At 40.1% G+C, this 72,089-nt stretch overlaps 1 protein-coding gene across 2 annotated transcripts; it reads left to right on the top strand.

Moving 5' to 3' along the window:
- Positions 1 to 14,483: 14,483 nt before the first annotated feature.
- Positions 14,484 to 54,934, top strand: PIWIL4 (piwi like RNA-mediated gene silencing 4; the record flags this gene model as incomplete). 2 transcript variants are annotated; one of them, XM_079708516.1, is made up of 20 exons in its annotated part: positions 14,484 to 14,543; positions 15,776 to 15,854; positions 18,119 to 18,250; positions 21,495 to 21,709; positions 26,141 to 26,262; positions 27,393 to 27,473; positions 30,071 to 30,268; positions 32,040 to 32,151; positions 36,994 to 37,117; positions 38,197 to 38,314; positions 38,842 to 38,953; positions 41,401 to 41,582; positions 43,546 to 43,618; positions 47,192 to 47,392; positions 48,430 to 48,533; positions 50,258 to 50,328; positions 51,676 to 51,829; positions 53,729 to 53,854; positions 53,961 to 54,108; positions 54,818 to 54,934. In XM_079708516.1, 20 exons carry the CDS (start codon positions 14,484 to 14,486, stop codon positions 54,932 to 54,934), a joined length of 2,529 nt encoding a protein of 842 aa, XP_079564642.1. The 2 variants fall into 2 exon arrangements, with proteins under 2 accessions (XP_079564642.1, XP_079564641.1); XM_079708515.1 differs by having other exon boundaries at positions 14,484 to 14,570.
- Between the last annotated feature and the right edge of the window lie 17,155 nt (positions 54,935 to 72,089).

The raw sequence follows: 72,089 nt of genomic DNA, 5'->3' as shown, positions 1-72,089 counted from the left end.
ACTATCATCAAGAAGACAAGAGATAAGAGTTGGTGAAGATGTGGAGAAAAGGGAATGCTTGTATGCTGTTGGTGGAAATGTAAATTGGTTCAACCACTATGGAAAACAATATGGAGGTTACTCAAAAAATTAAAAATAGATCTGCCATATAATCAAGCAATCCCATTTCTGAGTATATAGTCAAAGGAGATGAAAACAGGATATCAAGGAGATACATGCATTCCCATGTTTCTTGCAAAATTATTTACAGTAGCTAAAATATGGAAACAACCTAACTGCCCATCAATGGATCGATAAATAAAGAAGATGTGGCATATGTATACAATGGAATATTATTCAGCCTTGAGAAATGAGGATATCTTGCCATTTGCAAAAACATGGATGGGCCTTGAGCACATTATGCTAAGCAAGATAAGTCAGACAGAGAAAGACAAGTACCATATGACATCACATACATAGAATCTATAAAAGGCCAAACCCATAAAAACAAAGATTAAAATAGTGGTTATCGGGCTTCCCTGGTGGCGCAGTGGTTGAGAGTCCGCCTGCCGATGCAGGGGACACGGGTTCGTGCCCCGGTCCGGGAGGATCCCACATGCTGCGGAGTGGCTGGGCCCGTGAGCCATGGCCGCTGAGCCTGTGCGTCCGGAGCCTGTGCTCCACAACGGGAGAGGCCCGCGTACCGGAAAAAAAAAAAATAGTGGTTATCATGGTAAGGGGATTGAGGAATAGGATAGATGGTGTTTAAGGGTACAAACTTATAACAAGTAGTAAATAGCCAGAGAGATATAATGTACAGTATAGTGAATATAGACAATAATATTGCATTATAATCATCAAACTTGCTAAAAGACTAGAAGTTAAGTATTCCAACTAGTAAAAAGAAAAAATAATTGTGTAATGTGTTAGAAGTGCTAATTATCATTACAATGACAATCATATTACAATATACAAATGTATCAAATTAACATGTTGTACACCTTAAATATGCACAATGTTACATATCAAATATATTTCAATAAAAATAAATTAAAACCACAAAAGCAAAGAAAGTGTGGAAGACAAAAGTAGGAACAAAGAATAAGTGCAATGAAAAGAAAACAGTAATGAATATGGTAGATATTAATCCACCTATGTTAATAATCACTTTGAACATCAATGGTCTAAAGCATCAACTAAAAACAGAGATGACCAGAGATGATCAAAAAATGAGATCCAATTATATATATATATATATATATATATATATATATATATATATATATATATACTGTCTACAAGAAACCCATTTTAAATACAAAGACACATATAGATTAAAAGTTAAATGGGTGGAGAAAATTATACCATGCTAACATTAATTAAAAGAAAGCAAGAGTAACTGTACTAATTTGAGACAGAGCAGACTTCAAAGCAAGGAAAGTTATCAGGGATAAAGCAGGGCATTATGTAACGATAAAAGGGTCAGTTCTCCAAGAAGACACAGCAAGCCTTAATATGTATGCACCTAATAACAGACCATTAAATTACATAAGGCAAAAACTGATAGAACTGCAGGGAGAAATAAAGGAATCCACTTTCATAGTTAGAGACTTCAACATCCATCTCTCAAAAATGGACAGATAGCAGGTTGAAAATCATAAGGACATAGTTGAGCTCAATAACACTATCAATCAACTGTATATAATCGACATCTATGGACTACTTCATCCAATAACAGGAAAATACACATTCTTCTCAAGCTCTCATGGAGCATTCACCAAGATGGACCACATTCTGGGCCATGAAACTCACCTTAACAAATTAAAAATAATAGAAGTCATACAATGTCTGCTCTCCAACTACAATGGGAATAAAGTAGAAATCAGTAGCAGAAAGATAACTGGAAAATCTCCAAATACATGGAGATTAGACAACACACTTCTAAATAATACACAGGTAAAGGAACAAGTCCCAAGAGAAATTAAAAGAACATTTGAACTAAATAAAAATGAAAATACAACTTATCAAGATTGCAGGATTCAGTGAAAGCAGTGCTGGAGGGAAATCTATAGCATTGAATGCATATATTAGAAACGAAGAAAGATGTAAAATCAATCATTTAAATTTCCACCTAAGGAAACTAGAAAAAGAATAGCAAATTATATCCAAAATAAGCAGAAGAAAAGTAATTAAAGCAGAAATCAATGAAATTGAAAGCAGGAAATCAATAGAGAAAATCAACAAAACCAAAAAGTTTCCATAATTAAATAAAACAAGCGGACATAACTGCACTCACACAGAGGGGACTGCTGCAAAGGAAATCTGACCTGGAAGACCTGCATCTACCCTTGGCTGTTGATCTTGAGTATGGGATCCACCTTCATCCACCTTCTGCATACTTCTGGTGGGGATTGGGAGCCAGGGGCCATCCATAACCCTCCTGATGTAGTGCCTGAGTAGGCCTCCACATCAAATCACTCAACTTGGCAAATGCATATGGATGTGACAGCAGGGCTGCCTTATGCATTAGATGCAGTAGGCACAGTGTCTAAGGCCCACAGTACTTTGGGGGGGCGCAAGAACATGTTTGATTTCTTTTAAATTAGAAAAGGAAACAATTTTTTTTCCAAGAAAAGTTTCTAATATATAATATTAATATATTCATCTTCATATCATCTAACGTATAAGATATAATTTTTAATATTTTTAACTGAAAAAGGAGCCCACCAAGTGAAGGTGCTTATGACCAAGGAAAGTCAAAATGGCAGCCTGCAGTCATTGGGGTGAGGTTTCTTGCTGAAGATGGATGGATTTTCCCATGGAATGAGTGCTTGGGTGAGGAAGGTATAAAGGTAATGGCTGGAGAGCTAGAGGAGAAACTAGGAAATAGAGAAGCTCTCCACTGTTAACATTTTTCTTTTGTTTTATCTTGTACATGTGTGTAAATAATCGTAAATCCTTCCTGGAGCACAATGGGACCACACACAGATAAACAGAACACCTCTGCAGCATGGAATATTTAGTGCTTGTAAGTTCATGTCTCCAGAAGGAGTTAATTGACCTTTAGAGCATTTACTATAGAGCAGGAGGTAGATAAAATGTTTGAGGATGATTTCCATCACAGTGGCTAAGCAGTTAACATGGATAATGGGAATTTTTCTTTCTCTCAATATTTTTTTTTACAACTTTATTGGAGTATAATTGCTTCACAATGGTGTATTAGTTTCTGCTTTATAACAAAGTGAATCAGTTATACATATACATCTGTTCCCATATCCCTTCCCTCTTGCGTCTCCCTCCCTCCCACCCTCCCTATCCCACCCCTCCAGGCGGTTCACAAAGCACCAAGCTGATCTCCCTGTGCAATGCGGCTGCTTCCCACTAGCTATCTACCTTACGTTTGGTAGTGTATATATGTCCATGTCTCTCTCTCGCTTTGTCACAGCTTACCCTTCCCCCTCCCCATATCCTCAAGTCCATTCTCAAGTAGGTCTGTGTCTTTATTCCTGTTTTACCCCTAGGTTCTTCATGACAGTTTTTTTCTTAAATTCCATATATATGTGTTAGCATACGGTATTTGTCTTTCTCTTTCTGACTTGCTTCACTCTGTATGACAGACTCTAGGTCTATCCACCTCATTAAAAATAGCTCAATTTCGTTTCTTTTTATGGCTGAGTAATATTCCATTGTATATATGTGCCACATCTTCTTTATCCATTCATTGGATGATGGACACTTAGGTACAACCACTATGGAGAACAGTATGGAGGTTCCTTAAAAAACTACAAACAGAAATACCATATGACCCAGCAATCCCACTACTGGGCATATACCCTGAGAAAACCATAATTCAAAAAGAGTCATGTACCAAAATGTTCATTGCAGCTCTATTTACAATAGCCTGGAGATGGAAACAACCTAAGTCTCTCGATATTTTAATAACGTATTTCTTACAATTTGTTGAGAGAGAGAAAAAGAGAGAGACTTTTCACGTCACAGATAAAAGAAGACTGAGGCGTAACAACAAAATGCAATGTATTATCCTGTCCTAACTGTACTTGGGACATGAAAAAAGTTTTAAAGGACATTTGGGGACAGTTGTCAAAAGTAACTATTTACTGTAGATTAGACAACAGTGTTTTATCCATGTTAAATTTTGTAACTGGATTGTGCTTATATGAGAAATGGAAAATATTCTTCTTTTTTTTTTGCCCAAAAAGACATTTATTTTTCTATCACATTTCAATAATAGCTTGGTTGGTTGTGAAAGTACAAAAATGAAGTTCTTTTCTTTCAAATCAATATCTATTGTTTTCTTGCATTCAAGTTACTGTTACAAAATCTGATGTTACTTTTACACTTACTTTTTTAAAAAAAAATAGGGGTATGGTTGCTTTAAAATGTTGTGCTAGTTTCTTCTGTACTACGAAGTGAATCAACTGTATGTATACATATATCCCCTCCTTCTTGGATCTCCCTCCCATCTCCTCATCCCACCCATCTAGGTCACCACAGAGCACCAAGCTGAGCTCCCTGTACTATACAGCAGGTTCCCACTAGTTGTCTGTTTTACACATGGTTGTGTATATATGTCAATCCCAATCTCCCAATTAATCCCACTCCCCCTCTTCTCCCCACCTGTCTGTTCTCTACATCTGCGCCTCTATTCCTACCCTGCAAATAGGTTCATCTGTACCATTTTTTAGATTCCACATATATGTGTTAATATACGATATTTGTTTTTTTCTTTCTGACTTACTTCACTCTGTGTGACAGGCCCATCCATGTCTCTATGACCCAGTTCCATTGCTTTTTATGTCTGAGTAATATTCCACTGTATATATGTACCACCTCTTCTTTATCTATTCATCTGTCGATGGACATTTATGTTGCTTCCGTGTCCTGGCTATGTAAACAGTGCTACAATGAACATTGGGGGTGCACGTGTCTTTTTGAATTATGGTTTTCTCTGAATATGTGCCTAGTAGTGGGATTGCTGGATCATATGGTAGTTCTACTTTTAGATTTTTAAGGAACCTCCATACTGTTCTCCATAGTGACTGTATCAATTTACATTCCCACCAACAGTGCAAGAGGGTTCCCTTTTCTCCACACCCTCTCCAGCATTTATTGTTTGTAGATATTTTGATAATCGCCATTCTGACCAGTGTGAGGTGATACCTCATTGTAGTTTTGATTTGCATTTCTCTAACAATTAGTGATGTTGAGCATCCTTTCATGTATTTGTTGGCAATCTGTATATCTTCTTTGGAGAAATGTCTATTTAGGTCTTCTGCCCATTTTTGGATTGGGTTGATTGTTTTTTGATATTGAGCTGCATGAGTCGTTTGTATATTTTGGAGATTAATCCCTTGTCAGTTGCTTCATTTGCAAATATTTTCTCTTCATTTGCAAATATTTCTGGTGGCATCTTTAGGATTCTCTATGTATAGTATCATGTCATCTGCAAACAGTGACAGTTTTACTTTTTCTTTTCCAATTTAGATTCCTTTTATTTCTTTTTCTTCTCTCATTGCCAGGGCTAGGACTTCCAAAACTATGTTGACTAATTGTGGTGAGAGTGGGCATCCTTGTCTTGTTCCTGATCTTAGAGGAAATGCTTTCAGTTTTTCATCACTGAGAATGATGTTTGCTGTGGGTTTGTCGTATATGGCCTTTATTATGTTGAGGTGGGTTCCCTCTATGCCCACTTTCTGGAGAGTTTTTTTTCATAAATGGGTGTTGAATTTTGTCAAAAGCTTTTTCTGAATCTATTGAGATGATTGTATGGTTTTTATTCTTTAATTTGTTAGTATGGTGTATCACATTGATAGATTTGCATATATTGAAGAATTTTTGCATCTCTGGGATAAATCCCACTTGATCATGGTGTATGATCCTTTTAATGTGCTGTTGGATTCTCTTTGCTAGTATTTTGTTGAGGATTTTTGCATCTATGTTCTTCAGTGATATTGGTCTGTAATTTTCTTTTTTGTGTGCTATCTTTGTCTGGTTTTGGTATCAGGGTGATGGTGGCCTCGTAGAATGAGCTTGGGAGTATTCCTTCCTCTGCAATTTTTTGGAAGAGTTTGAGAAGGATAGGTGTTAGCTGTTCTCTAAATGTTTGATGGAATTCACCCGAGAAGCCATCTGGTCCTGAACTTTTGTTTGTTGGAAGATTTTTTTTTTTTTTAAAGAAGATGTTGGGGGTAGGAGTTTATTAATTAATTTATTTATTTCTGCTGTGTTGGGTCTTTGTTTCTGTGCAAGGGCTTTCTCTAATTGTGGCAAGCAGGGGCTACTCTTCATCACGGTGCACGGGCCTCTCACTATCGCGGCCTCTCTTATTGCGGAACACATGCTCCAGACGCGCAGGCTCAGCAGTTGTGGCTCAAGGGCCTAGTTGCTCCGCGGCATGTGGGATCTTCCCAGACGAGGGCTCGAACCCGTGTCCCCTGAATTAGCAGGCAGATTCTCAACCACTGCGCCATCAGGGAAGCCCTGTTGGAAGATTTTTAATCACAGTTTCAATTCCATTACTTGTGATTGGTCTGTTTATATTTTCTATTTCTTCCTGGTTCAGTCTTGGAAGGTTGTACCTTTCTAAGAAGTTTTCCATATCTTCCAGGTTATCCACTTTATTGGCATATAATTGCTTGTAGTAGTCTCTTATGGTCCTTTGTATTTCAGTGGTATACACTGTAATTTCTTTTTCATTTCTAATATTATTGATTTGAATCCTCTCCCTTTTTTTCTTGATGAGTCTGGCTAAAGGTTATCAATTTTGTTTATCTTCTCACAGAACAAGCTTTTAGTTTCATTGATTTTTGCTATTGTTTTCTTCATTTCTATTTCATTTATTTCTGCTCTGATTTTTATGATTTCTTTCCCTCTACTAACTTTGGGTTTTGTTTGCTCTTCTTTCTCTAGTTGCTTTAGGTGTAAGGTTTGGCTGTTTGAGATTTTTCTTGTTTCTGGAGGTAGAATTGAACTGCTATAAACTTCCTTCTTAGGACTGCTTTTGCTGCATCCCATAGATTTTCAGTCATTGTGTTTTAATTGGCATTTGTTTCTATGTATTTTTAAAAATCTCTTCTTTGATTTCCTCAGTGATCTCTTGGTTATTTATTAGTATATTGTTTAGCCTCGATGTGCTTGTGTTTTTTACAGTTCTTTTCCTGTCATTGATTTCTAATCTCACAGTGTTGTGGTCAGAAAAGATGCTTGATACGATTTCAATTTTCTTAAATTTACCAAGGCTTGATTTGTGACCCAAGATGTGATCTATCCTGGAGAATGTTCTGTATGCACTTGAGAAGAAAGTGTATTCTGCTGCTTTTAGATGGACTGTCCTGTAAATATCAATTAAGACTCTGTGATCTATTGCATCATTTCAGGCTTGTGTTTCCTTATTTATTCTCTGTCTGGATTATCTGTCCATTGGTATAAGTGGTGTGTTAAAGTCCCACACTATTATTGTGTTCCTGTCAATTTCCCCTTTTATGGCTGGTAGCATTTGCCTTATATATTGAGGTGATCCTATGTTGGGTGCATAAATACTTATAATTGTTATGTCTTCTTCTTCTATCGATCCCTTGATCATTATGTAGTGTCCTTCCTTGTCTCTTATAACAGTCTTTTTTTTTTTTTTTTTTTTGCGGTACGCGGGCCTCTCACTGTTGTGGCCTCTCCCGTTGCAGAGCACAGGCTCCGGATGCGCAGGCTCAGCGGCCATGGCTCACGGGCCCAGCCGCTCCGCGGCATGTGGGATCTTCCTGGACTGGGGCACGAACCCGTGTCCCCTGCATTGGCAGGCAGACTCTCAATCACTGTGCCACCAGGGAAGCCCTATAACAGTCTTTATTTTAAAGTCTATTTTGTCTGATATGAGTATTGTTACTCCAGCTTCTTTTGATTTCCATTTTCATGGAATATCTTTTTCCATCCCCTCACTTTCAGTCTGTATGTGTCTCTAGGTCTGAAGTGGACAGCATATATATGGGTCTTGTTTTTGTATCCATTCAGCCAGTCTGGTCTTTTGATTGGAGCATTTAATCCATTTACATTTAAGGTAATTATTGATATGTATGTTTCTATTACCATTTTCTTTATTATTTTGGGTTTGTTTTTGTAGGTCTTTTTCTTCTCTTATATTTCCCACCTAGAGAAGTTTCTTCAGCATTTGTTGTAAAGCTGGTTTGGTGGTGCTGAATTCTCTTAGCTTTTGCTCGTCTGTAAATCTTTTGATTTCTCTGTCAAATGTGAATGAGATCCTTTCTGGGTTGAGTAATCTTGATTGCAGGTATTTCCCTTTCATTACTTTAATATATCCTGCCACTCCCTTGTGGCCTGCAGGGTTTCTGCTAAAAAATCCACTGATAACCTTATAGGGATTCCCTTGTATGTTATTTTTGCTTTGCCCTTGCTGCTTTTAATATTTTTTCTTTGAATTTAATTTTTGTTAGTTTGATTAGTATGTGTCTTGGTGTGTTTCTCATTGGGCTTATCCTGTATCAGACTCTCTGTTCTTCCTGGACTTGGGTGGCTATTTTCTTTCCCATATTAGGGAAGTGTTCAACTATAATCTCTTCAAATATTTTCTCAGACCCTTCCTCTGTCTCTTCTTCTGAGATCTCCATAATTTGAATGTTGGTGTGTTTAATGTTGTCTTGGAGGTCTCTGAGACTGTCCTCACTTCTTTTCATTCTTTCTTCTTTCTTCTGCTCCTCGGCAGTTATTTCCACCATTCTATCTTCCAGCTCATTTATTCATTCTTCTGTCTCAGTTATTTGCTATTGATTCCTTCTATTGTATTTTTCATTGCAGTTATTGTGTTGTTCATCCCTGTTTCTTTAGTGCTTCTAGGTCCTTGTTAAACATTTCTTGTATTTTCTCAATCCATGCCTCCATTCTGTTTCTGAAATTTTGGATCATTTTTTCTATCATTACTCTGAATTTTTGTTCAGGTAGGTTGCCTATTTCCTCTTCATTTGTTTGGTCTTGTAAGTTTTTACCTTGCTCCTTTGTCTGTAACATAATTTTGGTCATCTCATTTTTTTTTTTTTGATGGGTGGGGCTGTGTTCCTGTCTTGCTGGTTGTTTGGCCTGAGGAGTCCAGCACTGGAGTTTCTAGGCAGTTGGGTGGAGCCGGGTCTTGGTGCTGAGATGAGGACCTCCAGGAGACCTCACCCAATTAATATTCCCTGGGACCTGAAGTTCTCCATTAGTCCAGAGGTTTGGGACTTGGTGCGCCCACCACAGGTGCTCAATCTCGACCCCTGGCCTGGGAACCAAGACTCTGCAAGCCATGCAGCATGGCAGAGAAAAACAAAAACAAAACAAGTAACAGGGGCTTCCCTGGTCGTGCAGTGGTTAAGAATCCGCCTGCTAATGCAGGGACATGGGTTCAAGCCCTGGTCCAGCAAGATTCCACATGCCACGGAGCAACTAAGTCCATGTGCCACAACTACTGAGCCTGTGCTCTAGAGCCCACGAGCCACAACTACTGAGTCCACGTGCCACAGCTACTGAAGCCTGCACACCTAGAGCCTGTGCTCTGCACCAAGAAGCCACTGCAACGAGAAGCCCACGCACCACAATGAAGAGTAGCCCCTGCTCGATGCAACTAAAGAAAGCCCACGTGCAGCAACAAAGACCCAATGCAGCCAAAAAAATAAATAAATAAATACATAAATAAAAAATTAGAAATAGTGCCATTAATTTTAAAAAAGTGATAAACAGAAAAGATCAGAACAATAATGAAGAATAAAAAATAAAATAAAATTAGAAAAATAAATATTAGAAAAATAACAATAAAAATGAAACAGCAACAACAAAACAAAAGCTAAAAATAAATCAGGAAAATAAAATAAAGAAAATTTAAATATAAAAATAAATAAATAAAATTTAAAAATAAAAGAAAAAAAGTTTTTTTTAATTAAAAAAATAAAAAATTCCCTGGTGCTCCTCTATCAGTGTCCTTGACCCCATGGTGAGCTACAGCTTACCCCTGCCTCCCCAGTAGTCCTACAAGACCTCTAGGTAGGTCTCTGGAGCCTCTTGTCGGCCCCACCTCTGCCTGTGTTCTTCTTGCCAGTGTCTGTCCCTTGAGCTGGCCCAGAGCACACATGTCTGAGTAGGCCAGCTGGGGTGCAGGCTTCCACAGGTGCACCCACAGGGGCCAGCACGGCCAGAGGAGGCCTTGGAGGGGGGTGGAACTTGGAGGCTTTGGCAGAGGTGTGTCTCAGGCCTGGGACCACACAGCTGGAAGAGGCTCTGATGGAGGTGGGGGTGGGGCTCAGGCCCAGAACCTGCTTGGCTGGAAGAGGCTTTGTCGGGGTGGCACGCAGCCTGTTGGGAACCCTGTGGCCCATGGAGGCCTTGTGGAGGGTGGTACTCAGTTCCACTGGGATCCATGTGGCTGGAAGCGACCCCGGCTGGGGTAGGGTTCAAGCCTGGGAGCAGTGTGGCTGGAGGGGGCCCTGGGGGTGGGGTTTCAGGCCCAAGAGAGTAGCTGGATTGCCAGGGCCAAAGCAGGTGGCCGAGATGCTGGCCGCATGTCCCTCAGATCCCCTGAAGGTCCCTCTCCATCCCTGCTGATCCCCTCACTGTGGGATTCCCTCCAAGCGTGGGAACCTCTGCCCTCGTCCAGCCCCCCTCAAGGGTGCCGGTCCCATCCGGCCTACACTTTTCTTCCTCCCCACGTACTACCTGGTCGTGTGGGGATCCCTCCTGTCCCCTTAGGTGTCCAAGGTCCCCCACCACTGCCTAGTAGGTGTCCTAGTTGTGAGGAGATGCAAACTCTGCGTCCTCCTACCCTGCCATCTTTCGGAAGATATTGTTATTCTTAACAAATGCACACTAAAATATTAGGGGGTCAAAGGGTATTATGTGTACAACTTTTTTGTAAATGGGTCATGTATATATGTGTGTGTGTGTGTGTGTGTGTGTGTGTACACGAAGAGAAAATAATAAACCATATATGTCAAAATATTAACCTGTGAATCTTGGTGAAAGGTTCTTTATGCTGGTCTTGCAAATTTCTGTAAATGTGACATATTTCAAAATGAAAAGTTAAAAAATGAGACTGTTCAAAATTAATCCAGTAAGTATTGTTGAAATAAGGTCCAAAGAAGACAACACACTGATGCACTAATTTCACAGGTTCAACCATCTACACCTGCGCCTGGGAAATAAGTTTTGTACTAGCAGGAACCACAGATAAACCACTGAACAAATAAATTAGCTGATCTGAACATGTCTGCACTTATAAGTTGTCCTTATTTAGTGTTTTCCTAATAAAAATCATTAAAAAAAATTAAGGTACAACCACAGGACTGAATAACTGAAAAACTGATTTTACAGCTGTCTTGGAGGATGAGTTTAGGTAAATATTTTAATTTATTTTTCATCATTGATAAAATTCAAATACCCATGCTTAGGTCCACAGTGGGCATGAAAGATGTTTTAAGTGAGTGAATACTATGTTCTTTTACTGAACTAGGCTAGCCTAGCTTCCCTCCAAACAGAACCTGAGATAAGGGCTTGCATGCAGGTAGTTTATTTGGGGAAGTGATTTCAAGAAATAGTAGAGAGGGAGTGGGAAGAGTGAAAGAGAGAAGGATGATGTCAACTCAAGAATTCATTAGCGGGGTTTCCCTGGTGGCACAGTGGTTGAGAGTCTGCCTGCCGATGCAGGGGATGCGGGTTCGTGCCCCGGTCCGGGAAGATCCCACATGCCGCGGAGTGGCTGGGCCCGTGAGCCATGGCCACTGAGCCTGCACGTCCGGAGCCTGTGCTCCGCAACGGGAGAGGCCACAACAGTGAGAGACCTGCGTAGCACAAAAAAAAAAAAGAAAAAAAGAGTGCATTACCGAGCTGATTACCACTGTGACATCTGATACTTGATCCCACTCAGACCCTCTGTGAAGCCATAGAATGCACCACAAAACAGTTTGCCCAATGGATGGAGGAGGGAGTATTTATCCACCAGTTTCCATGCCACATTGGCTAAACATTGCCCCATGAGATGTTAACTCCTTCGCACTTCTAGGTTTGCTCATGTGTTGGAATGGCTAAGTGGGTTCCTCTGGGCATGTATCCTGCAGCAGCAGAGGTGCCTCAGGACAGAAGGGAGAGAGGTATTGTGCAGCTGAGGTTACACTGTGTGCAGATGATCACCACAGCAACAGCTGGAGTTAAAAGGTGGGCAGAGGAGAATGTGAAGGGTGGCACAAGACAAGAGTTGTCTGTGCCTAGAACATCATGGCCAGTATGTGCACGTGAAGGGATTTGACACAAATACGACACATGGCAAAAATTGTAGTAAGTGAATTTTTGTAAAATGTGTCCATCACACATTCTTATGATAATAATGTCAAAGCAGGCAGTTAGCTAGATATGAGCAGAGAAAGGGGATATGAGCCAAATGGCAGGAACCCACACATCTTGTAAACAACGGGGGTCCTTGGGCAGGCAAAGAATAGCAGGAATCTCCAGACTGACAGGGAACCACACATTTTGGGGTAATAAATGTCCAGGAGGCAGACAAAGAAAGGTGAGAAAAGGTGGGAATCTCTGGCTTCCAAATGTAACCTTTTGCTCATTATGCTCTCATTACAATAAAATTAGCCTTGCAGATAAGAAGTACCCATCGAGCACCTCCACCATGACACTTCCGATCAAGACTAAATAAGGACAAAAATCCCTCCCCATCTCAGGAAGGTGGAGCTGAGATAAAAATCAGGGAATATAACTCTCAAAACCTTCCCTCCCCAATGAATATTTCACCTCTTCTTTTCTACACCCCACATAAGCAGCTTGCCAAAGAAACTCAGGTCAGCTACTCACCTGAGTCTGCGTGCTCTCCCCTTGAGAGCATACTATCACCTAAATAAATCTTCACTTTGCTTTCTTGACCTCCCTGTCTCATCTCTGAATTCTTTCTGCCATGAGACAAGAACGTACCCTCTGGTATTGATAATAACTAATTATCCAATTTTTATTACATGCCAAACACTACACCATCATTATTATTATTTCATTTAATCCTTGAAACAAGCCTGAGAGGTAGCCATATCAAAGTGGTTCTTAATCTGGGGCAATTTGCCCTCCAGGAGACATTTGGCAGTATCTACAGACATTTTTGGTTCTCACAAGGAGAAGAGATACTGGTGTCTAGTGAGTAGAAGCCAAGATTACTGCTAAACATCCTATAATATATAGGACAGACCCCCTCAAATAGCAAATTATCAGGCCCAAAATGTGAATAGTGCCAACGTTGAGAAATCCTGGCATAACTTTATCCCCATTTTACAGTTGAAGAAACTGAGGCTAAATGAAATTAAGTACATTTTCTTGAGTCAGAAAGCTAGTAGGTGATGGAGTTGGGATGTAAATTCTAATCTGTCTGACCCTAAAGCCCATGTATGCTTGTAACCATGCCGTACCTTCCTTATTACAGGGAATACATAAGTGCCTTTAAAAATCATATGTGGAGGGCACAGTGTGAATGATTTTTATGTCACATATAGTAATTATAACAGGGAGTTGAAAATGCAGATAATGATTGGAAATAATTGATATTTCTGATTTCATAATGAGTTAGTATTTGGAAAATTGAAAGGATTTGACTGTTTGAAGTTGCCTACATGTGTTCTGAGCATTTCTCATCACTCTTAGTGTTCTCACATCAGTACAAGTCAAATTTACCAGGAGGTGGTCAATTTGGAAAACATGAGGTAAAGATTATTTTTATATTCAGAAACAAAGCACAGATTTTCAAAAGTAGATTCCTTGTCCAGATTCTGTTTTCCACCTGCCCTACTTTTTTTTTTTTTTGTGGTACATGGGCCTCTCACTGTTGTGGCCTCTCCCGTTGCAGAGCACAGGCTTCGGACGTGCAGGCTTAGAGGCCATGGCTCACGGGCCCAGCTGCTCCGCGGCATGTGAGATCCTCCCAGACCGGGGCACAAACCCATGTCCCCTGCATCGGCAGGCGGACTCTCAACCACTGCGCCACCAGGGAAGCCCCATGCACATTTAAAAATAAATTTTCCCCATCCCCCAGTAGGTGAGTCAGATATTTCCCAGAAACAACATTTACATGACATATTCAAAGACATCTAGAAGCCAGGAGTAGAAGTGAGCAGATAATACAGACAAAAGGTAACAGTGTGATGCAACCTTATATACACATATGATGGGCAAAAACTAGAAAGCTGGATAATGCCAAATATGGTGGGGGCTGTGGATGAAAAGAGAAGTCTGGCGGCAGTCCTCCCACCGCCTCCTGCCCACGTGCTCCCCACGCCCCTACCACGGGACCCTGGTGGGCTGTGCGCTTGGCTCCACCCACTCGTGAGCCTCGGCTGCCATTCCAGACCCGGACCCAGAGATTCACTACCTCCACCGCTTCCGTCGCAGCCTTGTCATCTGGGTACCGGTGACAAAATACCCTGTTGAGCCTTGGCTGCCTTTGAAGTCACTCTGGGTGCATCTGGAACATGAGCGGCCGGGCCCGCGCGCGGGTGCGAGGCATGGCCCGCAGCCCCAGTGCCGCGGAGGTGGGGTGCACCCAGGCCTCGCCATTGGTGGGTAGAAAGCTTAGCAGCTGGCATCGTCTCGCTCACTGCTACCTCTGTTTCCTTCGTGGACACCGCTTTCCTCGGCAAATATCTCTTCCTCTCTGCTACGAAGTAGTGGCTTATCTTCTCTTTCAACTTTGAGTCCTTCCAGGGTTTCTCACATTTTTTTTTCCCTGTTGGGGAGCTTATCTGAGTAAGATATTAATATAGATATCTTGGTCAGTGAAAAGGGCTGAAAATGGGAGGCAAGTATATCATTAAGTTTTAATTACTTCATTCGTTTGTAAGTCTTCTCGTGAAAATGGCTGTCCCTTCAAAGGTACCATTATGTGGTATATAATCTAATATGATCTGTCTCGCTAATTTATATATAAAAAGAAATAATCTCAGACACAAATGAAGTTTAGAATCAACCACTGTTTCTTGAGCAACCACTGTATATAGGGCTCCTTATTAGACTTAGGCAACTAGGTTGAATTGAGTGGCAAACCAGCAATTTTTGAGTGATGTTACATTTAGTATTGGAGCAATACTTAGCAAAAACTCAGTATTTGGAGCAATATCTTAGACCAGAAGTGTTCAAGTGAGTAGTCTGTGCCTTTACTCTCATAGAGAGTTCTTCTCTTGGTATCATCCATTTTTTTTAAAGCAGACTGATTTATACCTTCTTGAACAGAGAAGTAATTACCCTGAAGAGAAAATATTAATGGTTCCCTTCACCTGTTTTGTGAACTTTTGGAGCAGTTTATTCAGGAGAGTCATCATCTGAGCTGGTGGCCCGGATCCTCTGGGCTCAGTTTATTTTCTTGCTACAAATATGTTCACATCAGAGGCCCCATGTCTGAAGGCTACAGGAGCATGAGGTCTGCGATCACCTGTACCACCTTCCAGAGGAGCTCTGATGAGCTCCTCGGGTGCAAGGATCACACCTCTGCCTCTTTCCACCTCCAGGGACTAAGGGCTGTATCTGGCTCACAGTTGGCACTGAAATCAAAGATTGATGAATGGGGAAAACCGTAGCTTGTCCTTATCTTTTTTCTGAAATGGGCAATCTTTCCTCCTCTCTCAAGCATCTTACCTGCCAACATTTTCTTTTCCTAGCTCACGGTAATCTAATGACATAGGACGTGATACCATTCTCATCTTGTGATAAAGTTTTAGTTTATGACTTAACATCTTAAATCTGACCAAATATTTTTTCCCCGTTCTAGCCTCTGTCTGTTGCTGTTAGTGACAGTGAAGCATCTTCTAGCAGTGACCACGTGGGAACAAGCAGGATTTCACAGAAATGTAAGTGCAGCTCTGTCTGTTCCATCCAGTTCCGTCCCATCTGAATGGAATAGGAGTGACTCTACTAAGCCTTTCAGCAGCAGACTCACTTCTTGAGCATCTTATCTTCCTTTTTTGAAGCATCCCCCTGTGTTTGTTGTGTTTCTTTGGGACTTCCAAACACAGAATCTGCCACTGAATTTCCTGATGGTGCTTAGCAGTTGGGAATCCCCAGATATTAGGAAACCAGTTTTTCTGATTCTGTCTGTTTACTGAATACTTTTGAAAACATACTTTTTAATTCTTTATGACATATAAATGCCAATACCATTGCCTTGCAAGGATGGTAGTAACCTCGCATGCCTGTTGCCCCTTCTCTCTTCTTCCTTCCCCACCCACGGTAGACCTCACCATTTGGTGGTGGCTCTCTTACCTGCAAATCCAGGTTTGGCCTCAAGATACTCGTCAACGTGCTAGTCCAAGTAGCCCCTACCACACAGTACAAGTTGGCATGCCTGCTGCACTAATTTGCTAGGGCTGCCATGACAAAGTACCACAGACTGCGTGGCTTAAACAGTAGAAATGTATTGTCCCATAATTCCAGCCCTACTGCCACCATTCAAGTGTTATTCCAACTTTTCTTTGCGAATTTCCTTCGCATCTGCTGTGCCTTCTTGTGACTAGCAAGTGACGGAAACTCTTTATCTTTTGAGGGTAGACTGATTTTTTTTATTTTTAAAAATTGTGGTAAAATAGGTATAATATAAAGTTGACCATTTTAACAGTGTTTAAGTGTACAGTCCAGTGGACATTTGAGGACATTGAGGACATTCACATTGTTGTGCAACCGTCACCACCATCCATCTCTAGAACAGTTTTTCATCTTACAAAACTGAAACTCTGTACCCATTAAACACTAACTCCTCATTTGCCCCTTCCCTCCAGACTCTGGGAACTACCGTTCTATGGCAGATTGAATTTTTAGAAACCACCAAACATCTTTTGAAACCAAGAGCAGTAAATGATATGGATAATCTAGTGAGAATAATTGAATTTTTAAAAAATTAAATACATTTTGTGATTTTCCTGGGAGACTCCAACTCCACTGAGAAGGGTATGGACAGCAGTTTTGGGCAAGTGGGTAGCGCCATTTGGGGTAGTTGTATCAAAGGACAGTGGTCAAGTCAGTGTCCTAGAGGTTTGTCATACTATTAGTCACATTACTTTGTAGTAATAATTCTGTAATATAAAATTTATATTTTCACATTTCAAAGTGCCAAAGTTGTATCCAAAAAAATTAGCATCTTTTTGTACTCATTTAAAAAAGAAAATATTCCGCAGTGGTTGAGAGTCCGCCTGCCGATGCAGGGGACGTGGGTTCGTGCCCCGGTTCGGGAGGATCCCACATGCTGCGGAGAGGCTGGGCCCGTGAGCCATGGCCACTGAGCCTGCGTATCCGGAGCCTGTGCTCCGCAACGGGAGAGGCCACAACAGTGAGAGGCCCGTGTACTGCAAAAAAAAAAAAAAAGAAAAAGAAAAGAAAATATTCATCAGGAAACAGATTTTAATTTCCCATTTTCTAGAACCTAACAGCAAGTGACACGTCCCAAGGTGACGTGCTGACTTTCATTCTCAGGGGAATGATCTAGCATAAACACTGATGGCAGTGTATGGGCATTTCTCTTCTTGTGATTGAGAAAGGGGAAAGGTTCAGCCCCAATCTGTACAGAAGTTGATGTGGCCAATCTTAGTCTGTAATTCTTTGGGTGTTACACAAGAGCTACAGGAGGGAGACCAGCTCTCCATAAATGGGTGTGGAGTGGGATATAGGGAGATAGAGCTTTCTCCTTAGCCAAGAGGAGAATCAGGGCAGCCCCAAATGTTATGAGGTAGGACTAACTCAGAGTCTGTTATTTCTAACAAAACATGCCATGCTTCCTTCACAGTTTTCAATTTTCAGACTGCAGACTTCTGTATAGTCATGACTGTTTTCAGCAATGTGGGCCAGTTTTATTAAAAGCCACAAAAATCTGAGCTTTGGTTCTAGATGCATCTTTTTTCCCGGCTGTGCTGAGTGGCATGTGGGATCTTAGTTCCTTGACCAGGCATTGAACCTGGTGCCCTTGACAGTGAGAGCTCGAAGTCCTAACCACTGGACTGCTAGGGAATTCCCTCTAGATGTATTTTTGATATGATAGTTGTAAACGATATCACTAACATGAAATGTTATTGATGTATATAATATTAATAATATATAACATTTTGGTGTTCTCTTCATATTTTAGATGAAGGTGGTCTATCTTCTGGTGATGCTGGATGTACCTTCAAGGAAAGAGTTGGGAAAATCAGACGAGAGATGATGGATTTGAGTATCTGTACCAGAGAGAAATTGACCCATGTGAGAGACTGCAAAAGAGGTACCCAGTCTTCATGTTACTTACTTTTTAATTTTTATTTATTTATTTTTTTGGCCATGCCATGCTGCTTGTGGGACCTTAGTTCCCTGGCCAGGGATTGAACCCAGACCCCCTGCAGTGGAAGCACAGAGTCCTAACCACTGGACCGCCAGGGAATTTCTTACCTTTTTATTTATTTATTTATTTTGCGGTATGCGGGCCTCTCACTGTTGTGGCCTCTCCCGTTGCGGAGCACAGGCTCCAGACGCGCAGGCTCAGCGGCCATGTCTCATGGGCCCAGCCGCTCCGCGGCATGTGGGATCTTCCCAGACTGGGGCACGAACCCGTGTCCCCTGCATTGGCAGGCGGACTCTCAACCACTGTGCCACCAGGGAAGCCCACTTTTTTTTTTTAATGTTACCAAATTTTGCTTAAGAAATTTTAATTTAAATTTAATAAAATAAACAAGTTCATATATTGACTTAAAAGATATGTATTGAACATCTGCTATATTCAAGCATTATCTAGACACTAGTTGTTTTAGCCTTAATTCTCTCTTTTATTAATAGGAAGAGTAACATTTTCTCCAAAACTACATTTCACTTGTTGAAAACCTTTTCTCCTTACACCTGAGGTAGGGGTCAGCAAAGATGCTTTGTCTCTTTCCCAACCTTTTTCCTATATGGGGAATAACCTTTCTGGACTTCAGGTCTAAAAAGAAAAATGTAGCCTCTTTGGGGAATTCTTTAGGCAGATTCTGGGCTTACCCCTGAAATTGCACCTAGGATTGCATGTGTATTTTCAGGAAAAGTAGGCCTATTGTTTTCATAGGATTCTCAAAAGGCTTTGTAACTCCCTCTAAAAGTTAAGACTCACTGATGCAGATCAGTCTTTTTCAAACTCTTTCCAACCATGCAGCAAAAATAAGTACATAAATTGTTCTCCAGCATACACACACTACACAAACACAACTGAAACAAAGTTTCATGAAACAATGCTTGCCCTTCCTATGGGCAGGGCACTCCGATCCATTCTATTGTATTCTAGTCTTTCTATGAAACATGATGGTTCACCTCACTTACTTTCATAACTGCAGCACTAATGGGTCATGATTACAGTTTGAACACACTGGTGTAAGTGGTCTTAAAGGGTATTGCCAGCTCTGGTATTCTAGATGACTTCTCTTTGTCCATTAATATGAGCAGCTAAAATATGTTGCCATGTCCTCTGGGAGAACAACAAAAAAAACCCTTTTCTTTAATTAAAATAGCAGAAAGATTCTTTGTTCCTATTGGATATTTACACGTCAATGAAAAAAATATTGCTTGCTTTATCAGTACACAAAAGATGTTGCAGCCAGGAAGCCACTGCAGCCGCTCCCACGGTGAGCCCTGAGGGAACTAAGGATGGAGACAAACGGGGCGCCGGCTGCCAAGTCTTCAGTCACTGCAACCACCCTCCAATGATGCACCCTAAGGAGACTCAGGGTGGGAAAGAACAGGATACTGGCCCCAGATAGCTGAGGTGCATATCAAAAGAATGATTTCAGTGAGCCCTGACTTTTGCATCTTCCCGAACATAGAAAAGTGCTAAATTCATTAACTCGAGACATATGGTTTTCCTTAATTAAAAGTAATCTTATGATGTTCCGACTACCTGGTCTTTGTTGCAAAAACTCCTATATATCCTGGCTCTTCCCTTATCTCTTCGGAGCAGTTCCTCATAACTGAGATGCTGTGTCCTGGGCTTAAGCCCTCAGTTTTGTCCGCTGAATAAAACATAACTCTTCTCTTTTAGGTTGTGCATTATTTCTCAGTAGACACACAGGTCAAAACTGAGGGAATACTATGTAAGGTATACATGATACTTTTTCTTCCTCACCACCTCAGAGCTCATGTTTCCACTTCCTCCACCAGAAAGGCAAATAGTGACTATTTGATAATTCTTTCCTATAAGATGACGAACACTGGATGATTCCCTCCAAGGAGAGGTGAGAAGTACTTCCTTTGTGCCCTCCTAGAGTCTGTCCTGGATGGAGTTTATGCCATCCTGGGCACTGACCAGCTATATCGTGGCCATCTCTGAATTTGTCCTGTAGATTTTGAAGAGGTGAATAAAAATTCTGTAGGGGATGGAATTCCTGGAAGCCCACATGGCCTCCCTGTGTCTGCAAAAAACAGAAGCCCAGAGCCCTGTCTGTTCTCACACAGGGAAGATGTAAAATTTCTTCTTCCATCCCCAGTCGCCCCCTTATCTGCTGGGGGGGGGGGCTTCGCTGGGACCTACAGAGCCATCTCATCACTGAATGAAGTGATTTCAGAATTTTCCGAAGTATGGTGAACTTTTGATTATCTGGATTTCCAAGAGGATGGGGGTTGTATTCGTGATAAAAACTGGAGAGTTTCTTTATAATCTGAGAGCACCATAATTCCAGAGTAGCATCTGAAACTGTTACTGAACTAAACTTGGGTCCCTTCCCCCATGCTCAGTAAAGCCAATCTACTGCCATTGGGCTGTGGTGAAGGAAAGTGCAGCGTTTATTGTGAGGCGCTGTACAAGGAATCTAGGACAGCTAGTGCTCAAAAAGCCCAAACTTCCCGAAGGGTTTCAGCAAAGCATGTTTAAAGGCGAAGTGAAAGAGGGGCGCCCCAGGGTCTGTGATCAGCTCCTGCACAATTCTCTGGTTGGTTGATGGTGAGGTAAAGGGTTAACATTATCAATCCTTTGGTGCCAGTAGGCCTGGAGGGAGCTAATGGTCATCAAGTAGTTAATTTCTTCCATTTGGTAGGGGTTTTAGCATCTGTAAAACAATTCAGGAAATGTACACTAGATACTATTACCTACATACTTCAGAGAGGAGCTAAAGCAGAGGATGGGGGGGAAGCCCCATGGGGTCCTGCTTGGTTACAAAATGCTTACTTGATCGATTTGAGAATCAGCTGGAAGGCAAGCTTTGGAAGGAGTCCTAGGGTAGTTGAATTCAGATGTTTCTTTTTTCCCCAAAACAAGAATGTCAGTGTCTGCTCTCAGGTTCTTATGAGGCCTGCCTTACACAGGATCCTTTTGCTTGCAGGGCTCCAAAGGTTATCAGGCAGCTGGTTACTAGAGCTTACCTTGTGTCACTGAACAAGAATCCTTGCTTTCTAGCAACAATTATGCATATGCAAAGAAATTTTTTGAATGCTGTGATTAATATGAACACGATGTGTGTTTTTTTTTGTTTTTGGTTTTTGGTTAAAACATGTTTTTTATTTGTTTTCTTCAGGTTCCAGTGGCATACCTGTGAAACTGGTCACAAATCTTTTCAATTTAGACTTGCCCCAGGACTGGCAGCTATACCAGTATCATGTGACATATAGTCCAGATATAGAATCTAGAAGGCTGAGAATTGCTCTGCTTTATAGTCACAGGGAACTTTCCAACAAAGCAAAAGCATTTGATGGTGTCATCCTTTTTCTCTCCCAAAAGCTAGAAGAAAAGGTATAGTATTTTTAATTTTTTAATACACACGTGTGCATATATTTATACTCCTTCATGTAGATTTTAGAGGTTAGCTGATTTTCATGACAGTTGGAATGAGTATATCACTTACTCCTTTTCTCTTTCCTATTCCCATGCCTGAGAGCGCAAGACTTCTTAATTAAGACCTCATCAGGATTGATTTCTTAATTAAGAAGCTGATGGTCTGGCATTTAAAAAAGAAGAGCTGTAATGCAAACACTGCTTTTTCAACTACTTTTTTAAAGGCAATGTGTCCTTGAAATAGGAATCCATTTAAACTTTTCCCAGATAGGCAAGAGTTTAAGTAACAGGGACTTCCCTGGTGGTCCAGTGGTTAAGAGTCCGAGCTCCCAACGCAGGGGGCACGGGTTTGATCCCTGGTTGGGGAATCCCACATGCTGCATGGCGCGGCCAAAAAAAAAAAAAAAAAAAAGTTAAAAAAACACCATTTAGCCTATGGCCTAAGAGCTTTAAATTCACTCTACATTTTTTTGCTCCTGCACATTGTGTCCAAAGAACTTTACATCAATCCTGATCCTAAAACTCATTTCTTTCATGACTTGTTCCATCATATGAAATAGGAATTATTTATGTCAATCTTAAGGATATTTTTTAATGGTTATGACCATTGGATATGGCAATTGCAAGATTCATAGCCCTTTATTTATTTATTTATTTATTTATTTTAACGCCTTCCACATTTTTAGCCCTAAAATCAAGATATTGGTATTGAGGTTTTTATCATATGCTTTGTTCTAAAGCAGTATGAAACTTATGAGAAAGAACTGGTTTCTGTATGAAAAATTAAAACAGAGTATTGGATTAAAACTTGACGCTTCTATCCCTTGGAAAGCTTAATCTTTCTTTTTTTAGTTCAGCATTTTGAACACCAAGAGCATAAATGTAAATTTTTAGATTCCATGTATATCTTTGTTAATTTCCTCAAGAAGTATGTTTCTGAGCACTCTTGGAACCTTTTTCCTTTTATGAGACTGTGAGATTTGTAGGAGCTACTTGAGTGTTTATTTCATCTGAATATGAAGTTTAAAAATTATACCATATGATTAAATTTAAGGACTTGGAAAATCTGGATCTGTAAATTTAGAAACATTTTTATTCGTCATGAGTCCTTATTGATCCCTCAATATTTTGTCCTATGACTAGATGTTGATAGCATGCTAATATGGCCTCTCATACTTAAATGATATATTTCAAGGGCATTACTATCATTAAAGATCTTGTTCTTCTAAATACAGTTGTAGTAACAGTTGAAATTTGGATGTATTAAAATCATATAGCCCCCTTGAATGGTCCAGCTTTCTTCAATTTTACCTAATGAAACTGGAGGAATATTACTCTACAGATGCTAGGAATAAGTTAATATTACTCATTTCTTATTCAAAGTGAGCATGTAGTATACGCCACACATCTTATTGTTGGGCATGGAGTCTAATGAGGAGGCAGGGAGTAAATAGATGATGAAAACGTGGTGTGACAGATCAGACCTGTTGCTTCTATCTTCCAGACACAGGGGATACTAGATTTAGACAGAAGAGTGTTGTCTTATTATCTGTTAACATATGACCTGCCACCTAATGACAGTAAAAATGAGATAGTAAAAAGAAACTGTGTCCTAACAAAGGTTGCTAGTCTCATCTTTTTCTTCTGGTCTTAATACTGACTCAGGCTTAATCCTGTACTCCCATCCATCCCCTGCACACTTTATAGGATGCTTATTTTCATGGAAAGAGCCCCTCCACTGATTTACTCATTGCACCCCCAAATAGTGCAGTTCTAGAAGTCCTGTTCTGCTGCCTCCTGGCCTTCCACTGTCTCTCAGACCCCATCTGTGCATCTGTGGCCACGACCCAGGTTGCTGTCAGTGCTCACATCTAGTTGCCACTCTCATGCATTCCTTCCGCACTTATAAAGAGCCTACTGTGTACCAGGCAGGGTGCTGGCACCTTGGAGGAAACCAGGATAAATAAAACAAGGTTCTTGTTGTCAAAAACATTTCAATTTAGTACTGAAGTTATTTACAAATAAATTCAGTGCAAGATAGAATGACATAAGCGGCATAATAATAATTAGTGGTTTTGTTATGCTAGCATTTATCGAGCATTTATGAGGTGTTAGGTGCTCTGCTTGGTTGTTCTCTGGATTAGCCCCAGCACAGCTCTCTTGAGATGAGCAGATCTATGTTTTATGTCCCACCTACCACTGGATTACATTTGATGAGCATGTACTCTTCCAGGCATGCTGTATGCATTTAATCCTCTCATCACTCCTGGAGCCTTAGAGAGGTTAAGTGTCTTACCCAAGGTCTTCAAAAAGAGGTGATGAAAGGAAAGGTTATTTCCAGCAGGACACTTCAGTGGGAATGGTCATTAATTTATCTCCTGGGCAGGATTTGAATTAATGAAGGGGGAGATGGGGAGGACCAGAGGAGCAAAGGCACAAAGGTGGGAAGTGAAGGGCGTAGTTTAGAAACTTCTGGTTGCTCAGGCTTAGCTGGGAAGGCTTGCAAGTTGTGGCTCCAAAGGTAGGGAGAACTTTGAATGTCCTGCTGAGGAACAGGGACTGTCCTCCGTGGACCACTGAAGCCTTTGAGAGAGAGTTTCCATAGAGCTGTGTTAAATTTCAGTGACTCTGATCACATCCTATTGAATGACTGACAGAACAAAGTGGGAAGATTAATAAAGTGCCACTGGAATAATCTGGGCAGGTTGTCGAAAGAACCTGAACAAAGGTACAAAGCACTGCTACGGATAGGGATAAGATCCATGAATTATCCCATTTAATCTTCATTATCCTGGTCTCACTCCCACGTTAGAGATGGGAAAAGGTCTTAAAGAGTTGCAGTCACTTGCTCCGCATCATACAGGCTGCAAGAGGCAGAGAACCAGCGTCTGTGCAACTCCACGTCATGTGCTCTTGGGCTCGGTGGTAAATATTGGTATTGGAACAGCTGAAATGGAGTAGAGAAATTGCTGGTGTAGAAGGGCTGAGACTTGCCAACCCGTTAGATAAGTGGATAGAGAGGAGGAAGTGAAAGCGCACTCTGAGAGTGAGGGCGTGGGATTCACAACAGGCAGGAAGCAAGGAGGAGTGGTATTTGGTGGGGGAAGTGCAGGGGGTGCAGCTGATTTTGCTCTTTGGTGACTCTTAGGAATACAGTTCCTGAATAAAGCTCTGAGTGGGGACCGTCTGCTGCCGGCCACTCATCCCAACATACTTTGTTGGCTTACGCCTTTGTCCTGAGATCCTGGTAGCAGTCTGAGGGCCGCTCCCCCATCTCCTGCCCATTAGACTTCTGGATGTTGATAAGCTCTTCCTGCAGCTCGCCACCTCTGACTTCTCTACAGTTTTATCTGAAGCAAGAAACGCCTGAGTGAAATATTTCATCCCCTGTGAAAGGACACATTTCTCTTTGTTTCCCTGAAGTGAACTATCCCTGCCCTACATTCTTGGTTCAACCTAAAAGCCATTAAAACCACACTTTCACCATGGAAAGTAGGGGTAAAATACATAAATGACTGCTAATAAACTGACCTCTTCTAATTCCTTACCCTTCTGAAAAACCCTTGATGATAGATTTTTACTGACTGATTTGTCGTTTTTTATTCCAGAAATCTATACTGAGCCCTCCCTGAAGAGCTTTAAATTTAGTTAAGCATCTGGTATAAAGACCTATTCATGCATTCATTATAATTGTTAGAACGTTGTTCCAGATTATAAGAACCCTAGGGATTTCTCTAGACCTTTCAAAAGTTAATAAAATCAGATTTCATATCTGTTTAAACTTTCACCATTTCCTCCTCTCTCTTTCCACATTTACGTTTCCCTCTCGTCTGTTCCCTATCCTTTGCTTTCTTCTTCTCTGTTCCTCTGTTTTTTTGAATGAACTTTTAAGAGGCTTCCCTCTGAAATCCAAGAACCCAGGATGGGCAGGAAAGTTCATTAGTAGGCTTCTGGGCATCCATGAACATCTGAAAATGGGTACATTATATACATTGTTGCTGTATATACATATGTGACATTTTCTTTGGAGAATGTAACTTTTATCAGACTCTCAAAGTAGGTTGTGACCTGTCTTCCCACCCCCACTCCCCAAAAAGGTCAAGAACCGCTGCTCTGGATTCTCTTTGGATTGAATGTTTGAACCCCAAGGCTGGTTTTGATTCTCTATTAAGAAGTTCGAGAGGAAAGAGATGTGTTGCTTTTCTGGTATTAGCAAAATACAGCGAAAAAAACCTTCCAAACGTAATGTAATCATTAGATTATTACATTACTAACATCTGCAGTTTTGTTTTTGTTAATTCCTATTAAGTTGTGATGGCTTTAGCATATCCGCATTCTGTGCACTTGAGGATAATCCGTAGAGTGCATTTTAAGTACTTCTTTTTTCAGGTCATGGAATTGTCATGTGAAACTCAAAGAGGCGAGACTGTAAAGATGACTATCACTCTGACGAGGGAGCTGCCGGCAAGTTCTCCCGTGTGCATCCAGGTCTTCAATATCATCTTCAAGAAGTAAAGTGCCTTAAATGTGAATTTAATTTAGGCTAATGATGCCTGTCATTGTAGAGCCTGGGTATTAAAAGTATTAACCGTTTTGTAGGGAGTGTGCCAGCAGCAATGTCATCTTTAGGGAAATTTTCCATATCCTTTCATGTACTTGTGCAATAATACACACCACAGTCCATGTGGAGAAAACTCTAATTTGAAAAGAGACATGCACCCCAATGTTCATAGCAGCACTATTTATAATAGCCAAGACATGAAAGCAATCTAAATGTCCATTGAGAGATGAATGGATAAAGATGTGATATATATATACGATAGAGTACTACTCAGCCATAAAAAAGAATGAAATAATGCCATCTGCAGCAATATGGATGGACCTAGAGATGATCATACTCAGTGAAGTAAGCCAGGCAGAGAGAGACAAATATCATACGATATTGCTTATATGTGGAATCTAAAAAAATGATACAAATGAACTTATTTAGAAAACAGAAATAGACCCACAGACATAGGAAACAAATTTATGGTTACCAAAGGGGATGCGGGGAGAGAGATAAATTAGGAGTTTGGGATTAACATATACACACTACTATATGTAAAAAAAACAACAAGGACCTACTGTATGGCACAGGGAACTATATTCAATATCTTGTAATAACCTATAATAGAAAAGAATCTGAAAAAGAATATATATAACTGAATCACTTTGTTGTACACCTGAAACTAACACAACATTGTAAATTAACTACACAAAAAATAAAAAAGAAAGAAAAAAAGAGAAACAGCCTCCTCATCTCAAAATAAGAAAGAGGCCAGAAGAGCCTGTGGACATGGCTTTTCTCACCTCACCCACACCAACCAGAATGTTACAATCACAGTCATAACTGGAAAGTGACCACCTACTTACTGCAGTTAAACCCAGAAAGATAGAACTAATTTCAATTGTGTCATTCCCAAATATGAAGTGATAGTTCTTGTATATACACCCATATGTATATTTAGCAGCTAAACCTTCCAGTATTATAACAATAAGAGTTCTGGACTTTTCTACTATTTTTCTTTCAGCATGCGTACAAACTTGGAAGTATACTGTTATCAATGGCTGTTTAACAGATTTTAAAAATATATACTTGCAGGATCTTAAAAAAGTTGTCCATGTACCAAATTGGACGGAACTTCTATAAGCCTTCGGAGCCAGTGGAAATTCCCCAGCACAAGTAGGTTTATTTATGTTTTCTGTTACTCTGAAATTGTTATAATGTGAACAGCATAATTTATGATGCAATATTATACTGTTATGCCTCCTATGAGAGATTCTGTGGTACGAAAAATAATGGATTTTTAAAATTTTCAAGTTCTTTATAGAATGGTGAATGTCAAAAGCTAGCAGCCTGTTTTCTTATATTAGTGTGCTAGGTCATTATCATAAATCCTAGAAGGAATTCAGAAACTGAGTTTTCTGTGTATGACAAGTCGTAATGAGAGCAGAATAAGCTCTATTACGTTATACCACATAGCTGGGGCTCTGTTTTCTTGCTGATAGAATGTTAACACAGCCAGGGTGGTTGATTGGAAATTATTGGGTAAGCAGATGTCAGACACACAAGCGGCTAAGCTGCCCTAGTGAACTGTTAGGAACACTTGCAGAATTTTTACCCTAACCTGGGAGGTAGATGCTGCAGGGAATGTGATCGGCTGTGTCTTGAACTGGTTGGTACTCAGCTCTCCAAAATAAGTAGCTGTGCCAAAGACAGAGGCAGCCAGTAACCCAAAGATAGACATGAAACAAATGGAGAAGTTCAGACGGTCCCTGCCTTACAATATTTCGATTTACAATATTTCGACTTTATGATGATGTGCAAGCCATGCACATTCAGTAGAAACCATACCTCAAATTGTGAACTTTGACCTTTTCCCGGGCTAGCGGATGTGGAGATGATACTCGCTGGTGAGGCTGGGCGGTGGCAGCCACGGCTCCCAGGCAGCCACCCGATCACGAGGGTAAACGACCGACCCACTTAAAACAGTGCTGGACCCGCACAATCATTCTCTTTTTCACTTTCAGTACAGTATCCAATAAATGACATGAGATATTCAACACTTTCTTATAAAATAGGCTTTGTGTTTGATAATTTTGCCCAACTGTCAGCTAAAGTAAGTGTTCTGAGCACGTTTAAGGTTGGCTAGGCTATGATGTTCAGTAGGTTAGGTGTATTAAATGCATTTTTGACTGAGGATATTTTCAACTTATGGTGGGTTTATCAAGATGAAAACCCATCATAAGTTGAGGGAGATCTGTTCAGAAAAGATAGAAAGTGGAGGCAGTGTGTTTGGCTTCTGCCGGGTAGAGGAAAAGGGCAGGGTTTCTCTATGTTAATTCAGTGTGTCAGAGTGGTCTGTCTAAAGCATCCCATTCATTCACCCCATCACTTATCTCTCCACCTGGATTAGAAATCCTCGCGGGCCATTGTTGTGCTGAGCTGGAGCTGGTCCTAGTGCATATGCTTGTCCTGAAAGCTAGCATGAGTATCACAGCAAATGAAGTCCACAAAATAGAAACTGAAATGATTTTTAAAAAATATTTGTCTATTCTTTCATGCCATTTCCATAACATTTTCTTATTCAAGACTTCAGACTATGATATTCATAAATGTGGAAAGGGGATGTAGCCACTGCTACAGTTTCCCTTGTATGTCTGTACGTGATATCAATTAGATTATTTCTTAATCTCATTATTATTATTATTATTTTTTGCGGTATGCGGACCTCTCACTGTTGTGGCCTCTCCTGTTGCGGAGCACAGGCTCCAGACACGCAGGCTCAGTGGCCATGGCTCACGGGCCCAGCCGCTCCCCGGCATGTGGGATCTTCCCAGACCAGGGCACGAACCTGTGTCCCCTGCATCGGCAGGCGGACTCTCAACCACTGCGCCACCAGGGAAGCCCCTTAATCTCATTATTAAGTGCAGTCATTGTCTTCACCATTGAGTCAGCGTGCTTTTCTGAACCTAGATGTTTTCATGCTGGGATGGATCCCCCCATAAACATTTTAATCCTACAGCTATACTCTCAGCCAGAGGTGACTTTGCTCCCCAGGGGACATTTGGCAATGTCTGGAGATATTTTTGGTGGTCACAGTTCGGGGGCTGATACTGGCATCTAGTGGGTGGAGGCCTGGGGTATTGCTAAACATCCTGCAATGCACACGGCAGACCCTGACAAAGAATTATCCAGTCCAAATGTCAGTAGTATAAAGGTCAAAAAATGCAGCTCTACAGGAATGTATTTTATCCTAAATATATCCTAAATATATGTTTAAAGACACTCCAGCTGGAAATAACTAAAGTGTTAAGTCAGCCACTGAAAGAAATCAGATTAAAGAAAAATTGTTTCATAAAATCTAGAGAATTGGAATGTAAAGTTGCCATTTAAAAATGTTTATTGTTGGGGCTTCCCTGGTGGCGCAGTGGTTGAGAATCTGCCTGCCAATGCAGGGGACACAGGTTCGAGCCCTGGTCTGGGAGGATCCTGCGGAGCGGCTGGGCCCGTGAGCCACAACTACTGAGCCTGCGCTCCACAACGAGAGAGGCCACGATAGTGAGAGGCCCGTGCACCGTGATGAAGAGTGGCCCCCGCTTGCCACAACTAGAGAAAGCCCTCGCACGGAAACGAAGACTCAACACAGCCAAAATAAATTAATAAACTCCTACCCCCAACATCTTCTTTAAAAAAATGTTTATTGTTTTCCTGATATAACATTTAAAACATTTAAAAAATTTTTTTATTTATTAAATATTTATTTATTTATTTTGAAGGTTGTCCCTTTGGCCTGGGTTTGCCATTTCTGTGTCATATTTTGAAGGCAGTCTCCTGTTTGGTGCTGACGTGAGTTATAAAATACTCAGGAATGAGACTGTTCTAGAATTCATGACGGATCTCTGCCACACAACTGGCATGTCCTGCTTTACCCAGACGTGTGAGAAACAGTTGATTGGGCTCATTGTCCTTACAAGGTAAAAGCCTGCATTTAAATAGACTTTTCTCTAGAGAATGCATTATGTATGCCATGTGGGAACAGGGCACTGGCCTGAGCCCAGATCTGATCAGTCTACTCACCTGTTACAGACCTGACCGTTCTCAGTTGTTTAGAGTGCAGGCTTCCTCTAGGGGCATGCTTGGTGGTCCACAGTCTGAACTGGTTCTTCCTTACCTCCTGCTGTACCCTCTCCCCTAGCCTCCAGTGGTCTGCATTTTGCTGCTCCAGCCCCTCTGCCTGGTTCCCCCACCCCTATTTCTGCCTTTTAGATTTCTGCTCCCACAAAGTCCAGCTCAAACATTACTGCTTTTCTGAAGCTTCCACCTTCCACCTGTCCATTCAGTTGGAATTATTCAGTTCCTGCCCCTGTGCTGCTCCCAAAACCCAGTGTTTTGTTTTTTTTTTTTAATTTCTTTTTGGCCACACCACGCGGCTTGTAGGATCTTAGTTCCCTGACCGGGGATTTGAACCCGCGCCCTCGGCAGTGGAGGCTTGGAATCCTAACCACTGGACCGCCAGGCAATTCCCAAAGTCCAGCGTTTGTAAGCCACCTCTTTAGAGCCATTTAATTTCATTTTATTACATCATAGTGTAAACAAGCAGGACCCTATGGGGCCTTCCCAGGCAGACCTGTGCCCCATATCCTCCTTTTTAGCTCCTCTCTGAAGTACCCAAATAACAGTATCTGATGCACATTTCCTTCACCACAACCCAATGTGTCAGTAGACTGGCTTTACTGCGCATGGGCGAGCAGACCCAAGTTTGATTCAGTAACAACAGGACGGAACATCAGGTCCGTGTCTCATCTCTGCTATAAGATTATGAGGCCGTTAAGGCTGAGACCTTTCAAGTCTCTAGGTTTGTCTGTGTATACATTTGTCATCAATGCACATTTAAACTGAATGGGACATGGGCAGTTATGTGACTTCGCGAGGATCAAAAAGCCCCGCCTATGCAGCTGCTAGTCCAGGGACGCTTCTTTTAGAGGACACACTAGTCTTCTCCTAGTCTGGCTTGGAATTTCCACTTGAAGTTGTTTTTCTGGGTTACAGAGTAGAGCGGTGGTGCGGATTGAATTCCACGCCACCCCCTTATCCTCCTGTCATGATCTTCATGGATTAAGTTATCACACTATTTCAAAGTCACCTTGCAAGGTACCCAGAGCCCAGAAGAAACCTGACAACAAGGTTTCTGTCCCAAGGCTGCGGTGGCATGAGAGAATGTTGCAGGCCACACGGTACCTGATGAAGGGGAGAAAGAGCTTAGAAAGATCTTAGCCGACCTGCTTTGCAGTTTTGCCCAGGGCCAGCCCTAGATGGGAGATGAAGCAGGCTTCCAGAGTTGGGTGGTCCATCAGCCTGCTTGGGGTGCTTTTTATCAGAAGCACTAGTTGGGAATTCAAAAAATCTTAGTGGCACCAGAAGCTGATGGGAAAGTTTTGAGCCATGCTTCAGCCTTTGAACATTTAAGAATGATTTACCTGAAGTGGCAGGGTATCTCAGTGAGAAAAGCACGTGGTGGTCTAATGACTCTCCCTCCGGTAGAGGTCCTCCTGTGAACGGAAGAGTTAATTAATGCTCTTCTCAGATACGAGCTGATCTTTTTTTTTAAGTGGCTATTCTTGAGTTATTATCTTTCATAATTTCTGAAATTCTTGAGAATAATACTTTGAATTAAAAATATAGTGAAAGAGCCACTTACCTTGTAGGATTTGGGAAAAGAACTTAAAGATTTCTTGCCTTTACCAGATACAATAACAAAACCTATCGCATCGATGACATTGACTGGTCAGTGAAGCCCACGCACACCTTCCAGAAGCGGGATGGCACTGAGGTCACCTATGTGGATTACTACAAGCAGGTGGGACTTCTCTTCCTTCCTCCTCACTTCCCTTCTGCTTAGCTCAGAGGAGGGTCCCTGTTCCTTTCCAATCCAACAAGTCCCCCAGTCTGTGGGGCTGAGTCTGCCTCTGACATAATTCTCTGACCTGTCCCTTCCCCTCCATCTCCACTGTTCCTGGATTGGCTCAGACCCTCATCCCGTCTCCTGTGGTCCTTCCTGTAGTCTGAGTTACTTCCTTTAAAGCATATCTGATAATGTCACTTCCCCACTTAAAATATTCCCATGGCTCTCTGGTGCTTTAGAAGTCAGATCTAAGCTCCTGGGCAGAATTCCCCAGGTCCTTTATGGTCTGGCCACTCCCTGCCTCTTGAATCTCATCACTTACCATCCCCTGTTTCCTTCTTGGGTTCTGCTGTGCCCACCATTCACGGTTCCTCAAGTCAGTTACCCCCCTATGCATTTTCACGCATGTTGCTTCCTTTTCCTTGATGCCCACTCATAGCCAGCCGGTCACTGAACACCCTTCAGTACTCAGTTCAGCAGTCAACTCTTAAGGGAGCCCTAGGATGCTCTCCCCCGGGTCCCCTCCCTGCACTTAGCTGCAGCCGACTATCACAGAAAGGACATGAATGGTCTGACTCCCCTCCTCAATGCTGAGCTCTTGACTTCTGGATGCCCAGGGTAGCATTTAGTAGGTACTCAAACATTTATTATTTATTTATTTATTTATTTGCGGTATGTGGGCCTCTCACTGCTGCGGCCTCTCCCGTTGCGGAGCACAGGCTCCGGACGCGCAGGCTCAGCGGCCATGGCTCACGGGCCCAGCTGCTCCACGGCATGTGGGATCTTCCCGGACCGGGGCACGAACCCGTGTCCCCTGCATCGGCAGGCGGACTCTCAACCACTGCGTCACCAGGGAAGCCCTCAAACATTTATTGATGGAATCTCCTGCTGACTCTGGGAGCTTGAGTCACAGTGATGACAATTTCCTTATCCCCACCATCCAACTTCAGTTCCTTTCAGAGGTGCCTTCTCTTTAATGTGCAGTCGGATTTCAGTCTCCAAAATCTGACTGTTTTTAAAACAAAAACAAACAGAAAGCAAAAACCCTGCCTTGACCTTTCTATACCTTCAGGAAAAGCGATCTCTTTTTCCTCCTTAGCTCATTTCTTTAGAAGGTTGTCTAAACTAGCTCCAAGCACCTCTTCAGTTCTTCCTTCCTGAAGCCTCAGCAGTCTGGTACCCGGTTCTGCCGCTCTGGAAATAGCTCTCCGAGATCAAATTCAGCTACTATTCTTATTCAGAGGGGCTTTTGGTGGCTTTGGACACTAGTAACCACTCCCACTGAGCTGAACTCCTCTTCCTTGGCACCTCCGCACATCCCTGGTGGTTCTCTGCTAGGTTTCAGGTGGTTCTTTCTCAGCCTCTTTTGACATCTTCCTTCTTCATTTCCCCCAGACATTAAATGCTATTATTCACCATGGTCCCCTTGCAGAGGATCTTTGCTTCATATTTTGAGATTGCTCAAATATGGTGTTTTTGCCTTGCCCTCATTCCTAAATTATATCCTCATCTCCGTTTCAGACTGTATTTGCATGAATATCCTGCAGGCATCTCACACTAACATCATTCAGACTGAATTTATTGTCTTTCCCACTTCCCTCTCTCCTTGGAAATTCTGCCTCTCAGGAAGACATTTTGCGTCCTTCCTCATCTTTACCATCACCTCCTCGTTCAGTTGTCACCAAGATGAGTTCTGCCTCCGTTATCCTTGAATTCTCCCTGGACCCCATCCCTTCCTCAGCCCTGTTACCACTGCATTAGTGCAGAACCTCTCACGGATTTCCCTCTGGGGGATTTCTGTCCCATTTTATGATCTCCTTGCCCCAGCCCTCTCTTCACTGGGATCCATCACCCTCATGGCCTCCAGAGAGAGCTTTCTGAAATGCTGCCCGGAAATGTGGTGAAGAGCGTAAGCTCTGGAGTAGGGTGTCCCGATACTGGCTGTGTAACCTTCGGCGAATCATGAAATGTGGAGTGTTGTCTCTAAAGGGAGTCATCTGCCTGCCTTCATGGTGCTGTGTAAGCGCTGAATAGTCCACGCAGGGCTTTTAGTCCGGTTCCTGCGGGTGATGAGCACTGGGTAATAGCCTTCCCTTCTTCAACTGTAGCATCACACAGTTTGACCTCATCTCCCACAGCACTCCCACCATGCACCCCATGCTGCCATCACCCCAGTCTACTTGCTGTCACTCAGCCTTCGCTCATGTTCAGGAGACATTGGCATAAAGCCTCACTGTACCTTTCCTCTTCAAGGTCAAATGTCATCTTGTTAGTGAAGTCCTCTCTGACTTTGCTCCCTGTCACACTCACAGAAGAGCTAGCTGTTCTCTTCCCTGAGCACTTGTAGAACATTCCACATTACTTCTAGAACACGTCTTCCTTATAGAACACGGATGGCATTTGACATTTGGCAAAGCGTCTTGTGCAGAAAATGTGCTCCATAAGTGTTCGTTTATCAGACACAAAGTTTGTTAAACATTTGGTTTTTTTTTTCTGCACAGTTAAATTCATTTTTCTTTGATGTATTTTAGGACCCGTGATATTTTGAAAAGGGAATCATGATAAAATCCCACTCACTTTCCTGTGTAATGAGTTGTGGTTCACTACATATATATTGTAATTAGGGAGAAAAAGAAAGAAAATGGTGCCAATTTCTAGAATGTCCTCCTCTCTGTCCTAGGAAAGGAATGCTAAATTATTATGCAGTCAACTTTCAAAGTGGAAGACATCTTGATATTCACCTTTATATTTCTCTATTTTATCTTATCATGAAAAAATATTTTCAAATGCTAAGAAAATTGGGGCACAGGAGAGAGTAAAGTTCAGCTGATGACACAGCTTAGTGGGTAGAATTCCTGGCCATGCTCCAGGTAAATGGAATATCCTCTTCCTGGAACATATCCCAGTTTTGCTTGAGCTGTTCCTGGAACTTGTAATACTCCCACGTTTTCTTCAAGGTTCTCTCTTGGATTCTACCTCCTTCACGAAGCCTTCCCTGATTTACCAGCCATAAATTGTTTTCACTACCACCCTGTTCCCTACTCCTTGCGAGGGACCTAGTCCTGAGTGGTGTAACAAGCAGAGGTTCCCAAGTCTTAAGGGATGAATCCTGGCTGTGCTAATGTACAGTTATGGGACCTTGGGAAAGTTATTTAATTTCTGATGCTGTTTCCTCATCAGTGAAGGGGATGACGATAGTATTTGACTCATCGTGGTTAAGATTAAAGGAGGAAATGAATTAATTTACCAAACAGAAATAGACTCACAAACATAGAAAACAAACTTACAGTCACCAAAGGGGAAAGGGTGGGGGATAAATGAGGAGTTTGGGATTAACATATACACACTACTATATATAAAATAGATAAACAACAAGGACCTATTGTACAGCACAGGGAACTATACTCAATATCTTGTAGCAACCTATAATGGAAAAGAATCTGCAGAGAATACATACATGTGTGTGTGTGTGTGTGTGTGTATAACTATCACTTTGCTGTACACCGGAAACTAACACAACATTGTAAATCAACTACACTTCAATTAAAAAAAAACATAGTACACATCCATTAAAAAAAGACTAAATGAGGAAAAATATAAGTGCTTAGCATATATTATTTGTGCTATTGGTCTACCTTGCTTTGTAGATAATGTAGTTATGTGTAAACATAGGAACTGTGCCTCTTTTATCTTTGTATCCCCTGCTGTTCCTGGAATGTAGCAAGCATGAGATGTGAATTAATGAAGTCATGTATAAAAACTGTCTGCGAAGGCTTCTCCAAGCTTTTCAGCCATAGCATTGTTGCAATGATCACATTTCCTGAATTGTTTTTAATGACTTAAAGTCCTTATTGAATAGAGAAGCACTCACTGCTAGCTTCCCTAATTATAATTATTGATGTCAGTGTCATATAGTCCCCAGGCAGTTGGTAAATTATAATTCCAGTTGTTCTGTCATCAGTATTGAGTAAATTATACTGGGAATGAGTGTTCATTGGAAAGCTTTGCCGTTGGAAGGTAAATGAACGCGTGGCAAGGTGAGAATGTTGTAACTCAAGTTTACAAAGGGAAAGGGGGTGGGGTAGGAACTAATGATTGCTGAGGACTCATTATAAACCAGACACCATGCTAGTGGTTTACATGGGACACCTCTGAGCTACCGTTCTCCTCATGTCATAGATGAGGAAGGGTAAGTAACTTCCCCAGTGTCACAGTCCACCTACGTATTGATAGAAGAGCTGGGGATCAGATATACATTTGTTGGAGTTCAAAGCTGTTTCCTATAACATCATACTATCCTAGGAATGAAGGACAGTTGTGCCCTTTTGGGAAATCTGAGATTGACTCAATATAACCCTTGCCTCCAACTTGTGTATAGGTATTTTCAAAATGAACTCAGGTACTTAGAGCCAGTAAGTTATGCATGGGGCAGTCTGCCTCAGTCTCCAATGGTGGAAATGCTGCAGTGGGGTCATGGCATTATGGATGGAGCCAGCAGAAGGCTATTCTGTCTCTGGATGAAACTCAGAGCAAGGAAATGAATGAAAAAAAAAAACCAGTATTGCATTATAAAAGATAATAAAATCATGAAACTGACCCTGAGATATAAGAGAGAGGTCCTAGGAAGGAAGTAGAAATGAGTATGTAACCATAGGGATTAGTAGGAACTTTTTTTCCTCTATTGAAAGGATTTGCTTATCTATTCATTTGGGGATTACCTTGTTGCTCATAAGCAAGGATGCTCGTTTTACAGTGTTTCCATATTAACTTTTCCCTCATTAATCTTGCATCCTACAGCAATATGATATTACCTTATCTGACCTAAACCAGCCAGTGCTTGTTAGTCTGTTGAAAAGCAAGAGAAATGATGACGCTGAGGTTCGGATGGCCCACCTGATCCCCGAGCTCTGCTTTCTAACAGGTGATGTTTATGTTTTATACTCTGTCAAGCTCTCAGTCACAGATTCCTGATACGTTGCAGTGGGTAGAACCTCCTTAAGTTAGCTGAGTGCCAGAGCACTAATTTAACCCATGGAGGATGACCCTTAAGTTATTTATTTCATCATAGAGGAAGTGGAAGGGTAGAGTGCTCTTTGGAAATTGCTCAGCACAGTGAAAACTATCTATTTCCTTTATCTCGTGTATTCTATTTGTTAATTTGATGTTAAAATGGTCCCCATGTATTTTCCTAAAGCCAACCTGTTCTTCCCGATTTTTTGAACTTCACTAGGCTAAGAAGCCATATGATTTAATTTTCTTCAGGTATATTCTTTGAGTGGTGCCAAAATGCTCCTTATTTTCTTTTTGCATAAGCTTCCAGAAGGTAATCTTCGCTCTATAGTAGAATCTGAATAACTGTCTCAGGTACTTTTAATCATGTTCGTCTGATTACCAGGGTGAGACTAAGGGTGGACTTTCTACTTTTTACACTTTGTATTGCTCAAATCAGTTATCATGTGTATGTATTTCTTTTGTGATTAGAAAAGTTAACAAGGACATCATCCTTGCAGGGAGGGATGCCCATTCTTAGTGGTACTATGACATCCCAGGTCTGCACAGTCCCCATGGTGACCTCTAGCCACATGTGGTCACTGAGCACTTGACACATGACTAGTGCGACTGAGGGGCTGGATGGGGAAGTGCTGTAACTGTCAAATACAGACTGGATGCCTAAGACGTAGTATGAAAAGAAAAGGGAAACTACCTCATAAACAAATTTTTCATATTGGCTGCATGTTGAAATGATAATATTTTGGATATATTGAGTTAAATAATATATACTATTTGAATAATTGCATCTGTTTCTTTTTGGCTTTTTTTTAATGTGGCTACTAGAAAATTTTAAATGACATGTGGCTTGCATTGCTGTCAGATGGTGCTATCCAGACAGTGAATCTGATTCAGTTTAAGTGAAAACTTTTATTACCCTGTGCCTGAGATGGGCTGGGGTTACATCAAGGACTGTTCATTTTTCACTTTGTTTTCATTCACGTTGAATAGGGCTGCCTGGCCAGGCAACATCTGATTTCCAGCTGATGAAGGCTGTGGCTGAAGAAACGCATCTCAGTCCTTTGGGAAGGCAGCAGCGCCTGGCCAGGCTTGCAGATGATATCCAGAGGTACAGGGACATCTCCACATCCAGACGCTTCACAATATCTCTTTAGTGATAAGTTTGTTATCAGCAATAATATCTCACCTTTATTGAGCACTTAACATGTGCCAGGCAGTGTGGTAGTACTGTCCATGTATTGTCATGTTTAATTTTTACATCAGCCCTATGAAGTAGTTAATTAGTCCTACCTTTTGCCAATAAGGAAACCATGGCTTTAAAATATTTCAGAGTTTGCTCAAGGTCACATGTTATTAAATGTCAGCACTCGGAGTTGAAGTCTGGTGTGTCTGGCTCAAAGTCCTATTTTGCTAACCAGTGAGCCACACTGGGAGCCTTTCCATCCCTGCGTGTCCCCCATGGGTGCAGTCTTCCTATAATTCTCTTGAGCAGGGAAAAAAAATGGTGAGTAGAAATAGGAGTCAGGAACCCTAAAAAAATCAGTCTGAATAATTAAGTTGTAATTTTATCTCTAATGATTAAAATTCTTTAGAAAGTAAGCCCTTTAATGATTTAAAGCTCAACTCTATCAACAGAAACAAGGATGCCCGTTTTGAGCTGGAGACCTGGGGCCTGCATTTTGGATGCCAGATGTCTCTGACTGGTCGGGTTGTGCCTTCAGAAAAAATAATAATACAAGACCACACAGTAAGTGCAGTGATTTTATTTTCATTTAAAAGTATTTTCTTGAATGTGTGTCAGTTTGATCATATGCCAGAATGACTAGTGGGCTTATAATAGAATATTCATTTGGTTTCTCCATGGCCATGTCCCTGCCCTTCCTTTGTTCTAAACCTCCAGGTCCCTATGTTTTCCTTTTTAATCCAAGTGTACTTTTGAAAGGCTTAGCGGCACCCAGCGGACATAATTTAGGTCAGTCACTGTGATGTGGTGTCACATTTAAAGATGCATTAGAAAATGGTATTTCAAGCCATTGCAATCAAAACATGCCAACCTATTATTGTGTGTTGTAGTACTCTTACATCACTTAAAAAAAATCTATGGTACCTGAGAAAATTCTTTTAACTGCTGAAGATTAATTCCAATAGACTATATTTCCTGGTACCTGAGTTCTTTTTTTCTTCCCCAAAGTAAAATGCTGCTCAGTTGGCATAAACATGAAGAAATTTGCACAGAGCCCATCCCAGCCACGGCATTTAGGCAGAGAGGCATTCTGAAATCTGGAGAGACAAATCATTGCTTCTTTGGGGCTTCCATTTAAAAATGAACCTATTTTATGCAAAAATTGCGCATTCTCTTTCTACTTTTCCCCTCTGTTTTGCCCATTTTTAAAGTCAATTACATTTCATTTTTAAAGGCACTCTTCTTGCCTTTATTTGATATAATAAGTAAGCCAACATGTCAAAACTAATGACTGAGCAAACGAATGTTTTTTTGTTGGCAGAATGGAGATTTTTCTCATCATTTCTTTTTGGTAATCTATCCAAACAACCGAAACCCTTATTGGAGAAGCTGAAGAAAAACTACTTTAAAAGCAGAATAAAACAAAACTTTGTCAAGTCCTAAAATGTAGACCCCCATTAAGATCTTGTTTAGGAGTCAGTAAAGAGAAGCTCAGTTTCAGTTCCACAACGTGAAGTGAGATGGGAAATATTTAAAATGGTCTGTCTCATCATCTCTAGGTAAAGTCACATTTGTCAGAGCTTTGTTTGCATTTTTTGGCCTGGAAACAGGTCTCCATAGGAGAAGGGGCACTGAAGTGGAGAACCCGCCCCCTAGAGACGATGGTGGGTGGGCTAGAGGTGGCTGTGTCCTCGACTTCTCAGCTGATCCTGCTTTCTGGAAATTGGCTTCGAGGAACTGAGTACACTAAAGGTTCACAGGCTTCAGGGTGGGTCGTGGCCATTTGTCCTGGGCCCCCTGCCAGCCCATACAGGTAGGAGTGTAGGTGAGAGAGCTGTGGCTCTCCTCACACTGGTTGTAAAGGGAAGGAACGAATCCTAGCTCCAGACAGAAGCCTTTATGGAGGCCTAGCCCTTCCCCTTCATTCTCAGGCTAAGGTTGCTTCCTGAAGCTGAGCCCCTGCCTGGCCACCGTGAGATTGGCTGGGACCTGGAAGTCAGAGTGCTTGCTGGAAAGGGCCCTGGTTGCAAAGACAAGAGCAGTATTCTAAACCTTCAGTGCCACCAGCTGGCTCCATAACCCTTTTCAGCCATGTCTTTGGAACCTGTAAAACAAGGGGATTGCAATGCTTCTTAAATGGTAATGTGCAGATGAATCACTGGGGAACTTGTTAACATGCAGATTCTGATTCAGTGGGTCTGGGATGGGGCCCAGGACTCTGCATTTCTAACGAGCTCTCAGGAGATAGCCATGCTGCTACAGGGCAACACTTTAAGTAGCAAGAGATTAGATTGCAGTGTTTTTTTTAATTCTAACAGTGACTCTTCCTGGTTTACCACACCAAGAACATTTCCGTTTGATTCCAGTCCATGGATATAAACAGAAGGCGAGGGAACAGTCTAAAGTCTCCCCTCTTCAAGGCAGGGAGCTTGTTTTTCCTGGTCACCTGGGGAACCTTCCAAAGAATGAGAAAGGAGCTTGTGTCCTGGCCTCATCTTTGCTCCTAGACGTATCTACTCTTGGCATAATGTATAGTCTTTAATTGTAGGGTTTGTTAGTTTCATTATGATGACCTGCATTGTGTCAGTCATCAGCATTTTCTATTTGAGATATCTAGGTACCTAAAGCAAAGAGACCAAACTGGACAGCCAGTAGCCTGAGCCATTCATAGTAAAGCTCGTAGACTTTTAGAGCTGGAAGGGAACCTAGAGATTTGAACCAGAAACCTTTCTTTGCCCACAGCAGAGCCCCCTGAAGTAAAGGGACTTGCCAAGGATCTGCAGGCAAGGAACGGCTAACCTGGGATGATGCTGAGATACCTCCACTCCCAGGAAGCACATGTGTTGTGCTCAGATGTGCAGCACTTGTATCTGTGTTTTAAGTCTGAGAATAGCAAACTGTACTAAATAGTTCTGTTATGACAAATATGAACTATTTCCACACTGTCTTTTTTATTTAATTGTTCTCTGAGTAAATTTGTTCAACCCTTTCACAATCATTATTTTTCTCAGTGTCAACCTGTGTCCGCAGCTGACTGGTCCAAGGATATGCGAACTTGCAAGATTTTAAGTGCGCAGTCTTTGAATAAATGGTTGGTTATATGTAGCAACAGAGCTGAAAGTGTGATGGACTTTTTGAACTGCTTGAGAAGAGTTGGAAGGCCCATAGGATTTAATGTGGACCACCCCAAAATGTGAGAAGATGCAGAAAATCATCCTAACTTTTTTCAGATATTAATTTGGTTTGGTTAAAAGATAGGAGATGATGGCTGATATAGCTACAAAAGTTTTTTTTTTAATGTCAGTAAAGTTTCCTAACGTAGAGTGCCAAGCAGTTATAAGTAGATAGATTTGGCAATGATAAATTTTTATCCAGTTGAAATGTATTTTATGTTGGTCTTTATAAAACTTTATTTTCATAGTTCTTCCTAGGCAGTACTCTCATTATCTCAACGTCTTTCCAGTACTAGTTGGGGTATAAATCCTTAATAAATCCATATATTGCCTCCTCAGTTTCTTTTCTTAATTCTTCCATATCACTTATTTATAAAACTGAACAGCAAACAGGATATTAACAAATAAATGTTGCATTTCCTGACTTATTTGATAGATTTTATGTTTTAAATTTTAATGTAAGAATAGATCTGAAATAAGCTTTTCTTATTCTGTTCTTGTAGCATAAGATTAGTCATCTAGATCGTTTCTGATAGAACCAGATCATTCATTTAGCCTTTGAACATTTGAGTATCTGCCCTCTATACTAAATGCTATGCTGTTTGCATGGGATGAGATAAATATGATGCTTTCAATTTAATAAGGGATCCATTCATATACAGCCACGCTCAAAGTCGAATATTGTTTTGCTTTAGAAAAGCCATAAAGTTGGTCATACCTTACTTCATTGAGCTCGCTATGCATAAAAAAGAGCAACAGATACTTCTTTTTCTTTGTTGTAGTGGAGGTGCAAATGTCCTAAATTGGCAGGGTGGGAAGTTATTCTTTAAACACTGGTTACTAATTAATTACATCAGCAGCATAAGCATTGTTGAAAACCATAGCTGTTCCCAAAGTCTCATTTTACACTGTAGTATAGAATTCTTCTCTTATCAAATCTGTTAACAAATTGCCTGGTTTGAGTTTCACCTGCTCTAATTTCTCTTAACCCATGAAGTAATAAGGCAGGAAAAGATTCATGAAAGAAGCCACAGTCCCAGAACCTGGGCTGGCATCACAGGCTTTTTCTCACCCAAATTCCAACAAGCCCATGCCTGTGTTTGATTCTTGGCCTGTTTTATTTGAAAGCTCATATTTTAGTCCATCCTTTTTTTCCCCTATGAAGTATCCATTTACTTACTAGATTTATATGTGTAGTTTTCATCTGAAACAACGTTGCTGGCCACTCCTGTTAGAACCAGCAAGCGGCAGACAGTGGTCCTGCCACCTGCTGGTCTACTTTCAAAAGGCCACTGGGTATTGGGAAAGTCCAATTATATAGACATATGAGAGGCTGAACCTATGTCAAGAAAACAGATCTAAAAATTCTTCTGCGTGGCATTTTTTTTCTGTAGCATATGTCCCCAATATAATGTAACCACAGAACTTATAATTGATAAGTATTGATACTTGTCCACTGATTGATTGATTTTGGCTAAATATTCCAGGCTCCACACAGTGTGCCATTAAGGAAAAAAAAATGTTTTAGTATGAATCATACAGATTAGCTGAATATCTTGATCGCATTAACTTAATGATTTTTATTTTAAAGTTCCCAGGGAGATTCAGAATTAGAGAATTGTTAATCCCAGTTTAACTTGAACTCTGTTTCAGTCATTTGATATTGAGACTTGTGGTTTCAGAAGTTCACTTTCAACTCCATTTTGAACAACAGAATTGTTCAAATAGAATCTGTAGGGACTCTATACAATGGAGAAAATTTCATTTTTCACCAAACTTTTTTAAGTTAATAAAAATGATAATGAAATGTTTCTGGCCTGTCATGTGTGGGAGAAGCAATTTTAGACTCAAAAGGTTTCACTTTAATGATTTTGTCCTCAAATTATAGTCTGTTATAAAAATCAACTAATATTATTTTTAGTTCTATATGATTATGTGCTACTAAGGGAACTATGCATTTTCAAAATTAATCTTTTTCTGTAGCATAAAAGTACAAGAAAATCCAGCTGCATTTCTTCACGCTATACAGAAATATGTTGATCCTGAAGTTCAGTTGGTAAGTATAGGATAATTTTTGAGGTATAATTTTAATTTTTTCTTCATATCTAATAGCCTTGAAAGAAGGAATTTGAACATGTTCTCCCATGATATGTTTGCAAATTGCTGTGCATTTCCCCAAGCACCCAAGAAAGTATTAATCTTGATATTTTAATCAATATTTTGTTTTCCTTTCATGTTTCTAATATTAATTTCTAAATACTTGTTGTTATTCCTGTATCGGCCTCTTGGATGTCTACATATTTTCCAACTTACTGGGAGGATCATCTTTTACTCAAGATTTAAGATAAATTGACTCCCATCTTATCCCATAAGTGTTGGGGCACCCTGTGTTCTCCCCATTGTTTCAGGGGATTCTTGGAAGGTTTAAGTGTTTCCATGTCACCTATGGCCCCGTGTCCCTGCCTCCTCTGAATTCTTGCCCCCTTTCATGGGTGCCTTTTCCTCCTGCATTGCATCACCCTGAGGGACACCCGCAATTGCTTCATTTCCCAAAGTATTGTGTGTGTGTGTGCGTGTGGTATGTGTGTATGTGTTTGTGTGTGTCCTGTGTGTGTGTGTGATGTATCTGACTTTTCTGGGGGTTTGGGGCCAAGGCATCACATGTCAACATTCCAGACAAGTTAAAATTGACATCCCTTTCTTAAAAAATGTCTCAATCATTCCTATTTCTTGGAAATGTTCTCTCAGTCTCCCACAGTACTGCAGTGCTTTTCTGTTCCATCTCCTGTCTGACCCCCGTAGCTCATTCATCCCAGCTCCCAATTTTCCTATTCATAGTGCATGCAAAGCAGCTTAGCTATCTCTTTGTTTCCACAAAACATGGCCCATAAGGATGTTATAATACAGGAAATTATCATCCTAAGAGCATTTATTCTTCACTTTAAAAAGTAAAATCAAACTAACAGAAAAGTTGCAGGAATGGTACAAAGAACTGTAATATAGCATTCACCCAGATTCCCCAATTTTTGACATTTTATTATATTTATGATTTTCTATCATTTTCCACCTCCCTCCCTTCCTATCTATCTTATCTATTTTTTTCCTGAACCATTTGAGAGTAAGTTACAGGCGTGATGCCCATTACCTTTTTAAAAATACATTTGCACACATTTTGTACAAACAAGGTCACTCTCCTATGGAACCATAGAACAACCGTTAAAATCAGGGAGCAGTACAACTAGCTAATCCACAGACTCCACTCACATTTCTCTATTTGTCCCCAAAATGTCTTCTCTGTTAAAAGGATCTAATATGTTGCACTTAGTTTCCCTGTCTCTTTAATCTCTCCTTCAATCTGTAACAGTTCCATAGTTTTCCCTTGACTTTGATGACCTTCCAATTTTGAAGAGCATAAACCAGTTATTTTATATAATGTCCCTCAGTTTGGGTTTGTCTAATGTTTCCTTATGATTAAATTCAGGTTATGCACTTTTGGCAGGAGTATCACAGCAATGATTCTGTGTTCTTACTGCATCTTACCAGGGGGGGACTCCATTGATTAAGATGGTTTCTGTCAATTTTCTCCATTGTAAAGTTACACTTTTTCTCTTTGTAATTAATCAGGTTTTTTTTTTTTTGGTAGGGAGATACTTTGAGACTATGTAAATATCCTGTTCCTCATCAAACTTTTCCTACTAGTTTTAGAACACATTGATAATTCTTGTCTGAATCCATTACTACTCTGATGGTTGCCAAATGGTGGCTTTCTAATTTTGTACTTCCTTCTATAATTATTAGTTGACATTATAAGGAAGAGCTTTCTCTTCTTCCCATTTGTTTGTTTGTTCACATTTACATCAGCATGGATTCATGGATTCCTATTTTATTTACCAGCTTATAGTCTATCACTATTGTTATTTATTTCGATATCCAAATTGTCCTTGGCTTTGCCAGTGGGAACCCCATTCAAGCTGACTTCTGTGTCTTTTTGACACCTTCCCATCTTTCTTGGAACACTTCCTTACTGTCTGGCACAATAAGACATTCCAGGTTAATCTAAGTTTTACTGTCTAACTCTAGAATATGTTTTCCCAATGAGCCCTGATTCCTTTTGGTAGAGAACAGTATTTAGAAACCAAGATCTGGGCACTGGGTGTGTTTATTTGCTACTGGGGTGTCACTGCCCTAGGCTTTTCCAATGGGCAAAGCTAAGAAATATGTATATGTATGTGTGTGCATATATATACATACACACTTGCATCTGTTTTATTACTATATGTAGTTATGTATATATTAAAATATTTTATTAAAATTTTAAATATTAAAAACGTGTTCACGCCTCCAGTTGTAACCCAGTGCCACAGGAAAGTGTTCCCCCTTTCCATATTTGTACCTCATCTCTCTAATAGTGAGAAACATGGCCCTTATTATTCTCCACATACTTGCTTACTTCTTTATCCATGGTGTGTAACCAGTCTCACTTGACTCCCACCTTCTTTTGGTCCTGGTCCCCATTGGGCTATTCCTTGTTCTGCCACCTACCTTGCTTAGCCCCAGACTCATGGGATGGAAGGCAGGAAACCCCCCTAAGAGAATTTTTCTGAAAATTTAAAAATATTTTCCCAACTTTATATATATAGTTAAGTGTAAATAATTTTAGCCCTTGACATTATGATAATGAACAGCCCTATAGGTGAAAAATATCACTTTGTTTTCTGTTAATCATGACAGTGCCTATCTTTTCTGTAATTTGGGTGTTTTGAAAGTAGAGAATAAAACATAGGAAGGAGATGGAGTTAGGCCAGGAGAGGGCCTTCTGTGAGGGAAGTACCTGATGGGAAGTAGAGGCAGTGAGAGAGAAGGGTGGAATTTAAAAATACCAGAGCACCTGAAGCTTCTTTTTCCTTATTTTCCTTCCCCTCATACCTTACACTCAAGTCCAAGTTAAAAAATGTGTTGTTGCTTCTTCCTTTTATTTTGCCTGTCCAGTGCCTAATGGGAAAAAGACCACAATTCAAGCTAATTCTCCACTTTGCTTATCTGTGGATGAAGTTGGGGAGGAGGCAGTGGGGATGATAGCTGGAGACCTACAGGGAAGGATCACTGCAGTAAGGGAGGCAGCTGGAGGAAGAGCTATGATGGAAGGGAATTTGAGGAGACTGGCAGAATCAAATTGGCAGAGAAGCAAGGAGGAAGGAAGAGCCAAGGGAAGTGGTAGGGTTAGAGGGGGGCTTTGCAGAGTGGATGGCTGATGAGAAGGCATTTCAAATGGCTTAGATTCATTGCTCTTTAAAGGCCATTTAAGAGAAGAACTGTAGGGGCAATTCCCTGGTGGTCCAGTGGTTAGGACTTGGTGCTTTCACTGCTGTGGCTCATGTTCGATCCCTGGTCAGGGAACTAAGATACTGCAAGCTGTGTGGTGTGGCCAAAAAAAAAAAAAAAAAAGAACTGTGGGTATGTTAATATTTGCTTCTTGGGAACTTAAGGGCAAAAGATGTTTGCATCCATATATTCTGGGTTTTTTAAAGCTTCCTCTGAACATAAGTCCTCTGAACATAAGCTTCCTCTGAACAAAGTTTTCATGACTGGTACTAGTGTACTTTTCTTCTGTTTTTTTTTTTGCTTTCAGGTAATGTGTATTCTGCCTTCTAATCAGAAGAGCTATTATGATTCCATTAAAAAATATTTGAGCTCCGACTGCCCAGTCCCCAGCCAGTGTGTGCTTGCTCAGACGTTGAATAAACGGGGGATGATGATGAGCATCACCACCAAGATTGCCTTGCAAATGACCTGTAAACTCGGAGGCGAGCTGTGGGCTGTGGAGATCCCTGTGAGGAACCGTCACTCTCTTTCTTTTAGTCATCAATCTATCTATTAATGAATTAAAAAATTAAATCAAAGTAGGAGGAGATATTTTTCACATGATCCTAGAAATATTTGCTTTGTTGGGTTGGTTGGTTGTATGTTTGTCTGCTCTGGGCTCCATTACACCAGCCACTGGGAGGGTATCCAGAAGGTGAGGCGTGGCCCCTGTTCTCATGGAGCTTCAGTTAAGCTAATAACAGAATTTTTTGTGAAAGAGAATCTAGTTTGGCATCGACTTGGAGACACTTGATTTGGAGCCTCCCAGCCGTGGTTTAAAATCTGTGCTCCATGGCCTCTGCCTTTACCTGCTTTTAGCAGGGTAATACTTTTCAGAGTAGCCTTGCACCCTGGATGGGACGCCCCCCGCCAGAGCTTGGAGAACTGGCAGAGCCTGTGATACAAACCTCCAAGTTGTGTTGGGAACTGAGAAAATCTTCTCCTCTTTCCTGAACTATGGGCACCATGGGAGGAAGTGAGGAGGGTGAGGAATGAGGGAATGTTGCCTATTCCCTTAACCAGGATGTACAAGGTTACCCCCAGCTGCCCCTCCTGGAGGGCTTAGACAAGTGAGGATTCCTTAGAGAGCTGAAGAATGGGGAAAGGAATTTCCCTTCAGATTCCTTCAGCCTAGAGACGGGATAAATGGATGGGCCACTTTACCAGAATCTCTTGAGCCACTGATGGCCCTTGCCCACCCCCATAAAGGATGGTGGCCATTTTTTATTACAATGAGTCTCTTAAGCAAAGTATGTACTATATCGTTCTCTCCATCTTTTTGTTTTTTGTTTTTTGTTTGAAGCAGGTTCTTATTATTCCCTCCATCTTTAAGTTTCTCTGATTTCTGGTTTAATAATCTGACTCATCTCGACCTTGATCTCCCTGGCACATAGCTTAACTTAAATAATTCAATAACTAGGGACAGTCTTTTGAAAACTTCATATTACATCATTGCTTGGGAAAATACCTCATTCCATTAAATCATGAAAAATTTTAATTTTACAGTTAAAGTCCCTGATGGTGGTTGGTATTGATGTCTGTAAAGATGCATTCAACCAGGAAATGGTGGTGGTTGGATTTGTGGCCAGTATTAACCCCAGGATCACCAGGTACTTTTAAAATTACCCTAACATATCCTTCAGTTATTTAGACTGTTACTTGTGGTTTAACTAAAGACTTTACAGCAAGGAATAGTTTGTATTCTTCACTCATTTTTAAAATATGGACACTTACGGTCATAAATTATACTTACATATATAAATGTGATGGATAATATTGGGGTAAAATGTAGCTTCATTAAAAACCTATTTTTATACATACATTAGGACAAGCTATTGCTTGTATGTAAATCATATTCCCCAAATGACCGTGTAGAAATTCTTGTGCATTTGTTTTCTGAACACCTGCACTGTATTGGGCTCCATACTAGGAAGTTTACATACACGATGTCAAGCAGTTGAGAATCAGATTGCCTGGATTTATATCCTGATCTGTCACTTACCTATTCAGTAAATACTCAAGACATGCTTGCTGTTATTGTTGTTTTTAATGCTTGCAGAAACTTGATGTGGTGGTTGTTTACACAGCTATTAAAAACATAGGCAAGGGGCTTCCCTGGTGGTGCAGTGGTTGAGAGTCCGCCTGCCGATGCAGGGGACACGGGTTCGTGCCCCGGTCCAGGAAGATCCCACGTGCCGCGGAGTGGCTGGGCCCGTGAGCCATGGCCGCTGAGCCTGCGCGTCTGGAGCCTGTGCTCCGCGATGGGAGAGACCACAACAGTGAGAGGCCCGCGTACCGCAAAAAAAAAAAACAAAAAACATAGGCAAGGATGAGGGATAACACATTAAGCATTGACTCATAGTACATGTTAAATTGTAGTTCTTAGAAGTGTTTCAATATTCGTAACTAAACAATGTGTTTTGAGGCTGTTTTGAACCATGTTTTCTTCCTAGAATTAAGCTATGTGATTTACTCCACTAAACTGTGATCAGGTATATATTTGGGATTGTGGGAAACAGGAAAAGCATTAATGTAACTGCGTGCCTCTGACTTCAGTCCAGGTTGTATGAGATCCCTGTTCTGTGTGCCACTTCCTTAATCAAGCACATAAGGGACTTCCGGCTTGTTAGCAGCATTTCTAATTGCATCATTCTTATTGCACAGATTTAGAGAACTGGATTAAGGTGGACACATATATACCACTAAGTCATGATCTTCATTTTCCAAGTGCTTTTAATGAATAATTTTAGCAAGAGAACTTGTTCTGAAATCTAAATAAGTTAATCATGTTAAGATTTCAATTCCCAAAAGCTTACCTATAGAAATGAAGTTTATGCTTGAGAAATCTTTGAATATTTTTAAAGTAGATCTGCTAAACTAATAAATTCCCTTATAATAATAGTGTAGTGGCCTCTATTTATCAATGCTTATTATGTACCAAGTGCTGTGCTAAGTACTTTACATATATTATCTAGTTTAATTTTTACAACAACCCTATGAGGTACTAACTACCTTACTATCTTATAAATTTCCTTGGCACAAATGAGGAAACTGAGGCTTAGGTTCACATAGCAAAGTCACATAGCTGGTGAGTATACCAGCCAGGATTTGAACCCAGAGACGTCTGATGCTAGCACTGTGCTTTAGTTTCTCGTATCAATAAATTTTATTTGGTGGGGGGGCGGTGAGGGAGAGCATTTTAATATAATTGTGATCATACAGTGTATATAAAATTATGAACATTAATTTACTTATGTCTATTTCTTAATACTAATGCATGCCTAGAATAGAAATTTTGAAATTGAACTTTACTTTTGTTCTTTGCTTACTTTAGATGGTTCTCCCGCTGTATCCTTCAGAGAACAATGGCTGATGTTGCAGATTGCTTGAAAGTTTTCATGACTGGTACTAAAAATGTAACAATGGGGGTGGGCTCCAAGCACTGTTCTTTCAGACCCAAAATTCATAAGCCTCTAGCAGACCAGACAGGTGGAAACAGACTTCTCAAGCCTGCCTGAGTTGACTGGCACCCAGTAGGAGACCCTGAAGTTGTGGCTGGACTCAAGCTAACAGACAAGCTCTGTAGAATATACATTTGTGTCTGTGTGTGATAAACTAAAAGCCAGGAGGAAAAAAAGTTTGTAGCTGCTGTTGTCTCTTGCAAGCAGTTTGAAGGTCAAAATAAACCTACCCTGGAGGAGCAAGGATTATGAAGCAGCATTAGGTCTAGAAATAGGAGAGAAGCTTTTGGGACTGGGATGGGGATGCTGACAAATCAAGTGTGGCATGGCAGGAGAAGATAGGAAAAACAGCAGATGGGGAGGGTGCCCTCCTTACAATGGGATGCAGTAAAAAGAGGGGGTCTGGGGTTCCCATGCCCTTTCCAACTCTGGTCTGAATCTGGCTTGGTCATTCCCTAGCAATGTGACCTGTGCAAATCGTCCCAACTATAAACTTTGGGGGGTCATAAATACTTGTTTCCAAAAAAGGTGAATTTGGTGACATATTTTGGTAGTGGACTTACATATATGGTCATCTTCTATCAAACTAAAATGAATTTCCTGGACAATAAACTCTCCTAAAACAATGGTGCCATATATGCATGAAAAGAAATATTTTATCATATTACTTTCCCCCCACTTCAAAACCTTAGTAGCAGTTATGAAAAGTTTCTGTTGGGTAGGAGTTACTGTCTGGTTTCTGCTCTTTAGGCAATTTCTTAGAGCGAGTGGAAATTTTTCAGAGTTCATATTGTCAGCGAGACTGATGGGTGAGTCCATGTGAAGAGATGCTTTCAGAGGAACAGCCAAGTCTTTTCCTTATGTTTTCATATTTATGCTCATTAGAGAAGAAATTTACATAAAATTATCCAGTCTGTCCTTATTGAGAGGATTTATAGATTTAAAGAAACTAAATTAGTATTAATTTGGGTTTGGGAAATTTGTATGTCTATTGCATGAATTAAATTTTAATTTATTGCTTAAATATTAAAATTTTACTAAAGAGATATGCTAAGTTTGAGAATATATTATGCCATAGAAACCATAATGATTCCTTAAATAGCAGAGTTGCAGGAATGTTCTGGAAAGGTAACCATTTTTATATTATTGCAAATACAACCCAAATTAGGTATTACCCTATCTTATCATGGTCTGAACTAGCAAGCTATTTAAATGTTGAAATCTATGGGAATGTTATTCTTTGTTGGCATCAGGCAAATCATTCTTTTCTTACTAACACCAAATCCTGCAGGGGCACTGAACAGATGGTACAAGCATAACCATGGTTTGCCAGCACGGATAATTGTGTACCGTGACGGTGTAGGGGATGGTCAGCTAAAAACACTCATTGAATATGAAGTTCCACAGCTACTGAGCAGTGTGACAGAAGCAAGTTCAAATACCAGGTATCAAATTAGTATCCTTTCCCCACTTCCAGTTCTAGCACATTCATCACAACTATTAAAATTACTATATGCCAGCATCTCTTTTTTTTTTCCCATGCAGTTAAGTTTCACTCCGTTTCTGCATTATGCGAGTACAACCAACCCTAGATTGGAAGGTAGTTGGGATGGTATTATGTAAATAGTCTGGGTGGTATGAGCTTTTGGGGACCCTGGGTCGGGGCAGCAGAAGAAGGCAGGAATCCTCCAGAGCACCTGGCACTGAGATTCAGCAGGAAGCCTGCAGGACTGCTGGCAGGTGAAGATGCTTCATACCTATTAACATGCTAGGGAAAAAAACAAGCTGTGGTTGCAAATTTGAGGCCTAAATCAACACACAGGGCAAAAGCCTCCGACATGCAGGCACTGATGTGCAGCTCAGGTCTGCAGAAGGTGCTGAGAGTGGTATGTGTGCTGTGAAAGCTGGGCTGCATATGAAAATCAGACCATGCTAAACACCAAGTACCTTGCTCTGCTGTCACATTTCTAGATTCAATGTCTTGGTATATTTTCCTCCATGACTGTGTCAAGTGTTAAGTGCAAGAAAAATGTTAGAACTAGAAAATGGAGGAAATCTTAAGTTGGCTTCTTAAAATCCTCAGAAAGCATCTTATTCTGTTGTGCATAGAGCTTGGTCTGTAGGGTTACAATGTCATCACCACTGTCAACCAAAGTGTCGCAGCCACGAGCCCCAAAGGAGCTGAGCCTTGACCTCATTAGTGACCATCAGAAAGGAGGGAGAGAATCATAGTTTGGAGGCAGAACCACCTTTAGCTGTATCCAAACTGTCAGAGCCAAAATATCTCATTCCCTGCTGTTAGTTAGATTTTATTAAGAATCACCTCCATGCAATTTGGGGATCACAGGAGTAAATTTAGCAGCTGACGGTGCTAAGGAGTTAGTTCTCCTGCACTATAACATCAACTTTTAAAAAGTTTCAAGATTGAAAACATTAATAATGTATTTTTAAAATAATTAAAACACTTAGGGCTTCCTTGGTGGCACAGTGGTTGAGAGTCCTCCTGCCGATGCAGGGGACATGGGTTCGTGCCCCGGTCCGGGAGGATCCCACATGCTGCGGAGCAGCTGGTCCCGTGAGCCATGGCCGCTGAGCCTGCGTGTCCGGAGCCTGTGCTCCACAACGGGAGAGGCCACGACAGTGAGAGGCCCGCATACCGGAAAAAAAAAAAAATTAAAACACTTAAAGTGAAATTTCAGTGACCCTTGCATCCTAGAGGTTTCTTCCATGATGGGTGAATATTTGGATTTGGATTTTACCAAATACTGACTTAACACTTGGTCATTTAGTATTTAGCCCATATGTGTATGTGGACTGTCCATCGATCCTCCCAGGTGCGTGTTTTGCAGGATTCAGAAGCGTTGATTTGAAGAATAAGAGGAACTTCTGGTTCTTCCTTTGCTATTCAGAAATTGAGAAGAGTAAAGGTGAAAATAGATGATTACTAATAGGAAGAAAATCTTGTCTCCATGGATAATTCTGAAAACTCTTTCTTTAGAAGTGCTGATTGTGGTTTATTGTCCTGTGAACTATTCTTCCCTGTCCCCCTTCAGTGATATAAATTGGTCAAAGGACTGAGCATACCATGCTTTTGCAACAAATGAAGACAATCCTTGATTTCAAAAATTGTTTGTGTCTCTGGGGGAGGGGAGATTGGGGTAATTTTTCTTTTCTTTGTTTTGCAATGTTCCGCTGATCAATTAATTTATTTCATTTTAAAATTACCAAAAAAAAATATAAATAAATAGAAAGTTGCATGGCTTGGTTTAGTTCTCTCCATATTATTTATTTATTTATTTATTTACTTACTTATTAATTAATTATTTTGCCTCTCTTGTTCCAAGCCCCAAACTGTCAGTGATCGTGGTCAGGAAGAAGTGCACGCCACGATTCTTGACGGAAACAGGCCGAACTCTGCAGAACCCACCACTTGGTACCATCGTGGATTCAGGAGCAACGCGGCCTGAATGGCAAGTCTGTTAGAAAACCCGTTTGTAACAAAGCTTTGACTGTGTGTGGTCAGGTTTGGTCCTGTTCTGCGAGCCTTCTTTCTCACAGTCCTTCTTTTCCCCTCAGGTACGACTTCTACTTGATCAGCCGGGTCGCCTGTCGGGGAACCATTAATCCCACCTACTATAATGTCATTTTTGATGACAACGGTCTGAAGCCCGACCACATGCAGAGACTCACATTCAAACTGTGCCACCTCTACTACAACTGGCCAGTGAGTGACACCTGTTTATTTAGGTACAGAGTGGTACTCAAGGTGCCTACCAGGGAATTGTCACCCGATTCACCTTTGTGTCCCAACCTCTGGCAGAATGCATGATTTTCCACAAAGGAGGGGTGAATGAATAAATGAATGACTTCTTAAGTCCACAGTGGATGAAACCCACTCTATCATAGGCATAAAATAGCAGTAACTCTATTATGCATTAGCATTGATAATTTTTCTAGAAGACTTTATTATATACATTTTCTTATGCCAGCCTGGGAGGAAATCAGGGTATTGTTATTTCCAAGTTACAGATGAGGCAATTGAAGACAAGTCAGATGTTGTGTCTGGTGGGAAAGTAACAGGCTTGGCTCTGTGTATTCCTATACGTTAGGCCCAGAGCTGCTCACCAAGTCCAAAGTCAAGATTTGCTCTGAGCCCCTTGGAACATCAAGTCGTAGGAAACTTAGATCAGCCCTAAGCATGTGGCTCACAGGTCCCAGCACTGGGAAGCCAGACTGGCCCTCTCTGCTCTCCCATCTTGCTCAGTGAATTTAAGTTCCCAGGAGAAAGGGTGCCCTTTGTTGACTGGGTTTGGTTCCAATTGACTTACATTCTATCGTGTATAAAACTAGTGGATGAAAAAACTCAGGAAAAAAGTATCACTTTGAAGAGGAAGTTATCCTCTTAATCATTACCAATACTTTTTCCTCCTTAGGGCCTCATCAGTGTTCCAGCCCCATGTCAGTATGCACACAAGCTGACCTTTCTGGTGGCACAAAGCACTCATAAAGAACCAAGTTTGGAATTAGCCAGTTCTCTCTTCTACCTGTGATGACATGAACCACGGGCATCCCTAGCGGAGGTTTCTGAGGAGTGGTTGGTGTACTTTGTACAAATCTGCCATGAGCTCGAGGCTGTGACTGGGGGAAGGAGATTCAGTTTAGTTTTAACTTACGGAAAAAAAAACCCCAAACAACTGAATCTGAAATTGTTCAAAAGAAATGTATGTTGTTTTATTTTAAAGAGTTACGTGCTTGGAGTGAATGCTCATTGTGGTGTATGGAATTAAAATGTACCATCACCTGAAAGTAATACCACAAAGCTAAATAGCTTCTAAGAAAATAAGTGTTTGCATGATGTTTTGATGGTAGGTAAACGGGGTCTACTTTCTACACTAAAATTTACAGAAGTTTTCTTAAATTATGCTACAGAGTGTTTTGTTGAGTGGTTTAAATAGTTGTTAGAAAATAAAGAACATTCAGAGCATCACATGTGTGTTTATTGCTATCCAAATTTCAGTTGGCATTTCATGTGAATTTCATTATTTAAGGGTTTTCAGCAAAGACTCTTACCCAGTAGACCACTTCACCATCACTCTTTGAGTTATATTTCTAAAAACGAATATTTCACTTATTCTCTTTTTTTGAAAATTGAAGTATAATTTACAATGTTGTGTTAGTTTCAAGTGTACAGCAAAGTGATTCAGTGATATATATATATATATATATATATGTATATATATATATTCTTTTTCAGATTTCACTTGTTCTCTTAGGGAGTTTTATTTCACTTAGTAGCAACTGCTCTCATTGATGACCTTGCTTCCTACTGCACAGAAAAGACAGATGCATGAGGAGAGAACTTGCACAGGCTACCATCCCATCTACCCAGCTAAGGGCATCTCTGTGCATAGACCCTGCCCCTCGCCTCATTATCATAAATAAACTGTGTCTGCACTCCTGTGGAAAGCCCTCCGCTGGTATACTAAATCCCGTTCCCTCTGCTCTATCAAGAGCACTGCTTCAGCAATCCTTCCCTCTCCCTTCTGCATCATCAATTTCCCTCTCACACTGGATTATTCCCATCAGCATTGTAAATATACTCTTAATTCTTCCATATTAAAACAGAAACATTTGCCCTCCAGCTCCCACCCCATTTCTTTGCTCCTCTTTACAGAAAAATGTACCCAATTCCATACTCCACTCAGAATTCCACCACAATCACGAGAGCAAAATTGCTTTTGTCAAGGTGGCCAGTGACCTCCGTTTTATTAAATCCGATGATCAATCCTCAGTCCTCATCTTCCCTGACCTGTCACAGCATTTGACCCAGTTGGTCATTTCCTCCATCTTGAGACACTCCACGTGGCCTCTAGGATAACACTCTCCTGGTTTCTCTCCTGTTGCACCCATCACTCATTCTTAGTTTCCTTTGCTGGTTTCTCCTCATCTTCTATCCCTTTCACATGAGACTGCCCCAGGGATGAGAATATTTCGATGCAGGAAAGTTCAGAGTTCCAGATTCTTCTCCCAGGGGAGAGAGTGTGTGAAAGGATGCGGTGAAGTGGGGAGCAGAGAGCAGAAGGTTCTCTCTGAGGGATGAGGGGAAGCAGACACCAGTGCAGAGATCATTTAAGAGAGCACAGTCTTTTCCTATTTGAGAGTTTTGTCCAGGCCGGGCAAAAAGGCACCCACCATGGGTCCACTCCAGTAATAGTAACAATAACCTTTTGTGGGGTATAAGGGTGGAGGGGGGGTTAATACATTGCAGGCACAGTGACAAGCACTTTACATACACATTTACTCTTCACAACAACTATATGAATTAGGCATTATAATGACCATTTTACAGGTGGTAAAACTGAGCCATGTGGCTAACCAAAGTTTATAAAATTAATAATTGTGGAGCTAGAACTTGTCCTCAGGTGTGTTTGACTCCAAAGCCTGAGAGGTGAACCACAAGACTCTACTGCCTTAATAAAAGATAAAAAAAAAAATTTCTCCCAGAGTTCTTAGATGAGGGAGTGCCTTATATGCTTTAAAGTTGGCCTTGAATATCAAGGCTTAGAGGCAAGGCACTGTATAAATCCAGAGTGGTTGTGTTTTTGTGTTGATGTGTTTTTGTGGTTTTCTTCCTTCCAAGTACAAGGATGATGTAAAGCGCCACCAGCTAACAGCCGGCTTGTATAAACCTACATGCAGCACGTTGATGAGACAAGCCACAGGCCTATAGAGTTCTTCATTCTTTTACCTATTAAGTACTGTCCAAGGTAGTGGCTCTTTACCATTTTAACCCATCAGGGGGCACACAAGGACTGTCGTATAGGCCGAGCCCTCTGCCTTTGCCTGGTCCATGTGGTACAACAGATTGTGGAAGAATAGCCAACCCCAAGTGAGCTGCCAGAGGGCAGCATAGATTAGGAAACTCTTCATCTGAGCTCTGGTTCCAACTCTTCAAGCTTTGGGATGTGATTGGGGTGTGATAACTTCTCCTCTATGAGACTGTTACCCAATTTGCAATATGAGAAGGGGTTGGAGTAGACCAGCAGCGCTCAACCTTGGAAGCATTAGAACTTCTTATATTTAAAAGCTTTGTAAAAAAACGTTGGCACCTGGGCCCACCTCCAGAAATAATGATTTTATTGGTCTGAGGTAAAGTCTGATCATCAGGTGATGCTGATGGTTAGCCAGGGTTGAGGACTACTGGTCTAGGGCAGCACTGGGTTTGAATCCCAGAACCACCACTTACCAGCTGTATGACCTTGGGCAAGTGACTTAACGTCTCTGAGCCTCAATGTATCTACCTGTAAAGACACCTAACAATGTTCACATTGTAGAAATGTCCTGTCTACGGTATCTGGGTTTAAACAAGAGTGCCATGTTATTATACTTCATGAGACATGAAGTGACATAATTTAGTCAGCAAATACAGGTCCATATAATGTGCCAGGCACTATGCTAGGTTCTGAATTCTTCTACAATCTCACTTAAAGGAAAGCTTAATGTTTTCTCTAGATATAAGCAGTCTACCAGTTGCTGTTTTAGGGAGTGGGTTTTCTGGTTTTGCTTTTATTTGGGGGTTGGAAAGCAGGCTCTGGAAGAGAGCATACTTTAAATACATTTCCATGGCAGCCATGAAGGGCACTAATCACACCTCTTGCACCTGGCTGACAGCCTCCAGATGCTATGCTCAGGGTCCACTGCAGTAGTGATGTTGAGATCAGGCTCACCCCAGGCTGCTCCTTGCCACTGACTGGGCCCAGCAGAGGTGCTAGATTTGGGCCATTTCTGCCCAACATGGGACTCCACTATTGGGCAGTCCTCTTTGACTTGACCAAGGCTTTCTCAGAACTGCCCTGTAGTCTGGGGCTCTTCCTACCAACCCACTTCCCTTCCCCCTCTCCTTTCCTGGATGTCAGACTGGCATCTTGGTCTGTGTGCTCTCCCTACTTAACTACCCCCTCTCACTTTCATCCTTCACAGGCTTTTCTCTCAATAAATCTCTGAAAATTCTAATTCTGCCTTGGTGTCTGTTTCTTGAGGGGCTCAAACTGACACAGCTTCCTTAATCACTAAGTCATTTTTAAGTTTTTAATAAAAATGAGCTGATTCTTAGTCTTAGGAATCCCCATTGACCACAACCTGAAATTTAAAAGAAAACTATTTATCTTGAGATATCACATTTTTAAAATATTGGATTTCAAGTTAGCAACTTCCCATAGGACAGTTTACTCTTAAATCTTCCTAACACACTTCAACATCTCAGACATGAAATGCCTGCTTTTGAGAAGTGCTGTCAAATGCCTGAGTTTTGTTGCTCAGGTTAATTTGTACTTTTCACTTTCAACTTGACCCATTACCCCCTGGCCAATATAATCCAACAGTCCTGATGGGAAAGATGAGGAAAGGACTTGTTTTGAAGGGGGAGAGGGTGAGGATGACTGAAGAATTTAAGATGGAATCCAGTTCCTTCCAATTTATTGAGGAAGTTTTTAAAAATCCTTAATTAATTTTAAATTTATAAAAATAATAGACTTTCATTATGGAATATTTGGAAGGTATAAAAACATATAATGAGGTGGGAAAAAAGTCACCAATACACCTACTACCCAGAAATACATACTGTCAGCATTCTGATAAATACTTTTCGTCTAGTCCTTTAGCTATACCCTACATATAGTTTTATATACTTGATTTTTCACATATGATTATAACATGTTTTTTGTTAAAAGTTTGGTAAGCATAAGTTTTAATGATTGAATAATATTTTATTGTACAGATGTAACAATTTCCCCTCTCTTTTTAAAAATTTATTTTCTTGAAATATAGTTGATTTATAATGTGTTAATTTCTGCTGTACAGCAAAGTGATTTATATATATACATATATATATATAAATACATATTCTTTTTCAGGATATTGAATATAGTTCCCTGTGCTGTACACTAGAACCTTGTTGTTTATCCATTCTACACATAATAGTTTCCATCTGCTAACCCCAAACTCCCAACCCATCCTTCCTCCATTCCACTGCATATTTCGCTCTTTATTGTAGCTCTAGGTTGTTTCGAATTTTTCCTTGCTGTAAAAAGATGGCATAATTTTTCTTCACAGTATTTTGGGTTGGTTCCCTGAGTTAGATTCATAAAAATGAAATTAATAATTCAAAAAGTTAGAATACTTTTTAGGTGCTTGGTAGTTATTGCAAATTATTTTCCCAAAATGTCATGTCTTAGGCTCTCACAGCTAAAAAGTTTTGTATATTCTCATAAGAAGCAAAATACTTTGTTAATATGGTAGATGTCAGATAGTTTGTTTTCATTTATATATATATTTGATTACTGGTAAAGGAAAACAATTTGAAAATGTGTATTAGCCATTTATATATATGTATATATTTGAATTTTATTTTATTTATTTTTTTCTACAGCAGGTTCTTATTAGTCATCCATTTTATGCACATCAGTATATACATGTCAATCCCAATCTCCCAATTCATCACATCACCACCACCACCCCCCTGTGGCTTTCCTCCCTTTTTGTCCATACGTTTGTTCTCCACATCTGTGTCTCAATTTCTGCCCTGCAAACCGATTCATCTGTACAATTTTCTAGGCTCCACATATATGTGTTAATATATGATATTTGTTTTTTTCTTTCTGACTTACTTCACTCTGTATGAGTGTCTCTAGATGCATCCATGTCTCTACAAATGACCCAATTTTGTTTCTTTTTGTGGCTGAGTAATATTCCATTGTATATATGTACCACTTCTTCTTTATCCATTCGTCTGTCGAAGGGCATTTAGGTTGTTTCCATGACCTGACTATTATAAATGGTGCTGCAGTGAACATTGGGGTGCATGTGTCTTTTTGAACTATGGTTTTCTCTAGGTATATGCCCAGTAGTGGGATTGTGGGTCATATGGTAATTCTATTTTTCATTTTTTAAGGAAATTCTGTACTGTTCTCCATAGTGGCTGTATCAGTTTACACTCCCACCAACAGTGCAAGAGGGTTCCCTTTTCTCCACACCTGCTCCAGCATTTGCTGTTTGTAGATTTTCTGATGATGGCCATTCTGACTGGTGTGAGGTGATACCTCATTGTAGTTTTGATTTGCATTTATCTAATCATTAGTGATGTTGAGCAGCTTTTAATGTGCTTCTTGGCCATCTGTATGTCTTCCTTGCCTTGGAGAAATGTCTATTTAGGTCTTCTGCCATTTTTGGATTGGGTTGTTTGTTTTCTTAATATTGAGCTGCATGAGCTGTTTATATATTATGGAGATTAATCCTTTGTCCGTTGATTCGTTTGCAAATATTTTCTCCCATTCTGAAGGTTGTCTTTTCATTTTGTTTATGGTTTCCTTTGCTGTGCAAAAGCTTTGAAGTTTCATTAGGTCCCATTTGTTTATTTTTGTTTTTATTTCCATTACTCTAGGAGGTGGATCAAAAAAGATCTTGCCGTGATTTATGTCAAAGAATGTTCTTCCTCTGTTTTCCTCTAAGAGTTTTTTTGTGTGTGTGTGGTATGTGGGCCTCTCACTGCTGTGGCCTCTCCCGTTGCGGAGCACAGGCTCCGGACGCGCAGACTCAGCGGCCATGGCTCACAGGCCTAGCCGCTCCACGGCATGTGGGATCTTCCCGGACCAGGGCACGAACCCGTGTCCGCTGCATCGGCAGGAGGACTCTCAACCACTGCGCCACCAGGCAAGCCCCCTCTAAGAGTTTTATAGTGTCCAGTCTTACATTTAGGTCTCTCATCCATTTTATTTTTGTGTATGGTGATAGGGAGTGTTCTAATTTCATTCTTTTACATGTAGCTGTCCAGTTTCCCCAGCACCACTTATTGAAGAGACTGTCTTCTCTCCATTGTATATCCTTGCCTCCTTTGTCATAGATTAGTTGACCATAGGTGTGTGGGTTTCTCTCTGGGCTTTATATCTTGTTCCATTGATCTGTGTTTCTGTTTTTGTGCCAGTACCATATTGTCTTGACTACTGTAGCTTTGCACTATAGTCTGAAGTCAGGGAGTCTGATTCCTCCAGCTCCGTTTTTTTCCCTCAAGACTGCTTTGGCTATTCGGAATCTTTTGTGTCTCCATACAGATTTTAAGATTTTTTTGTTCTAGTTCTGTAAAAAATGCCATTGGTAATTTGGTAGGGATTGCATTGGATCTGTAGATTGCTTTGGGTAGTATAGTCATTTTCACAATACTGATTCTTCCAATCCAAGAACATGGTATATCTCTCCATCTGTTGGTATCATCTTTAATTTCTTTCATCAGTGTCTTATAGTTTTCTGCATACAGGTCTTTTGTCTCCCTAGGTAAGTTTATTCTTAGGTATTTTATTCTTTTTGTTGCAATGGTAAATGGGAGTGTTTCCTTAATTTCTCTTTCAGATTTTTCGTCATTAGTATACAGGAATGCAAGAGATTTCTGTGCATTAATTTTGTATCCCGCAACTTTACCAAATTCATTGATAGATCTAGTACTTTTCTGGTGGCATATTTAAGATTCTCTATGTATGGTATCATGTCATCTGCAAACAGTGACAGTTTTACTCCTCTTTTCCAATTTGTATTCTTTTTATTTCTTTTTCTTCTCTGATTGCTGTGGCTAGGGCTTCCAAAACTATCTTGAGTAATAGTGGTGAGTGGACATCCTTGTCTTGTTCCTGATCTTTGAGGAAATGCTTTCATTTTTTCACCGTTGTGAATGATGTGTGCTGTGGGTTTGTTGTATATGGCCTTTATTATGTTGAGGTAGGTTCCTTGTATGCCAACTTTCTGGAGAGTTTTTATCATAAATGGTTGTTGAATTTTGTCAAAAGCTTTTTCTGCATCTATAAAGATGATCATATGGTTTTTCTTCTTCAATTTGTTAATATGGTGTATCACATTGATTGATTTGTGTATATTGAAGAATCCTTGCCTCCCTGGGATTAATCCCACTGGATCGTGGTGTATGATCCTTTTAATGTGTTGTTGGATTCTGTTTGCTAGTATTTTGTTGAGGATTTTTGCATCTATATTTATCAGTGATATTCATCTGTAACTTGCTTTTCTTGTAGTATCTTTGTCTGGTTTTGGTATCAGGGTGATGGTGGCCTCATAGAATGAGTTTGGGAGTGTTCCTTCCTCCTTAAATTTTTGGAAGAGTTTGAGAAGGATGGATGTTGGCTCTTCTCTAAATGTTTGATAGAATTCACCTGTGAAGCCACCTGGTCCTGGACTTTTGTTTGCTGGAAGATTTTTATCACAGTTTCAATTTCATTACTTGTGATTGGTCTGTTCATATTATCTGTTTCTTCCCGGTTCAGTCTTGGAAGTTTCTACCTTTCTAAGAATTTGTCCATTTCTTCCAGGTTTTCCATTTTATTGGCATAGAGTTGCTTGAAGTAGTCTCTTAGGATGCTTTGTTTTTCTGCAGTGTCTATTGCAACTTCTCCTTTTCCATTTCTAATTTTACTGATTTGAGTCCTCTCCCTCTTTTTCTTGATGAGTCTGGCTAATGGTTTGTCAATTTTGTTTATCTTCTCAAAGAACCAGCTTTCAGTTTTATTGATCTTTGCTATTGTTTTCTTTCTTTCTATTTCATTTATTTCTGCTCTGATCTTTATGATTTCTTTCCTTCTGCTAACTTTGGGTTTTGTTTGTTCTTCTTTCTCTAGTTCCTTTAGGTTTAAGGTTAGATTGTTTATTTGAGATTTTTCTTGTTTCTCGAGTTTGGCTTGTATAGGTATAAACTTCCCTCTTAGAACTGCTTTTGCTGCATCCATAGGTTTTGGATCGTTGTGTTTTCTTTTTTTTTTTTTTTGCAGTGGGCCTCTCGCTGTTGTGGCCTCTCCCGTTGTGGAGCACAGGCTCAGCAGCCATGGCTCACGGGCCCAGCTGCTCCTCGGCATGTGGGATCCTCCCGGGCCGGGGCACAAACCCATGTCCCCTGTATCAGCAGGTGGACTCTTAACCACTGTGCCACCAGGGAAGCCCTGGATCATCGTGTTTTCATTGTCATTTGTCTCTAGGTATTTTTTGATTTCCTGTTTGAGTTCTTCAGTGATCTCTTGGTTATTTAGTAACATATTGTTTAGCTTCCATGTGTTTGTGTTTTTTACGTTTTGTTCCCTGTAATTGATTTCTAATCTCATAGTGTTGTGGTCAGAAAAGATGCTTGATATGATTTCAATTTTCTTAAATTTACTGAGGCTTGATTTGTGACCCAAGATGTGATCTATCCTGGAGGATATTCCATGAACACGTGAGAAGAAAGTGTAAGCTGCTGTTTTTGGATAGAATGTCCTATAAATATCAGTTAAATCTATCTGGTCTATTGTGTCATTTAAAGCTTCTGTTTCCTTATTTATTTTCATTTTGGATGATCTGTCCATTGGTGTAAGTGAGGTGTTAAAGTCCCCCACTATTATTGTGTTACTGTCGATTTCCTCTTTTCTAGCTGTTAGCATTTGCCTTATGTATTGAGGTGCTTCTATGTTGGGTGCATATATATTTATAATTGTTATATCTTCTTCTTGGACTTATCCCTTGATCATTATGTAGTGTCCTTTCTTGTCTCTTGTAACATTCTTTATTTTAAAATCTATATTATCTGATATGAGTATTGCTACTTCAGCTTTATTTGATTTCCATTTGCATGGAATATCTTTTTGAATCCCCTCACTTTCAGTCTGTATGTGTCCCTAGGTCTGAAGTGGGTCTTTTGTAGACAGCATATACATGGGTCTTGTTTTTGTATCCATTCAGCAAACCTGTGTCTTTTGGTTGGAGCATTCAATCCATTCACATTTAAGGTAGTTATTGATATGTATGTTCCTATGACCATTTTCTTAATTGTTTTGTGTTTGTTTTTGTATGTTCTTTTCTTCTCTTGTGTTTCCTACTTAGAGAAGTTCCTTTTAGCATTTGTTGTAGAGCTGGTTTGATGGTGCTGAATTCCCTAGCTTTTGCTTGTCTGTAAAGCTTTTGATTTCTCCGTCGAATCTGAATGAGATCCTTGCTGGGTAGAGTAATCTCATTTGTAGGTCTTCCCTTTCATCACTTTAAGTATATCATGCCACTCCCTTCTGGCTTGTAGAGTTTCTGCTGAGAAATCAGCTGTTAACCTTATGGGAGTTCCCTTGTATATTATTTGTTGTTTTTCCCTTGCTGCTTTCAGTAATTTTTCTTTGTCTTTAATTTTTTCCAATTTGATTACTATGTGTCTCGGCATGTTTCTCCTTGGGTTTATCCTGTATGAGTCTCTCTGCACTTCCTGGTCTTGGGTGGCTATTTCCTTTCCCATGTCAGGGAAGTTTTCGACTATAATCTCTTCAAATATTATCTTGGGTTCTTTCTCTCTATCTTCTGCTTCTGGGACCCCTACAATGCGAATGTTGTTGCCCTTCATATTGTCCCAGAGGTCTCTTAGGCTGTCTTCACTTCTTTTCATTCTTTTTTCTTTATTCTGTTCCATGGCAGGGAATTCCAACATTCTGTCTTCCAGCTCACTTATCCATTCTTCTGCCGCAGTTATTCTGCTATTGATTCCTTCTAGTGTATTTTTCATTTTAGTTATTGTCATATTCATCTCTGTTGTTGTTTTTTTTAATTCTTCTAGGTCTTTGTTAAACATTTCTTGCATCTTCTCAATCTTTGCCTCCATTCTTTTTCCGAGGTCCTGGATCATCTTCACTATCATTATTCTGAATTCTTTTTCTGGAAGGTTGCCTATTTCCACTTCATTTAGCTGTTTTTCTGGGGTTTTATCTTGTTCCTTCATCTGATACATAGCCTTTTCATCTTGTCTATCTTTCTATGAATGTGGTTTTTGTTCCACAGGATTGGAAACTGCAGGATTGTAGTTCTTTTTGCTTCTGCTGTCTGCCCTCTGGTGGATGAGGCTGTCTAAGAGGCTTCTGCAAGTTTCCTGATGGAAGGGACTGGTGGTGGGTGGAGCTGGGTGTTTCTCTGGTGGGCAGAGCTCAGTAAAACTTTAATCCACTTGACTGCTGATGAGTGGGGCTTGGGTCCCTCTCTGTTGGTTGTTTGGCCTGAGGCAACCCAACACTGAAGGCTTCCTGGGGCCTTTGGTAAGGCTAATGGCGGACTCTGGGAGTGCTCAGGCCAAGGAGTACTTCCCAGAACTTCCACCGCCAGTGTCCCTGTCCTCACGGTGAGACAGAGCCACCCCCCGCCTCTGCAGGAGACCCTCCAACACCAGCAGGTAGTTCTGGTTCAGTCTCCTATGGGGTCACTGCTCCTTCCCCTGCATCCCGATGTGCACCCTACTTTGTGTGTGCCCTCCAAGATTGGAGTCTGTTTCCCCTAGTCCTGTCGAAGTCTTGCAATCAAATCCCACTAGACTTCAAAGTGTGATTCTCTAGGAATTCCTCCTCCCATTATCAGACCCCCAGGTTGGGAAGCCTGACGTGGGGCTCTGAACCTTCACAGCAGTGGGTGGAATTCTGTGGTATAAGTGTTCTCAGTTTGTGAGTCACCCACCCAGCAGTTATGGGATTTGATTTTATTGTGATTGTGCCCCTCCTACCATCTCACTGTGGCTTCTCCTTTGTCTTTGTATGTGGGGTATCTTTTTTGGTAAGTTCCAATGTCTTCCTGTTGATGATTGTTCAGCAGTTAGTTGTGATTCTGGTGTTCTCACAAGAGGGAGTGAGAGAATGTCCTTCTTGCCATTTTTATTTTTTGTTTGTGTTTTTCTTGACTTCTATAAGGCTTTTGTATTTTAAAGATATTAATACTTTGTCATACTTTGGTAGCTATGTCCCTAATTTATCATGTACTTTTAAATTTTGTTTTTGTTGTCTTTTCAGCTTCAGAAATTTTAAGTTTATATATTCAAATTATCACTGTTTTCTTTTAATGTTATGAAAGCAGAGTGTGATTTGAAACCTAGAAAATCTATCCCTGTCTAGATATTTGACAAATATGACCTTTTTTTTTTTGGTTTTTATTTCCTTTCCTATAGTGCTGTGCATCCATCTAGATTATATTTTAGTGTAAAGTGAGTACTGTATCTAAGCTATTTTCCCAAAATCTGGAAGAGAATTGATGGGTTAAAAGAGAACCAAATATAAATCCTGAAAATGAAAAATAGAATCATTGAAATAAATACCTCAATCGATTTGTTAACTGTAGACTAAAAACAGACAAAGAGAGGATTAATAAATCAGAAAGAAGACTTTAGGAAATCAGTAGATTTAGAATGCAGTACCAAGAGCTACACATAGAGTGTAAAATGAGATGCCTCATGACACATTTGGTAGAAGTTCCAGAAATAGGAAATACAAAAAACAGGTAGAAGGTAGAGGCAATTTTCAAGAGATAATGCCTTCAAATGTTCCAATGTTGGAACACACATTCTTAGAGTGAAAAAAAATCACAAGGAGAATAAATAAGAATGTTTCATACTTAATACAGTTTGATGAAATTATAGAACATCAAGTATAAGGGAAAATCTTAAAAGATTTCCAGAAAGAAGTGTAGACTCGCAGACCACCTGCAAAGAAGCAATGACACTGCCTGTAGAATAAATGAGAAAAAAATTGAATAATATCTTTAAAGTCTTGAGAGAAAAGAATAATGAAGCTAGAACTCTATGTGCAGCTAAATGAAGTTTGAAGAATGAGTGATAAATTTAAAAATTCAAATATAGTGAGGGTTTACTGCCCACAGACCCTTGCTGAAAGAGCTACTAAAGAATGTACTTCAATATAACAGAAAACAAACCCACTGAACAAAGCAAAGATGAGTAAAGAAATTAGTAAAATATGTTGTAAATCTAAACTAATATTGGTTGTTTAAGCTCATACAACTCAATAACAATAACAAAAAACAAAATTGAAAAATGGGCAAAGACCTAAATAGACACGTCTCCAAAGAAGACATATAGATGGCCAATAGGCACATGAAAAGATGCTTATCGTTGTTAATTATTAGAGAAATGCAAATCAAAACTGCAGTGAGGTACCACCTCACACGGGTCAGAATGACCATGGTTAAAAAGTCTACAAATAGCAAATGCTGGGAAAAAAGGTGTGGGGGAAAAAAAAGGAACCGTCCTATAATGTTGATGGGAATGTAAGTTGGTGCAGCCACTATGGAAAACAGTATGGAGTTCCTTAAAAAACTAAAAACAAAGATGTCATGTGATTCAGAAATCTCACTTCTACACACACATCCAGACAAAACTATAAATCAAAAAAGATAAAGGCACCCCTATGTTCAGAGCAGCACTATTCACAATAGCCAAGACATGGAAACAACCTAAGTGTCCATCAGTTGATGAATGGATAAAGAAGATGTGGTATATATACACAATGCAATATTACTCAGCCATAAAAAAAATGAAATAATGCCATTTACAGCAACATGGGTGGGCCTAGAGATTATCATGCTAAGTGAAGTAAGTCAGACAGAGAAAGACAAATATCATGATATCCCTTATATGTGGAAACTAAAAGAATGATACAAAAAAATTTTATTTACAGAACAGAAACAGACTCACAGACATAGAAAACAAACTTACAGTTACCAAAGGGAAAAGGTTGTGGGGGAGGGGTAAATTAGGAATTTGGGAGTAACATATACACAGTACTATATATTAAGATTTTTTTTGATGTGGACCTTTTCTTTAAATTAATTAATTTATTTTTATATTTATTTTTGGCTGTGTTGGGTACTTCGTTTCTGTGCGAGGGCTTTCTCTAGTTGCGGCAAGCAGGGGCCACTCTTCATCGTGGTGCGCGGGCCTCTCACTATCACGGCCTCTCTTGTTGTGGAGCACAGGCTCCAGACGCGCAGGCTCAGTAGTTGTGCCTCACAGGCCCAGTTGCTCCGCGGCATGTGGGATCTTCCCAGACCAGGGCTCGAACCCATGTCCCCTGCATTGACAGGCAGATTCTCAACCACTGTGCTACCAGGGAAGCCCACACAGTACTATATATTAAATAGATAAACAACAAGGACCTAGTGTATAGCAGAGGGAACTATACTCAATATTTTGTAATAACCTATATGGGAAAAGAATATATACAATCTTTTTCAGATTTTATATATATATATATATATATATATATATATATATATATGTATATATATTCCTTGCTGTATTATTTTAAAGCAAATCTACACATCTTACAATTAAAATCTGGCTCTTTGTGGGGAGGGACTGGTAGAAAAAAGTTTTAGCAAGACTCATGAAGAAAAAGAGAAGGCAGAAATAAAAAAATGTTGGGGATAAAAAATGCACAGTAGAGATTTTAAAATATCATGTTAATAACACAATTATGCCAATAGATTTGAACACTTGAAAGATATAATTTTCTAGAACTATGTAAATTAAGACAATTTATCCCAAAAGAAATAGAAAAATTTACTATAGTATAGTGGTTAAGAGCATAGCTCCTACAGCCAGACTGCCTGTATTTGATTTTGGCTCTGCTGTTACTACGTGAGCTTCAGCAAGCTACCTAACCTTTCTTTGCCTTAGTTTCCTCATATGTAAAATGGGAATAATAACTACACCTAGATCATAAGACTGTTGTGTTGACTAAATAAATAGTTGTTGAAATGCTTAGATTAGAACAAGGGCCTCATACTGTGTGTTACCTACTGCTAATATGGTAGTGACAAAATAACAAGAGATTGCATCAGTAGTCAAAAATGTCCTCCCTAAAAAGGAAACAGAGCCAGAAAGATTTACAGCTGAGTTTTACTATAGTCAAGGAACAGATAATTCCTATCTTATACAAACTGTTCCAGAGAGTAGACAAGTAGACAAAGCCATTCTGTTTATTTTATGAGACAATATAATTTGATTCCCAAACCAAAGACAGTATAAAAAAGAAAACCACATGCCAACCTCACTTATAAACATAGATGTAAAAAATCCAAGTAAAATATTAACAGATCCAGTTTAGCTGAATAGAAGAATACATTTAAAAAATATAACCTAGCAGGATTTATCCCAGGGATGTACAGAAGTTTTAACTTAAGAAAATCTGTCAGTGTAATTCACCACGTTAGCAAGGTAAAAGAGGCAATCCACATGATCACTGAAAAGGTGCAGACTAAGCTTTCAAGAAAATTTAGTACTAATTTGTGACTTAAAAAGACAATTTTTAACAAAGTGTACATAGAAGAAAACTTGAACATCCTTGATTTGAAAAAAGGCATCTAACAAAAGCATACATCATATCATAATAAATTTTATCATATTACATAAAACAAGTGCTTAGAAGCTTTCCATTAAAGCCTAAAACAAGACAAAGATATCCACTACCACATCATCAATACTGTGTTATAATTACATCTAATATAAATTATCATTATTCATTCATGGTATGATTGTCTGTTTAGAAAACCTAAGAAATTCTTCAGAACTAATAAAATCACTCAACAAGAGAGATCATATAAAACTACCTTCAAAAACAAATAGCATTTCCACAGGCTAGCATTATACAAAGAAATTGAAAAAAATCTAATTTAGCAATAAAAATAATTTGATGCCTAAGAGTAAATAAAACAAAAACTTTGTAAAATTTTTTGCTGAGAAAATTTCAAAAATGGTATTGAAAAACATATAAAAAGCTTTAAAAAAGTAAACAGATATGCAGTACTCATGAATGGAAGATTCAATATGGTAAAGATGATAATGCTCCTCCAAATAAATCTAAATTTTTAATGCAATTCCAATAAAAATCCTAACATGGTTTTTCATAAAACTTGTAAAGTTATCTCAAAATCAGTGTGATAGAATAAAAGCCCCAAAATATCCAATGTAATTCTGAAAAAGAACAACAAGAAAGGAATGCTTATTCCACCCATTATCAGAGTTTATTTTAAAACTCAATAAGTAAAACAGTGTGGCTTTGGTTGAGTCATAGATAAAAGATCAGTTGTGCAGATTAGAAATTTCGAAGCAAGTACATGTATGGAAATTTATTTAATGGAGCTGGCATTACAGATCTGAAAGGAAAGGATGAATGACTTAATCAAAGGGACCAGGTAGCTGGGCTTCCTACACAAAGAAAATTAGATTTTCATCTTACATGAAAAACAAAAAGAAATTTCATGTAGATTAAAGACCTAACCATTAAAAACAAAAATTGTAACAATTAGAAGAAAACAGAGGGAATATTTTTAAGATGTTAGGGTAGGGAAATGTATTTTATATATTCTTAAGCAATACATAAAAAAGCACAAATTGAAAACATTGTTAACTTTGACCATGTCAAAATTTAAGCTTCCAAATGACAAATGAGATAGTAGTAATTTTAAAAGACAAACAGCAGACTGAAACAATATATTTGTAACATGTACAATAAGAAATGGATTATTACCCCCAAAATGTGAAAAAAATGCTATCAAGTTAATGAAAAAAAAAACACACCCAATAGAAAAGTGGGCAAAAAAATGAACAAGCAATTCATGTTAAAAGAAACCAAATGACTAATGAATACATGAGATGATGCTCAAGTTCACTAGTAATCAGGAAAATTCAAAATAAACTACTAATGAGATTTAAGTTCACTTTCTTAACATTGGAAAAAATTAAAAAGTCTTCTGATACTAATTGTTGTTGAGAATGTAAGGAAAAACACTTAAAGATCGTTTCTGGAGTGTGAAGTCGTACAACCATATTGGAAAGACCATACCCTACAAACCAGCAATTCTACTTTGAGGTATGTACTTTCGAGAGTCTCCTGTACGTGTGTAAAGGAAGAGAATGAATAAAATATCCTACAGTCATACTATAGAATACTATATAGAAGTTAAAAGAAAGGAGCTAGCTAGTTCTATGTAGACCTACATGAATGGTTCTCAAAAATAATGTTGGGAGACTCACAGACTTAGAGAATGAACTTATGGTTTCCGGGGGGGGGGAAGGGGGAGGGGGAGGGATAGTTAGGGAGTTTAGGATTGACATGTACACACTGCTATATTGAAAATAAATAATCAACAAGGATAAAAAAAGGCACCAAAAAACCCCCCAAATGGACTTCCCTTATGGTCCAGTGGTTAAGAATCCACCTGCCAACGGGTTCGATCCCTGGTCTGGGAAGATCCCACATGCCATGGGGCAGCTAAGCCCGCGTGTCACAACTACTGAAGCCCGTGTGCCCTAGAGCCCTCACACCGCAACTACTGAGCCCACATGCTGCAACTACTGAAGCTCGCATGCCTAGAGCCCGTGCTTCACAACAAAAGCCACTGTGATGAGAAGCGCGTGGACCGCAACGGAGAGTAGACCCCATTCACCTCAACTAGAGAAAGCCAGGGTGCAGCAACGAAGATCCAGCGCAGAAAAAAAAACCAACAAAAAACACCACAAAGATAATGTTGGGTTTTTTTTCAGCTTTATTGAAGTATAATTGACAAACAAAATTGTAAGATATTTAGAGTGAACGTCAAGGTAGCTTTTAAGTGTATACATTGTGAAAGGAGTTTCACCATCTAGTTAATTTCCACATTCATCCCCTCAAATATTTATCTTTTTTCAAAAACAATGTTGAGTGGAAAAAACAAGTTATAGAATGATGTATATATTATGCCACTAATGGAAAAAACTTAAAACGCAGTGAAATACCGTATTTTCCTGGTTGTATAGGTGTGAGTGTACACACATAAAAAGGAAAATGTGGAGATGGGAGATTAGACACTAAATTGAAGACAGTGCTTGCATCTATG

The sequence above is a fragment of the Hyperoodon ampullatus genome (genome assembly GCF_949752795.1).
Source record: "Hyperoodon ampullatus genome assembly, chromosome: 7".
NCBI classification, from domain to species: domain Eukaryota; kingdom Metazoa; phylum Chordata; class Mammalia; order Artiodactyla; family Ziphiidae; genus Hyperoodon; species Hyperoodon ampullatus.
The sequence above is the reverse complement of the archived record's forward strand: the minus strand, read 5'-3'. Positions and strand labels throughout refer to the sequence as shown.